Genomic DNA, 60,948 nt, shown 5'->3' on the forward strand with positions numbered 1-60,948 from the left:
TCTCCCATTAAAGTAATAGATATATTACCCTACATTTTTATGGAAGCAGGATTAGCCATGCACTTTAGAAATGAGGCCATTTATGCAGGCGTTTTCTCAAGCCTTCTATTCAACATTTGGTTGGACAACAAAGATCTAGACTAAAGAATTTTCTTTGTACGTATACATATGTTTCTTCATATATAGGTCACTGTTCCTCATATATGGACTTGTGGGTGAGACTACTTAAAATGTACAGTTCTGAACCCATTTTGGTAGGCATAGTAGAGGGTTATACAAGAACAGAAGAAATGCATCCACAGGCTGGTGATGCATGCGCTATGGAGGCCCTTCTGGCTGCCACCACATAAATACAGCCTTTTACACCTCAGGATTTGGTTTTGCTGCTGTTGTATCTTGAAGGGACATTTTAAGCCCAAAAATTCTGTCTTAAAGCATGACAGTTTCTTCCCCTTTAAAGCTGCCACAAGGAGTAGCATAGTCCCCAGCCTGCCGTATAACACTGAAACATGGGTCATCCATTTCAGAATGGTGTTAATTCTCCAGAAAATGTGAACACTGCTATTTGGTTTTATGCCAGCTGCCTGAAGGAAACAGGTTGTCTGATTTGTTAGCCTGTGGGAAGAAAAATACATGGCAACATCAACAGACTTTATGAATCCTAGATCAACCCCTCTCCTCCTAGTTATCTCCCAGTGCAATTCTGTTGATACGAATAGGGCATAGTCTCCAAAAGAGTGCCCAAATGAGAGGAGAAACACATCCACTAATTTCTGAGTAGATCTTTATCAATAAAATGAAAAAAATCTACAAGAATATTTAAAAAGGGAGAGGTCAAATTTCCCACTTAAATATTCCCACCTGCATCCGTTCCGCTAACACCACAACAGGCAAGCTCAGTAGGACAGAAAGGCGCCCGGATTCCAGCTGTTGCTAACACCAGTTAACCTCACCCTGGTACCTGTCCAGCTGTTAAAGTGCTCTTTTGTTACAGGGCTGGGAAGGGATGCAGATTTCAATCTGTTTCAAACGAACCTCTGGGAATTTTCAACCACTCAAAATGTCTTTTTGATTGAAAATGTGAACAGACTTTTCAAAACAGATACATAAAATCCCCTAAAAATGTCTACCATTAAGGATCCACCATTGTAAATTAAAGCTGGCTTCCTGAATCAGAACACAGAGGCAAGTGAAACACGTAGACTTCTTTATTTCTGAAGAGTATCAGATTTTATGCTGTTAATGAATGTTCCCGATAAAATGTTGGCGATAATAATTTAATTTTTATATTCACAAGAAAACCTACTAAAATTTTTTACAGCTTTCCCTCACTGCACGGTGTTTAACTGAGTAAGGTCTTTTTACAACCATGCACACAGACACCCACTGCCAAGAGAGAAATTTTTATAAGCCTTGTTAGTTGGAGTTTCTTACTGCTCAGGTATTTCACATATAATGTTATTTCTGCTGCCTAATAAGAATTGTGACACACAGACCTATTGTACTGGAAAAATGATAGCATATATGTTTTGCTTGTTTGTAGCATCTGGACTCCTTTCTTTAAGTTATGAAATAGTCATATGAGGATTTCTCATAACCAAGCGGCACTAGGCTGAAGAAGTGATATTGTTGGGTTTGCAGAATTTCAGAGAGGAACTTGGCTAATGATCACAGGTTCAACACTGCATGAAATTTTCTGAAGCTTCTTTCTGACACTTCACATCCAGAGAGATTTTCCTGTCTCCAAACAGATGTTTGTAAAAAGGAAACTGGAGTTATAACTTGGTTGGATAAGCAAATGTCTTCTGAACTGGGAATGGCAGTCTTCATGCAATGAAGTCCCAGCTTGAACAGCAGATGTGCCACTTAAGCAAAACTCCATTTAATTGTTCCAGATGAAAGGTCAAGATGTTTTAGTGCCTCAAGTAGCACTTGAGCATCCAGCTATACCACCAGTAGAGCCAAGAATTAAATTTTCAGTCTCCAGTCTTCAGCTGTAATGAAGAAGTGCATGTTTCTTCTCAGGAAATAATTCTAAAAATAATTGTGCAAGTCTGTGTTTTGCTCTGACCTAGCTCCTTAGTTTGACACAGCCTCAGGGGGAGGCTGCAGTTGCCAGTAGCCGCAGCGGTTCCAAATGACAGTACTGAATCCAAAGCAGTGAAGCCATTTTGTCTCAATCACATCCTGTGTGTCAAGGGGTATATAAGATACGTAGGTGTATCCAGGGGTTTAAGAGCAAATGCATTTTTCCTGGCGCGCAGGCTGTTTTGTCCTGCTACTGTGGTACAAACACCCCATAAATGGTCAAATTGAGGCCTCAGAAAGAAATGCCAGTTGAAAGAGGACAGAGGTGAAATGATGTTAGTTCACAAAGTCCCTTTCAAAGAAGGTTTGCATACATCCATAAAGAAGGCTCAATAAAGTGATCATGCAAATAGTCTGTTGAATAACTTCACCTAATGCAAGTAGAGATGTTCACTAGAATCACAGAATCATCGAATGGTTTAGGTTGGAAGGGACCTTAAAGACCATCTAGTTCTAGCCCCCTGCCATGGGCAGGGACACCTCCCACTAGACCAGGCTGCTCAAAGCCCCATCCAGCCTGGCCTTGAACACTTCCAGGGATGGGGCATCCACAGCTTCCCTGGGCAACCTGTGCCAGTGCCTCACCACCCTCACAGGAAAGAATTTCCTCCTAATATCTAAACTAAATCTCCCCTCTTTCAGTTTAAAACTGTTACCCTTCGTCCTATTGCTACGCTCCCTGATAAAGAGTCCCTCCCCATCTCTCCTGTAGGCCCCCTTCAGGTACTGAAAGGCTGCTATAAGGTACCCCCTTACAGCGTTCTCTTCTCCAGGCTGAAGCTGTGCTACAAAGCAGATGTTTGGCTCAAATGGAAATATTTTCACATCGGTTCATCTAGACAGTCGCTAAAAGAACTCCTGCTGTTATGGTGGCATGAAGTTTATATTTGGATCCATAAATGCAATACATGACAACTTACTCTGTTTAGAACTGGAATCCTGGATCCAGCTTTAAGAATAAGATTCTTCTATCAGTACAAAGGAATCAACAGAGAGCCGTGGACAATTTACATTATTTTTTGGGGTGCATATTCTAAAAAGCATTTCTTTCCTACTATAATTTTGCAGTTGCAGGGCAGGTCAAGCAAAAAGGCTGGAGAAAGTAAATTCCTTTTCCACTCAGCACAGCTCTGAGGACAAGGACCGTAACTGCTCAGTTAGCACCCGCTCATTGATGGATGCGTGTCTGCTGCCTGAAAGCTTGGACACACACTCTTCACCTGCGGTCCATAAGCTCTTCGGTTGCATTTGCTCTTTGGTCCTATGTGTCTTCACCCCTGCTTTCTCATCACAGCACAAACGGGTGTCTTGGCGTATCAGTCCCCCATAGCATCTGGCACAAATTCTGGGGCTTCCTTTGGGAAGAAACAAGGACACAGGTGTGTCAGGCACCGAAAACTAAGCAGTGCTCCCAAGTTCACGAATGTAGACTTTTGCTACACCCATGTTTAAGTTTAAGCCTGAGCTACGCGAACAGCTTCTATTTCACCTACATCGAGCAATACTGCCTGCATGAACATTGTCCACATTGAGCTAGCTAGCAAAGTGGAGTCTGCAGGCAACTGGGAATCATGTATTAACACGTTAAGCAATGTCTGTATGTAAATTCCATCATTTCATATATATATAAAGGGCACCAAACTCTGTAACTCTTTATTACAAGTTTCTTTTTTCCCCCTGTGGCTCTAAACCAAATCTCATTTACAAGTGGGAAGGTGTTATTCTATGCAGTGAATACCTGACCTTTTATTTCTACAAAGTAATTTCCAGAAACAATGCCAAAAACATGTATTGCCACTGACAGGGTGACACCGCAGCAGTTCATACGCGTATTTTCTTGGGAAAAGTATTAGGAAAAAGCTGTAGGAGTCCAATTAAACTTTATCACCTGACTGCATGCTCACAATAACAAGATTGTATATTAATATGACTGTGACCTCAACACATGCAGAGCTGGTCAGAGTTATACAAACTGTGGTCTCCAACACTTCCTCTGGCAGGAAACTCTGCTGGAGAGAGGATACTTAAAGCAAAGAAATTTCTGGAGTGTGATGGTAATGGAACATAAGTGCTTCACTGACAGGGACTGCACCTGGGTATTGTGCTTAAATGTGTTGCTAAATTAAAGCCTTAGGACTTTTCATTCCATGTTTACACTTAACATTTCCCTTAGTATTTATTTTGCTATTACATAAATATATCTGTGATGATTATCTCAAGCGTATCTGGCTGCAACCAAGACATTCATTAAATAATCATCACAATATTGGTAGCACTGTTCCTATTTTACAGATACCTGCAGGTATCTTGACAACATATGGGCTGTGACAGCCAGGAGTCTATGACAGGACGTATTTGTGATTAACTTTAGATGTGTCCCACAATATCAAAAGCTTTCATCGCCTAAGGTTGCTCGCTGACTGATAGTCAGGTCACTTAAATCCAGTCACCAAGAGATGAATGCGGACAACCAGCTTTAAAATTCAAGAAGCCTGAAAGTGCATCCTTGGCCTGTCCAGAGTGCTCTTTCGTTTCTCCAAAGTATGCATTTTTCTGAATGAGGAACACAGGTTAGTATCAAAGGATTTCAATAGCTTTCAAATGTAATGTTAAATTTGAAAGATTTTAACATCTTTTGGAATAAAGACTGTATTTTGTCCAGCAGAGGGAGACTAGAGTTTTAGAGAAATGTAATACAACCACTAAGCAAAACAAGGAAGATTTTAATTCCCAAGAAATAGTACCCTAGATCATATAGACAGCTAAATACAGGGGAAATCTGATGAAAATAAGATTTAAAACCATATTATAATGCTTGATACTGATGTAGGATTTGTAGCCTTCTTCCCACTTCAAGTCTGATCCTGTACAAATAACAAGAAAACACACTTTTTCTAACATGATTTGAAAGTCCTACTGTGATTCTTGATTAAATTTTAAATGCAAAAATATTCAAATCCAACACAAAAATTAGAACAAAAGCAGCCTTCTCTGCCTTTAAATTGTTTGAGTGCTATTTGTGTCCACTAGCCTGAGACAGATTTCTTGTCCAAAACATATTTCTGTCAGACATTTTTTAAATTGGATGTAACACATTCAGTGAGTTTTTCGGTTACCCGCATTCTTTCAAATGTTCTTGCTCTATATACAGATGATCCCTGAAAAACTCATTGCAAGGAGAGTAAAAAAAGCTAATATAGAAATATTAGAGGTTTCCATTAATTAATAAACCAGAACCTTTTGCCAGAGATCTCATTGCAGAATTATCTTCAATAAGAAATGTTCTACTAATGACTTTTTAAAAAATAAAAGCTTCAGATAGTAATTGGAAACATATTTTATTTCTTAGATAATCTCTTCTCACTTTTTTTTCCAAGCTAGAAAACCTTAAACCGATCTATTTAATGAAATAAGAGATTTTAAACAAGATCTCACTTGAAGAACAGCAAAAAATAACATAGACCCGACTCCAGAGTCTGGAGGGCTAACAGAGGAAAACTATGTCTTTATTCATGTGCTTTCTTCTAGTTTTGATTCCTCTGTTTATTTTTGCTTAACTCCCCTCAGGTGTTCTAGTCAGTAACATTTGAATATCTCTGCTCATATTAATGTCAAGAACAGCATGGTGCGGGTATGGATAGCCCTGAAGCATAGCAACAGCATGTATTAATGGGGTCCTGAATCCACCAAGTACCCGAGGGTCCCCAGCACATGCACTTCTGTCTTTCAGTCCACGCCAAGGAAAAATTAGAAGAAACAGCAATAAATCTATGCCACTGAATGAAAAGTTTGTAAGTAAATAGTGCAAACAGGCCATTATCCCCGAAACAGCTCCGCTGGCCCTGTGCCAAAGGGGTGCTGTATCCTGGCAGGGACCAGAAGAGGAGGCAGTCCAGTGCAGTCCAGTCCAGTCCAGCCCAGCCCAGTCCAGCCCAGCCCAGGCCAGCCCAGGCCAGCAGCCCATGCCCTGAGCAGCCGCCCCAGCAACCTGGTTACCTTGGGCAATAATATTCCCGAACCTCTCTGTTGCTGATATAAACTGCTGTGTGCTGAAAAAAGAATTTCACCTGGAACTAAATGAGAGACTCATAGACTGCGATAAATGAAAATTTGTTGGCTTACCATGTGTAGATTTAAGGATGTGAGGGGAGGACAAAAGTAAGATAAAGGTAGCTCTACTCTCCCTTTGTACTTCCTTTGCTAATCAGATGCAGATTTCACAAAGGTCATGACTGTAAAACCTAATGCTAACTACCCCAACCCACAATGCTATACAGCAAGGCTGTCCTTGTGTACAATCCTATACTTCCAAGGACAGATAAACATATTCCTGATTCACAGTCACTTGTCTCTGTGCTGTGAGCACCCAGCAGTCTTTTCCCATTATCATTTCTGTTGAGTGGCCTGTAGCTTTCCATTCCAGGTAAAGATATAAGTGTTTTCAGCCAAGCTAAAATAAAACAGAACATGAAATGAACTGAAATGAAAAAAAAAAAAAAAAAAGAAATAAAATGAAATGAAATGAAATGAAATGAAATGAAATAAAATAAAATAAAATAAAATAAAATAAAATAAAATAAAATAAAATAAAATAAAATATAAAAAATTAAAATAAAATGTAAAATAAAATAAGATAAACCCAGTGTGTTTTACATGAGGAAACACCTGCCCGCAGTGTGCATTCAGGAAAAGGTCAATGGAAACCTGGAGGAAGCTCTTTGCAGAGAGTGCCTGGTCTTTTTTTAGAGTGGCCCAGTAAACCGTGATCCCAGCACAGAAACCCAGTCCCTGGGCTTACCAGTTCACCTCTTGCCTCCCTATTTCACAACAGAAGTCCATCACCCCTTACCTACTTCAAAAGCAGTTTTAAAGCTGCAGGCAGTGGGTTTTGACCTCATTCCAGCTTATCTGTCACAGTGTACTGTTCACAGGCTACTCAGATTCACAGCTGCTATAAAAAAAAAAAAACACTCGATAAGCAGCTCTTGGGTTTTCCTTTGTTCAGACACACCAGCTGATGTGCTTTGGGGATTACTGCATTACCAGGGTGGTTGCGTAACTGAACGGGGGGTGAACACCTTTTCAAACCAGCAAATGAACTGCCAGGTATGGGTGTGAGAAGGACAAACAGAATCAGCACGGGCTTAACACAGAAAGGAAAACGGCAAATCCTGCCATGACAGAACTTGAAAGTAATGGTCACATTAAAAAAAAACCAAAACAACCACAAACAGAAGAAGAAATATTACACCTTAACTGTATATTCTCTGCCTGTTCTGTGTTAGTTCTGGTGTTGCCAGCCTTCAGAAGAAAAACCTGGTGTCAGAGCCAGAAACAGATCAAGTGTTGGCTTAAAACCAATCAAGTAGTCCTTTCAGTTTCTTGGTTTGTTTCCCAATTCTTTGGAAACTTTTCCTGAAACCATACAGGGAATGGCTTAACCAATTCACTGATTCCCACAGCCCCTCGATGGAGCCCCACTGCTTCTACGCTGTGAGTTGTGTCAGGGAAATCATCGCCTGTATGTGCATCGAGGGGTGGAAGGTGGCAATCCTGACCCTGAGACCACTGTACACTGAGGAGTCAGAGATGCACATCGCAGTTAACCTGGGTAGGCACAGCCTATGCTGTGCTGCGCAGATCCCTTGGCTGCAGGATAAAATCAGCCTGCAGACACCTCCCACTTGGTACCAGTAATCACACCTCCTGCCTGGCCATACCTTTGTCCAAAAGGGCAGCAAGAAGTTCTCCTGTGAATGGCCTTCATGAATGGAGTTGTTTTCTTATAAGAGAACTATATAATAGCTTGAATGACCAAAAAGGAGGAGCTTCTCTCCACAGACAGGACCTGCTCAGCGTGCCCTGGGAAAAATCCTTCTGGGTTCCATCTGATGCTTCACAAATGCAAGGTTCCCAGCATCTGAAGGGATGTAAGATTTACTTGCTATCTACATTCCTCTTCTCATTCTGTCTTATTAAAGCAGTTATTAAGTCATTTGTTGTCAGGCCTTTCTTACTGATATCCAGACGAGCTCTGCACCAGGTCACTCTCACCTCACTCCCCACCTCCAGGACAGAACAGCCTCACTTCCCACCTGTGCCTTAAAATATAAGTGAGTCTTTGCAACCCAGATATCTACGCTCCTCCTACAGTCAACAGAGAGCTAATCCATAGAGTTCATGGACTCTGCAGAGCAAGCCAGCTCATGTTCAGTCAGCCGAATCCCCCTCCAGACTCCACTGGCGATGCTGACTAGCCCTCCATACAAGGGCGGGATTAACGCAAGGATGGCCGCTTCCTCATTCGATTAGTATGTATGAAATGTCTTTTAAAAATCGAGATAACAGAAAGCCATTTTAGATATAAACATTGACAGACCATTCAAAGGATGACCAAAAAGGACCCTGAGTACTCACAGTGCCTGCATGCCTTCAGCAGAAGACAGAAGCAATGCCTGATAGCAATGCTGCTTCAAAATAATTTTCCTTTGTGAACGCAATCCATTCAAACTTGCTTGAGTTCAGCTGGAGTGTCCTACCTTTTGCCCAAGAACAGCTTTTCCTGATGCAACCAAACATTTCAGCATGACTGCAACAGCTGGGAACCAGATATAAAAGTGTCACTGGCATACTTCTCGCAGCCAGAGTTACTCTGCTGTTTGTGGCTAGTCCGGAGCACGACATTATCTCTCACAGTTTCTCATATAGATTTAGAGATAGATAGGGACTTAAATCTTATCATGAAACATTACCTCACACACAGTGATCCCTGACCCTGTAATGTCAGGCTGGTTAAGAAGAGAACCTGTCTAGAAAGTGCTTTAAAACACTAATGGGTAGCCCCAGCAATGAAACAGACCTTTAGACATCTATCTAATGATCTGGTGTAGTACACGGTGAAAATGGAATCAAGTTACTTTTAATTCTTTCAGTCCCATTGATCTTTGTTATTAACAAATAATAAAATATTTTTAAATTTAGATTAAATATTAGTAAGAAAATCAATTATTCCAATACTGTTGACAATGACAGACACAAGTTAAAATAATCTTGCTGGAGTTACTGACCAACATTTAATATTGTTGCCAGTAAAGAATCATACTTTAGATGATAGATCATGATAGATCATAGAACGGTTTGCATTGGAGAGGACCTTAAAGATCGTCTAGTTCCAACCCCCCTACCATGGGCAAGGACACCTTCTACTAGATGAGTATTCAACGTATTTTTCCTTCACAGGATTAAAAAGGAGTTCATAAACCAAGCCAGAAAATCTGTTCAGCTGTTGGCTGCTGCTGTACCTCCTCCTTTGCTCTCCTCACACTCATAGGAGGAATCAAAACTCCACCCAAGCTTAACATTCTACTTCTGCCTGAAGATCTAAGTGGGTGCATAGTCATCAACACAGCCAAGGACTGAAGACATTCAAGCAGGAAAAATTCTCTGGCAAGTTTCTTTTTTCTTCTTTTTTTTTTAAATTCCTTGGGTCACTGCCCAGCCACAAACCCAACCTCTCGCTCTGCTCAACTAAATCTGTGTGAAATCGTGTCTGAGTAAACAAGGACACGAAAGGAAGTTTTTGTCAATGTTTGCTGTTGGGATTGCAATGTCTTTTCTTTTTTCTGGCTGATATTTTTAATTGAGATGATTTCTGCAGCCTCCCTTTAAGCAGAACTTTCCTCTGACGAAATTCTGGAGCTCTGAAGGTTTACGGCTAAGAAGAGGCCTCCTTGGGAGAAATCCAGAAATCAATAGCCAGTTACTGTAAAATTGTACAATAGGCAATAGACTTAACTAGATTGATTTAAATGATTAAAGTCTAACAACCTTAAGTTAATGATCTATCTAGTTCAGGTTATTTATCTGCAACAAATGTCAATATACAGCAAAGAGCTCTAAGAGTGAAAAGCTCCAGGAACGAAACATAGAAAGCTCTGCAAACGTTGTTGTGAGTATGAGGCCCAAAGGGTATTAGCAGGTGTTTGTGTTGATTTTCTTTAAGGAGGAAGGGTTGGGATGCTGACTTCAGTGGGAGCTGTTATACTCTGCCTTTTTTGGAATCACACCTCTGACGATTACTTTTTCTTGCCTTTCAAAGGCCCCATATTTACAGTCATAATTTTACATAAAAATGTTTGGTAAAATGTTTAAAGATGGAAATTATGTGACATTTTTTTCTCTTTTTGTATCTGAGTAAACAGAGAGGGTTTTAGAAATACTGAGAACCACCATCAGCAATATACCCAGCATTTCTGAAAATGAGATCCAGCTTTAAAGGAGCCTATATGTGGACCCAGATAGGTCAAATCATAGCCAAATAAATCAGAGGACATGGAATTCAGTCAATAAAAGAGACCTCAAGAACGGATGAATAAATTTAGATTTTTTTCAAAGCAACCGCGTTAATTCCAAACCTTTCTTTCTTCATGCAGTGCTCAATGGCACTGGATAAAATGCAAGATTTGAGTCTGAAACAGGCAGTGTCCCGAGCTGAGCTGGATGAAGTGGAAGGTATTCCCCTCACAAAACCAATATGCAGCACATGGGACCAAGTGTGGAAGTTCAAAGCCAGACCTGATGATCTCCTCATCGCAACCTATGCAAAAGCAGGTTGGTGTGGGTAGGAAACAGAAGAGAAAAGTTTGTGATAGTGCTTATTGTTGGAATTAAAAATTATGTTTTTCTATTGTGACTGATTTTATTTAATCTCAAACCTGACGTATTTCAAAGATGTGGAGCTCTGTCAGCTGTGACTAGTAACTTCTAACTTCTTTGTTAGAAGTAACAACCATCTATTATTATTGAAGTTCAAATGGTCAAAGCCTAATTACCTATACTTAAATGTTTCCTTTGATTTAGAGTATATACATATATATTAATGGCAACAGTAGAAGTTTTCCACCAATAGGTAATGATTTAACAGACCCTAGTAAAAGCCATCATTACTAAGAAATAATAGAAACTGACTGAACAACTGTGGATTGTATTATGTATTTGGGGAATGACTTGGTGCGTAAACCAGTCCTGATTTCTGAATATGGGTTAATTATTTTAATGAAATAACCCAATTCACTTAATAATTTCAGCCTATAAAATAAAATATCCACCATTAATATTAGCTGTCTGGTATTTTATTCAGTGATTGGCCACTTAGCTCATTACTATTGCTGCTCTTGATCAGACCCTTTATACTTATTACACAGGTAAAAATGAATAACAAGAATCAATTTTAATCCTGGATGAATAAAACCATGTACAGTTTAGGGTATTCAGGAACAGATTTGGGAACAATTGATGATCATAAAAAATAATGAATTAGCAAGAATTTTTAAGTATTTTTTTCAGTAGGGGAAAAAAACCCAAAACATTTTTACAAAGAAAACCCCATTATTTTTATAAAAGCTGAAAGCTTTTAATTTATTTCCTGTATACTGAAAGCAAAACCACATTATTTTATCCAGCCTGAGTGAAAACCTCTCAGCCTTTGAAATGGACAGAAAGTTAGGAGTGCATTTGACGTTACGTTGTATTTGTCAGAGCTGCACCATTCAAGCATCTTAAGATGGGCTGAGTTTCCTGCCCACATTTATTTCCAAGCTGTCCCTCAGCCTGTTCTCTAGCTGACCTGCCACAGTACCTCGGAGGAGATGGGGTTAACCCAGTAATCACAGCTATAAGGGAAAAGAGACACAGTACTGTAACTCTTACAGGATGATGCAGTACCTCAGGCAGACGAGATGTTGAACTGACCTTCATTAGACCTTTCAGACAGGAATGTTGAAAAAAAACGCAATTTTTTTATATTTTCAAACTATATGAAATTTTTACTCACTCAAAATTCAGGTATTTCATTTTTTTCAGTCAAAATCAGGATGAAAACAAATGTTGCAATAACTGGCTTTGGGAGGTTTGAAAATTGGGAGGAGGGAATTTCATTCCTCTCTGCAAATAATACCATCTCCAAACAATAGTGAGTTTATCCCAGAGCTTCTTTCATTAGCAGTGTAGGGATGGAGGCTATTTCTCTTGTCAGGAAGAAGCCTGTCTAATAGGGAATCCCTGAAACCGTGCTTTGGGAACTACCTTTGTATTTCGAATTATGCATTCTTCCTCCATTATCCTCTCTTTCCGCTTTGTCCATCATCTTCTGTGCTGTTCCTTCCTCCTTCGATATGGAGTCCATCCTTCTGGCTTTCAGTTCCCTGGGTATCCCTGTGGGAAACATCTAAACACTGACATTTTCAGGTACCACATGGACACAGGAGATAGTGGATATGATTCAACAAAATGGAGATGTTGAGAAGTGTAAACGTGACACCACTTACAAACGACATCCTTTCCTTGAGTGGTCTTTCCAAGACTCTTCAGATGCGAGCTACTCAGGTGAATATTATACAAATAGGTTTGTATTTTAGACAAAATCAAACAAAACAAGCACCCAATGTTGATGCCACAGGTTTCCTGTGAAAGGTCCCACTTGCTTTGTCTCTAAACTATGCACCGTGTTGGGTATTAGGGATCAGTTCATCTGCTTTAACATAAACATCTAGTGCTACTCAAGCCAATGCTAGGCTGGCAGACATGACTCAGGAGCTACTGAAGACCATGCTGTTCTGGAGTGGCATCTGAAGGCTGTGTGTGGTACTCCACAGTACTTAAAACAGCAGCAGATAGGCGCAAAATAGGAACGTGGGGGCAACTGAATCCCATTTTCTGATTGGGGGGCTGTATGGAAGAGAAACCTATATTGTGGATGTATTCCCAAAAGGTGGATAATGTTTTCAGTGGGTTTGCTACTGTTTTCAGTAACTGCTGTTAAATTCTAGGGTCTAGTCATCTAAACAAGCTATGGGGCATTCAGGCAACCAGCAGGCCTGACTGTTCTGCAAAGAAGGTTTCTTACAAGAGCATCCCCCCAGAAAGGTCTCCCATTCCACACCAGTCTTTAAGCCAGAATCTCTTCACATTTTAAGCTAAAATGCTTGACTAACTCTGCAGCACAAGTGCTACTTTTTGTCTTCTAACCTAGACTGTGTTGACACAGAGACAAAAAATGATAGAGGATGACAGAGGATGATTGAGGTTGATAGGAAAAAAAATGACAGAGGTCATGATAGATGCCTAAAAGGGAGGGGGGGGAGGGGATAACACATCTCCACATATCACCAGATATTCCCAAATATTCCCATATATCCAAAACTACTCAAAATCTACTGTCCATCATTCTCCAATTTTTCTTTATATGTTATCCAGAAAGTCTAGTCAGCCAGTCTATTATTCTCATATCCTAGAAAGAAACAAAAATGTCTTACCTGCAAAGTGAAAAGAGATCACTAAATATTGTGAAGGAAAAACATTGTTTGGGTAAATATAAATTATTACTCATCATTATCCTTTGGAATGCAGGGGTTAGACATGGTCCCAAGAAAGCAAGAAGAAGATATGAATCGGTGTTCCACTTTTCCTCCCTGAATACATAGGTAAAAATTTCTCTAGATACACTGAAGGTGCCTATGCAATGTTCTATATATTACACTGCTACATAATTGCTTTGGAGATGAATGATAATTGCAAGGTGAACTGCTGGAAAGACAGTCAAAATCCTCCATAGGAAAACAGCAAAGAAGTGCTAGTACAATTTAGAGAACAAGTCACGTCTCATAATGCAACATCCCACAGGCCTGGAGTTAGCTGAAGCTATGCCTTCTCCACGAACAATAAAAACTCATCTCCCTGTGCAGCTGGTGCCTCCCTCCTTCTGGGAACAAAACTGTAAGGTAAGGCTGAAGAGGTAGGACTCAATTCTACTTCACTTGGAAAGAAAGTGACATAAGCTCATGGACAGGGTTTTAAACTAGAATTGAAGGGGGAAGGGGATAAAACCAGGCCCACTAGTAATGAGCCTAGGGATAAAGGGCCAAGGATGGGGGTGAAATCGGTAGCCCAGCTCAAGTGCATCTACATGGATGCACGTAGCATGGGCATCAAACGGGATGAGCTGGAAGCCATTGTGCAGCAGTACAGCTATGAAGTAGTTGCCATCACGGAAACGTGGTGGGATGACTGTCACAACTGGAATGCTGCGATGAATGGCTATAAGCTCTTCAGAAGGGATAGGCAAGGAAGGAGAGGTGGGGGTGTGGCTCTGTACATTAGGGAATGTTTTGATTGTATAGAGCTAGATTCCAGTGATGATAAAGTCAAGTGTTTATGGGTAAGGTTGAAGGGGAAGGGAAATAAGGGAGATGTTGTGCTGGGAGTATGCTACAGACCACCTGGCCAGGATGAGGAGACAGATGAAGTATTCTATAAGCGGCTGGCTGAAGTCTCGCAATCGCCAGCCCTTGTTCTGGTTGGGGACTTCAACCTGCCAGGTATCTACTGGAAATATAACACAGCAGAGAGCAGGCAGGCTAGGAGGTTCCTCGAGTGCATGGAAGATAACTTCCTGACACAACTGGTACGTGAGCCTACCAGGGGAGGTGCCTTGCTAGACCTACTGTTGACAAACAGAGAAGGACTAGTGGGAGATGTGGTGGTCAGAGGTCGTCTTGGGTTTAGTGATCATGAAATGGTCAAGTTTTCAATTTGTAGCAATGTAAGGAGGGGGGTTAGCAAAACCTCCACCTTGGACTTCCAGAGGGCAGACTTTGGCTTGTTCGGGACACTGGCTGAGAGAGTCCCTTGTGAGACAGTCCTGAAGGGCAAAGGGGTCCAGGAAGGCTGGATGCCCTTCAAGAAGGAAATCTGAAAGGCCCAGGAGCAGGCTGTCCCCAAGTGTCGCAAGTCTAAAGGGCAGGGAAAATGGCCAGTCTGGATGAATAAGGAACTTCTGATGGGACTTAGGAATAAAAGGAGGGTTTATCACCTTTGGAAGAAGGGACAGGCAACTCAGGAGGAGTACAGAGATCTCGTTAGGTTATACAGAGAGAAAATTAGGAAGGCAAAAGCCCAGCTGGAGCTCAACTTGGCCACTAACATTAAGGACAACAAAAAAAATTCTTACAAATACATCAACAAAAAGAGAGCCAGGGAGAATCGCCATCCCTTACTGGATGCTGGGGGGAAAGTTGCAACCAAGGACGAGGAGAAGGCTGAGATACTTAATGCCTTCTTTGCCTCCATCTTCAATAGTCAGACCAGCTATCCCCAGGGTGCTCAGCCTCCTGAGCTGGAAGATAAGGGTGGAGAGCAGAACAACCCACCCATAATCCAGGAGGAAGTAGTCAATGATCTGCTTCTGCACCTAGACGCACATAAGTCTATGGGGCCGGATGGGATTCACCCAAGAGTACTCAGGGAGCTGGCGGGAGAGCTCACCAAGCCTCTCTCCATCATTTATCAACAGTCTTGGTCAACAGGGCAGGTGCTAGATGATTGGAGGGTGGCTAATGTGACACCCATCTACAAGAAGGGTTGGAAGGAGGATCTGGGAAACTACAGGCCTGTCAGCCTGACCTCGGTACCAGGAAAGATCATGGAGAGGATCATCTCGAGTGAGCTCTCATGGCAAGTGCAGGGCAGCCAAGGGATCAGGGCCAGCCAGCATGGGTTTAGGATGGGGAGGTCCTGCTTAACCAACCTGATCTCTTTCTATGACCATGTGACCCGCCTTCTGGATGCGGGGAAGGCTGTGGACGTTGTCTATCTGGACTTTGGAAAGGCCTTTGACACTGTTCCCCACAGCATTCTCCTGGAGAAGCTGGCGAATCATGGCATAGACAAGTGTACTCTTCGCTGGGTTAAAAACTGGCTGGATGGCTGTGCCCAGAGAGTTGTGATTAATGGGGTGAAATCCTCTTGGCAGCCGGTCACCAGTGGTGTCCCTCAGGGCTCAGTTTTGGGGCCGGTTTTGTTTAATATCTTTATCAATGACCTGGATGAGGGGATTGAGTGCACCCTCAGTAAGTTTGCAGATGACACCAAACTAGGTGGGAGTGTTGATCTGCTTGAGGGTAGGAAGGCTCTACAGAGGGACCTGGACAGGCTGGATCGATGGGCCAAGGCCAATGGTATGAGGTTTAATAAGGCCAAGTGCCGGGTCCTGCATTTCGGTCACAACAACCCCAGGGAACGCTACAGGCTTGGGGAAGAGTGGCTGGAAAGCTGCCCAGCAGAAAAGGACCTGGGGGTGCTGGTGGACGGCCAGCTTAACAGGAGCCAGCAGTGTGCCCAGGCGGCCAAGAGGGCCAACAGCATTCTGGCTCGTATCAGGAATAGTGTGGCCAGCAGGAGCAAGGGAGTGATCGTGCCTCTGTACTCGGCACTGGGGAGGCCTCACCTCGAGTCCTGTGTTCAGTTCTGGGCCCCTCTGGACAAGAGGGACATTGAAGTGCTGGAGCGTGTCCAGAGGAGAGCTACCAGGCTGGTGAGGGGTCTGGAGACCAGGTCATATGAGGAGAGGCTGAGGGAGCTGGGCATGTTTAGCTTGGAGAAGAGGAGGCTGAGGGGAGACCTCATTGCCCTTTACAACTCCCTGAAAGGATGTTGGAGAGAGGTGGGTGTTGGCCTCTTCTCCCAGGTGAATAATGACAGGACCAGAGGAAATGGTCTGAAGTTGCGGCAGGGGAGGTTTAGATTAGATATTAGGAAGAATTACTTTACTGACAGAGTGGTCAGGCACTGGAACAGCCTGCCCAGGGAGGTGGTTGAGTCACCAACCCTAGAGGTATTTATGAAATGTGTAGATTTGCCACTTCAGGGCATGCTCTAGTGGCAGAGATTGTAGGTTGTTTGGTTGGACTCAATGATCTCAAAGGTCCTTTCCGACCATGAAGATTCTATGATAAACCAGGACTGAATATGATTTCCAGAATCTTTGTGAAACCTAAAGGTCTCCCCAGATATTTTCCCTTTAATGTGCAAAGCCTGGGTGAAACTAAAGAAGTCATGACTAAGTTACATGCTTTCAATTTCAGAAAATGGCTTCAAAGCTTCAAAGCAAAATCTCTTAAGCCTCCATCGTCAGGCTTCAAGAGAAAACTCCAGGAGATGCACAATCTCTACATAAGCTGTGTAAGTTAATTTTTTTCTCTTTCTCTCTTTTCATATCAATAAAGATAATCTATGTGGCGAGAAATGCAAAAGACAACCTGGTGTCCTACTACCATTTCCACAGAATGAATAAAGGACTGCCTGACCCAGGAACCTGGGAGGAGTTTGTGGAGAAATTCATGACCGGAAAAGGTGATGAACTGCAACCAGTTGTATATTAGATTTTGTTCATTTAAAAAATGCATTACATTGATCTATTTATTTCAGATGTGGTTTGCAATCCAGTGCTGACACTGACAGAAGGATGTCTACTGAAGGTGTTTCAGTAGTAATCTGTCTTTATTCATGGGTTTTTATGAGTACCTAAAGGAAAAATTCTATCTTCAAAATTCCCGTTTTGAAAAAAAAAAATGCTACACTTTATTCTATTATCATTCAGAAATATATGTGACAATTTTCAGGCTTAATCTCTTCTCTCTGAGGTTAAAAGAAAGCTGCTTGGAAGCCAGCTGGGAAGGAACAGTGGTTTAATTAGTTTTACTCTAGCCTGATATACAAGAGACCAAGGTTTAATTTTGTGTGGAAATGTGTGGTGTGAATTTGACTGAAGAGAGTCTTTTTACCTAAATTAATCTGTATAAAAATCAGGCATCTGAATGAAGGCAGTTATCTAGCGAAAGACAGGCAACGCCAGAAGCTGATTATTCCCTTTCTAAAAGAGGTGCTCATATCCAAGAAAGAACACCTGCTCAGGTGGATGGCAGTCTGCACTTTTGGTCAGTAAAGCTTCCATAGGTCTTTAATATTTTTGCCATCATGTAGGCCTAGAAACGCCACTGTCTGGACCGGTATGAGACTCTCATGTCTAAAGGAGACCTTGTGTCTTGTGTCTGAACAGCTTGGCTTGGGAGCCATCTGTCCCAGTGCAGACATCTAGGACATAGCTACCTCTGTCCAAGCTAATTATCTTGATACTTGCTGGAGAGAAACAGGCACTTCTGCCAGTATACCAAATATTTAAACCAGTTAGAATCACAGAATAATGCAAGTTGGAAGGGACCTTTGGTGTCAATCTGGTCCAACTCCCTGCTCAAAGCAGGGACAGTTAAGACCTGTCTTGTCCAGCTGATCAGATGAATCACTCTGGAAAAGTCTGTTTCTCTCCATGGACCGTATAGGCAGCCCGGATTTTTCATTCAGGGCTAGGCGGCTACATTTGTTGCCCTCTGAAGTTACGCATGAATCCTGCTCTGAGCATCCATACACATGTGGGATTAATAGCACGAACACTGTGATAAACACAGAGCACAGCAGTCATGGTCACAGTCATTCAAAACCAGATGGGAAATGTCCAGACACTCGTTATTGGGGAAACATAAGTGCCACAGATAGTTCGGGCATTTATAGCTGCTGATAATGTTATTCTTTTTTCAGTGCTCTGGGGTTCTTGGTATGACCATGTAAAAGGATGGTGGAAGGCAAAAGATAAGCACCGTATTCTCTATCTCTTCTATGAAGATATGAAGGAGGTAAAAGGCTGAATGTATGTTTATAGAGCTCTGATATCTCGAAGTCCCGTAGACACTACCTACAATCAACAGTTTTCTATTATAATACCAGCTATATCAGTAAATCTTCCAAAAACTTGATCTTCTCACACCGACAATTGCAACTTTAACACTATGTTTGATTTCTTTGCTTTTCCTGGTTCTGTATCTTATCCCATGTTATTCCCTCTGCAGAATCCAAAGCAAGAAATTCAGAAGATTCTGAAGTTCCTGGAGAAGGAGGTGAATCAGGAGGTTCTAAACAAGATAATCCATCACACCTCCTTTGAGATAATGAAAGAAAATCCCATGACAAACTACACTAAGGAGTTTCAGGGAATAATGGATCACTCCATCTCCCCCTTCATGAGAAAAGGTACTGAGGTTTGTTACTGGCATCAACTCTGTCTTCCTGGCTTTCATTCTGCTTTGAAATAAGCCTTGAAGTACAAGTATCTACTGAGTTGTGGCTAATGGGGTTCAGGAAATACTGGTAAATTAATCTTTTTTTCTTTTTTTGCTTTGCTGTTTGTAGGGATTGTCGGTGACTGGAAGAATTACTTCACTGTGGCACAAAATCAGAAATTTGATGAAGATTATAAGAAAAAAATGGCTGATACCTCTCTTGTTTTTCGCATGGAATTGTGATTATCAGCAACAGGAATTATTCTCTATGATCTTCAGCCTTTTCCATTTTATATATTTTGTTTTTCCTTCACAAATGCCTCTGTCCCTAAGATTTCGATATCTCTCTTTCACACACCACTGATTTTTCATTACTGCGAGAGTGCCCAAATTATGTCGAAGTTTAGGTCTCCCTGATGAAAATAATCCCACTGGATACTTCTCATTCATCCCTCCCATAGTAACTTTCAGCATTAACAAAAATATTTCACATATGCTTTGAGGTTTTGTCTTTGAAAAGCTACAGTTGATATTGCTGGGATTTCCAAATCAACCTACAACAGAAATTAGGAACAAAGAGGAAAAAAGGTGTTAAAAGAGTGCAACAGGTGTGGGCATTATTTTATTCACGTTGTACAAACATTAATCAATAAATAACAATAAACAAACTTAAAGGTGGTTAGGTATAAACAGAACAACAGAGGTACACAAAGTAGAATCATTTTATTTTGATGAATGGACCACTCGGTGGATAAGGAACTGGCTGGATGGCCGCACTCAGAGGGTTGCAGCCAACGGCTTGATGTCCACGTGGAAACCAGTGACGAGTGCCGTTCCTCAGGGATCAGTACTGGGATCAGTGCTGTTTAACATCTTTGTCAGCGACATGGACAATGGGATTGAGTGCACCCTCAGCAAGTTCGCTGACAACAACAAGCTGTGTGGCACAGTCGACACACTGGAGGGAAGGGATGCCATCTGGAGGGAAGGGATGCCATCCAGCGAGACCTGGACAGGCTTGAGAGGTGTGCCCGTGCGAACCTCATGAAGTTCAACAAGGCCAAGTGCAAGGTCCTGCACGTGGGTCGTGGCAATCCCAAGCACAAATACAGGTTGGGCAGAGAATGGATTGAGAGCAGCCCTGAGGAGAAGGACTTGGGGGTGCTGGTGGATGAGAAGCTCAACATGAACTGGCAATGCGCACTTGCAGCCCAGAAAGCCAACTGCATCCTGGGCTGCATCAAAAGAAGCGTGGCCAGCAGGTCGAGGGAGGTGACTCTGCCCCTCTACTCTGCTCTCGTGAGACCCCACCTGGAGTACTGAGTCCAGTTCTGGAGTCCACAGCACAAGAAGGACATGGACCTGTTGGAATGGGTCCAGTGGAGAGCCACGAAGATAATCAGAGGGCTGGAGCACCTCTCCTATGAGGACAAGCTGAGAGAGTTGGGGCTGTTCAGCCTGGAGAAGAGAAGGCTTGGGGGAGACCTTATAGCGGTCTTCCAGTACCTAAAGGGGGCCTACAGGAAGGATGGGGAGGGACTCTTTATCAGGGAGTGTAATGATAGGATGAGGGGTAACGGTTTCAAACTGAAGGAGGGTAGATTTAGATTGGATACTAGGAAAAAGTTCTTTACAATGAGGGTGGTGAGGCAGTGGAACAGGTTGCCCAGAGAAGTTGTGGATGCCCCATCCCTGGAAGAGTTCAAGGCCATGGGGTTTTGAGCAACCCGGTCTAGTGGGAGGTGTCCCTGCCCGTGGCAGGGGGGTTGGAATTAGATGATCTTTAAGGTCCCTTCCAACTCTAACCACTCTACGATTCTATGCTTCTCTTGTTTTAAGCTGGACATCATAAATGCCACTGAGATAAAAGCAACATTTTCAAAAACACCAAACACCTATAACTTCATTTGATAAAACTTGCTAAAGGATACAGAGAGACATTTATTTAAAATCCATCTGTGGAAGCAGTAGTACTTACTCAATCAAGACAAGCTTTTATCACTGTTACCTTTTGAAACAGATAGAATACTCTTCCGCTGACATTTGGAGAATTATGAAAGTTGGTATGAACCAGGTCAAGAGACAGATGCATATACCATCTCCCTCTTCTCCACTGTTGTAAAAGTGTTGCACGCACCACATTTTTACTTCCTCCTTTTCTTCGATCTTCCCTTGTCAATCAAATACACAAACAATCCAACGAGGGTTCTTAGTTGCAATAGGCCCCTGTTGATATTATCAAATAAAGACCAGATCTGCTCTAGCATTAGCACCAGTGCTATAGCCACGCTTTGAGCCTGTGGGAAATTAATTGAAGTTATTCATAGCCTATAGACAACTATTACCAATTTTAGTTTTAAAGTGCCACCATTGAGTCTGACACACAAAAAAGGCCCCAAAGAGTTCCTGCTTAACTGAGCTTGCACTCTGAACGCCAGAGGGAAAACAACACAGACTACAGCAGCTGGAGGAAAATACTGTCTTAGTCTCATGTAGCCTAGTTTAGTCCAGTTTAACACAGAAAATGTTTGCTGGGGCTATTTTTTCTTTGGTCTGTGCGGAGTTCCAAGGATTTAGTAATAAAAGCAGCTGACAACACACACAGTCCATTTCAGGCTACTGATTTAATCCAAATATCTAAAATGAACACAGTTCTCTGAAGAGCAGCAAAATCCTGCATCAAGTTTGTAAACAAACTAAAAGCTTCCTGTTAAATGTAAAGTTACATTGTCAGTTCCTGGTCCACCAATTTTCCCACAAAAATGCAGGAAACACTGGAACTAGAAATACGCATTTCCTACACTCATGCGAATGTAGGCATTTGAAGAGCTTTAGGTCAACAGAGATTCCTGCCCACAAATAAAGGATGTCTCAGTAAAATGACTACCTGAGAAAAAAGTCATCTGGCAGAGGCGCTGCTGTTCATTGCAGCAAGGCTAAATATCAGCCTGAGGAGCTTTCTGCTACTTGTTTGTTTTCTGTTTATGATTAACTTGATTTGATATCTTAGTATCCGCAGTATGAGGAAAAGGCGTTGCCCACTCTCTGATGTATTTCCATTCTCTTGGGTTGCTCCATGAAATCACGTGAGTCAGCTGAGTTTGCCAACCTAATCCTCATTCAGTGTCATAAGAGCCATCAGTAAACAGAAAACATGCTGAACTCAGTAGCTTGGTGACATTTTATGAGCGGTGCTGTACAAAAGGTCGTACAGATGACTTATTTGTTCCTCCTTTGAAATCTCTGAACCTATCAGAAGTGCAAAATGCTGACGGTGGACGAAGCCTGGTGCAAAATGGAGCTGCACAGTCACTGCAAGGATAGAGGCACCATATAATAAAGGGCCTGTATCACGTTTGGAAAGTCACCTTTGCTCTCAGTTCCTTAGGTAACTCTTCACCCAGCTGCAGTTCAGCTGCTCTGAAAAGCAGATAAAAAGTAACACGGGTCAGAGGTCAGAGTGCGGTCCTAGAAAAAAAAGGGGGAAAACAAACACTGGATGTGTGGTTACATAAAAATCTGGGTTTCTTATGCCATTGTTATTATCCTTACATATACACAAAGACAGAAATGTTAACCCTTACGACAAAATACAGCTGGCAGGAAGATAGAAAAGTGGGATGTTTCTGCTTTTTATGCTCTTTCAAGCTGCCATAGTTGAAAGAGGTCAACCTGTGGATTCAGTCATAATTTGCAAAATGTTATTAATTATACCAGTGAAAAAATACAGGGAACAGTGCATTGTTACCAGTGAAAATGATTGGATCTGTAGTTACCAGGACAGTCCGGGAAAGGGGTTAATAGGCTGTGTGCATCCCCCAGTGGGCCTGGAGACTACCATGGTTTGGTGTGTCAGTAGAGATGTGCATCTGCTTCTGGGTAGATGACTGGAGGGTGCCTACATCTAGAGCACCTTTAACTTACATATCTTTAGGTTTGTCAGTTGTTATGTACAGAAGAGCTTTAAATGATGTGTTACACAGAGATTGTTTACTAATACCAACATAAATTGATAAGAGGTTTAATTTATTTTTACATAAGATACTGTAAATCATTGAGCACCTGCAAAAGGAGATTGTACGTCTTCAGTGAATTTTTTTCAAATCAATTTAAACTATTGTCAAGTGACTCTGTTTACTATGGTGATAGAGCTCCATACAAAGCTCTATTAGATGTATGCCCTGAATAAGCACCTATGCCTTATTTTCATCCAGTTACCTAGATGCATGGTTTTACTAACCTTCTTACATAGGTGTAACTTCTTCTACGTCAGTTTAAAAAGGACTTGTGTCAGTTTACCTAATGTAATCCCACAGCAACTTCTTCAATGCTGCTTAGTCTCTTCTTTTATAAGACAGTGTACCTGTAGAGTTTTGATAGTGGAGAAACTTTGTTCTTCATCTCTAACAAATGTTTGAAAATCAGTGTTGATTAATACACGTTAACCGGTCACATGGTTCTGTTTTGTAGCTCTGCATTAAAAATACCAAAACAAATCCTCCAATGGCTATGACTTCCTGCTTTGATATAGACTTTTTAATAGGAACTGCTGTCTTAATTCTAGGGTAGTCACGATCATCCTTTAGCCTGACTGACTGTAGCAATGAGGGGAGTCATTTTCCTTTCACATGGAATGCAACCATTTGTGAAACAGAATGGAAGAAGCACCAAGCTTCAAAAAATTAAAGAAAGAGACAGGAGAAGGGAGCTGTTCTATCTTCTTAGCTAGCATTCAAAGACAGAGGGACGCTGCTTTCCTTTCCCCTAATTTTACTGTGTATGATCTGCTTCATTTTTTCTCCAGTTAGGAAACACACCACAAACGTATTTCATTTGTCCTATCCATATAGCATATGGACATCCTACCCTATAATATATTCATTGTATATGTTTTATAATGTATATGTCAACATGTTCACAAAGAGCCTTATCTTTACAACAAGGATTTTACCAGAGGTGCATTACCCCTGTATTTTAAGCCTGAACTGAAGCTTCCATTTTCCTCATGTCCTCGATGAGTGATGCAAGCCCTGTCTCAGCGCAGGCTGTAGGTGAGCCTAGAGGCACATTGAGAGAGAAAGTTAAGCCCTTCATACTCATAGGATGCAACTACGCTGACAGACCTAAAGCTCAGGCTGGATAACAAGGCTCTGCCTGCCCTCCAGACCAAGCACAGGCTTAGGCACTGTGTAGGTGGACCAGGAATGTTGTCATGCTGCAGCGTCCCACGGTTAATGTTGAAGAATCAAATTACTCATGGATTATTTTGCAGAAGGGCTTCGACACAGCCTGCTGCAAGGGCAGTTGGTGTTTATCGGCAGTGTGAGCTCAGACTGCCTTCAGGACTGTGTGAAGGCTCACAGTTGAATTATAGCCATCTACCATGACCGCGGAGACAGAGGGATTATGTCAAAAGCAAGCCACACTGGGTGCTTCTCTGGTACAGGCAGTGCAGGTATAGGACACCTAAAAATGAAGGTAACTAACTAATATCTTTATTTAATTGTTAAAATTGGGCCTCTTGATTCACAGTAACCTGTTATTGTATCAATAATCCTCACTGATCTATATTTGCTACTATCTCTGTGTGCAGTTATAAGGGCTTTCATGTTCTGTTAACAATGCAACAGTCTTTTATAGCCAGGCCCAACCCTAAGTGCTCAAACAAAATGTTAGTTTCCTTGTTGCACGCTAATCTTTCAACAGGCTTGGTGGGCTTTGCAGAGAAGTAATAGAACACCAAACTCCTCACCTCTGTTTCCTATTACAATTTAAGACAAGAATTAGGGACTACGTATATTATTTCTTTTTTTAATACCTAACCAAATTCTCCACACTCCAAGTAGTATTGAGATAAATACAAAGAACAGTACCGCCCTTGCACCTTATTTACTCAAATAAACATTCAGACTAGCCTCCCCTTTTGGACTTTCTTAACTTTTTCACTGTACCTGTACCCTCTACCATTCCATTCCAGTGGAAACCTACTGAACTTGAACCCAACCCAATAAAATGGCCATAGTCAGCCAAAGAATTTATGGTTCATTTGCACGGGGCAGGGATACTTTAAGCTTCCAAACAGAGAATAGTTAACATACTGTAAATTCATACCCTGCTTTCCTTTATACTAATTTGGCATGTAGAAAAGTCATAAAAGTAGCTCAAAGCAAGAATGCTGACTGGCCCGACATGGTTCACAAGCAAAAGAGTTTGTGATCTTCAGAACCTGTTGGAAAAGCAGATTCTACAGAGGCAAGTATTTAAAGCATCATCTCTTGTATGCTGGAAACACATTCCTCACTTGCAAAATTACAGTAATTTTCTCATTCTGTGCTCTTCAGAAAATTCCAGCAGGTCTAATAACTCCAGTGACAGTGAACAATAATTTGTGCTGTGCCTTGGTGTAAGAGTTAATCACAGCCCTGTGGGACTTGGCCTCTGAGTTGCAAGCAGGATGCAAAGCTTGTTATGCTCTGTCCCAACAAATCCCAAGACAAACATCTTGGCAATCTTGTTTTACATAAACAATGCTATTGAAAAAGACGAACTAATTATCTTTTACAAAGATAATAAAATTAGAGAATATATGGAGCATATAAATTATTCTTGTTTTTCTCACTTATCTTGTCCCAGATTAGCTGCATGCAATACATATCATCTTACTGGCTCCTTCTGGATAGGTAAGACGTACAATTCACAAACTGTTTAAGAAAATCAGGTAAGACTCTTGCAGGTACAAATCAACATTTTTTCCCATGAAATATGGAGCAGCTTGTACTTTACTGTAATAAACTGAAGCAATCAACAGACAAAATCCTCAATCTTTTTTCTTCTAGCTATTCTAGAAACTTTTTAAATTCTTCTACCATTCTCTAACCAGGACACTTTGCAATTGCTGTTGCAATTCAAGACCAGAATGAAAGACTGCCAAGACAATCTCAATTGTAAAATAGACCTAAATTCTGTTGCACAAAATGGTGGGAGGCAGGAGGTGAGAGTTGGCCCGTCTCTGTCAAATGCATAGCTCACAGGAGCAGGGAGCTTTATCAGGGGCTGAGTACTCACTAGCCACAATCAGTTAATTCCAGAAAGCCTGTGACGAGTGAGCGGGTAGTTCATTGTCTTCAACACAAACACATCGAAAAACCCTTTGTGTGTCTGCCTTGGACCACCTCCAAAATCAATTTCCTCATAGGCTAAGCCATGAAATGGCCCAAGAGCTGGATCACAACACGTGTTTTCTGGGGATAGGAGGAAAGAACAAATGTCGATGAAACATTGTTTTCTCTGGGGTTTTTGAAAAAAAGAAGGTAGGCTTTCCTATAGTGTTCTCTCCAGGCATCCAACTTCAATCGGAGACTGACCTAGTGTTGCGTGAAAAGGGGCAAAGCGGTTTTGGCAGAAGATAAACCCCCTTGCGTTCTAACACTCCTCACTGAGGTGGGAGGCTAGGTGCGGCTAGGTTTAAATTCTGAGTGATGCCCAATTCAGCACTATCAGTCCAATCGCGTTTAATATGTATTAAACTATTACGATTTGGATACACTAATAGTGGACTGCACCTTCAGTCTAGTCGTGCTCATGAACTAGCACGGCCACTCTCGAGTCTTTGGTCGCGTTCAGTGAGAAACCAAAACGACTAGCTACTTAAAAAAGTGCAGTTTATTTAAACAACAGATATATAGGTTCTTAGGATTGCCGGTGATAAATACACTGTCTGCAAAGCACGTGCAAATGAAAGTATTGTTACATATACAAAACGCGCGACAAAGTTATAAACGATATAGCCTGGCTTTAAATGTAGGAAAAGAGAGTCTCTAGAGAAATTTCTAAGTTTCCCGAGGAAGCACTCGGTATAATCTAAGTCTTACCCAAAGGCGTCCCTATGGGGGGGAAGAGAGGCTCAGCCCGTCGACTGATCCCAGAAGTCAGTGATGTAATTCTTTGTGATGGTGTCTTCCCTGGGTATCCCCCTCTCTCGGGCTATTTTTATACTATTTGTTATCTTCAAGGTGGAGTTTGAGTGACTTTAGTCATACATACTTTTATCATGATTGGTGTAAATTTCTCTCGCTTCACAATTAAAGGTATAGTTTACGAGAAATTCAGGGCGCAGACTCAAGAAGGAGTGGGCACACCTTGGAGGCGGGTAGCCTTCGGGATGGAGGTGTGTTTTGGTATTATAATGACATTATAATGAGCAAAGTTCGCACAAAGGACAGCATTTCATCAAAATTTGACAAAAAGTTGGCTCTGAGCATCTAGCGGGCAGCTAATTGGCAGCTTATCTGTTTCATGGTATCATCCCATTCCTGTATCCGCTATACATCATAAGGTAAAGCCACGGAATAATTGCATCCCGTCCCGTACCTCATGTAGCTTATCAGGGAACCACAGATGTTGTGTCCTTCATGCCAGCTGCGGCTATTTTCTACCTCAGAAGCCTCTTGATTTTATACTTTTCCTTAATGTGTGAACAATGCTGTACTTTTGTATTTTTTAGCCAATTTAGTATTTATTCCACACCTAGAAGGACAAAGCAGTGCAGCATGGCACAGTTTCGGGTCAACCCCTTTTGCCACAGGATGGTTTTTGAAGGATCGTATCTAGAAATGCTCTTCTTGAAGTTGTGTGAAACTCCCATGCTAGACCACGGCAGCGCAGGCCTAGGTACCCCATTCAGAATCTGACAAAGTGGATGGGGAAAAAAAAGAATCTATCTGTTTAGTGCCTTGTGGAGCTTCTAAAAAGTACAGTAATAGAAGTAATGGAAAAAGAGCTTCTTGCGGTTTGGTTAGGGAGATCTGTTCCTTGCCAGCAACCCCTGTGAGAGCATGGAACCATATGCTCCTGCTGCAGTTCTGTACCTGCATAGATTACAATATACAATAAATATATATAATGTACAGTGAATGCATTGGAGAGAAAAAAAAAAGGACAGGGAAATAATTTCTGAGGTACGTGTGAAGAACCTTTCTGCCTTTTGTCACTATTTGTCATTTGAATTTTAAAAGAAGAATGACTTGGAAAAATGCAATTTATTCTTCCAAGGGCAGCATTTTGACTAACATGACTCTCTTTTTTAAATTAAAATAATAGATATTCTCTCATGACACCATAATTAATTCAGTGATATTCAATATTTATCCAGTGAACGGTAAATAGAATAATATGCCTAGATTGTTTCTCCCAGGCAACTTCTCACTAAAAAACAATTTCTTATCACAAATTGCCAAAAATAATTCAGGCATTATCAAAGTGCATGCACGATTACAATAAAAAAATGCACGCACTGTTAAAGTAGGTATTGCTCTGCTCAAACACCTACCCAAACGGCCATAAAAATGTCTCTTAATTAAAAAAAAAAAAAAAAAAAAAAAAACAAAACCCAAAACCCAAAGATAACTACAAGCCTTAATAACTGGCTTCTGCTGTTTGCTCTGGCACAGTCCGTCATAGCCGACGTCCTGATCAACAACTTAATCCCTCTGTGCTTCCATCCAGATATCAAAAACAGGGTCTTAGATGCCTAAGTACCGGCCTGAGCACATACTTGTTCACCTCGTACTCTTTACGGTGACAGCGAGAGACACACCTGTCTAATAACAGTCTCCCCCGCACCGTAAGGCGCCCCTGCAGCAGTGCGTACCCCTAGAAGCCCTTCAGGAACAGAAAACGGCGGGCCGCAGCCGCGTTGCGGCCGCACCCCCTGCCCTGCGCCGCCTTTATGAGACGCGGAGCGCGGCCACGGCAGAAATCCTGTCAGGCGCTGTTTGCTCGGCAGGTTTGTTACCACAGCCCGCCCTCCGCGCGAGCCAGCCGTTCAACGGCCGCCGCCGCGCGGCAGGGGGCGGGGCCGAGCCGCGGTGGGCGGGCCTTAGATGATGGACATTCTTCCCACCCTTTCCGCCGGCTTACGGCTGCTGGCGTCGCCGGCGTGCGGCGATGACGGAGGCGGAAGTGGGTCGGGGAGGATGTAGCGGGGCTGACAGCGGCTGCGGTGGCGACGCTGCCGCCATCTCCCCGCCCCTGCGGCCGGCCGGCTCCGCCATGGAGGTAACGGGGACGGGGAGCCGTCGGTGCCGGGGGGGAGGAGGGGTTTCGGGGAGTCACCGCCAGCCCTGAGGCGGGCCCCGCCGCTCGTCTCAGGGCCCCGCCGCCGGCTGCTGTCCGTACCTGAGCTGCCTCCGTTCTGCTGGAGGTTCAGTGCCTCTCTTCGCTGAAGCCATCGCAGCTCAGAACGTGTTTGGATGCGGCGGCTCGGTGCGATGAGGGTTGGGGATGCCTTAGAAGTTGCACGCCGCTCGGGAAAGCGGTGTTGGTGATGGTCGTTACCGCCGCAGTTAGCGTCGGAGTCTAATACGTTGCGTTTCAGCATCGGTTAGGCTTTCTAAGGGTATAAGCTACTGCAAAAGTAAGGGGTAGATAGGAATTAAAATACGCAGAGCGTGCTAAACTGCGGCTTGGAGACACCTTAGTGTGGATAAAGTAGGCTTTAAGTAAAATAAATAAATAAGCATAGGTAAAGTATGGAAGCATACCCTGTTTTCAGAATGGTAGAATAGAAACCTGTGAATCCTTGCAGGATTCAGTGTTCATAGAATGGTTCGGGTTGGAAGGGACCTTAAAGATCATCCAGTTCCAACCCCCTGCCATGGGCAGGGACACCTCCCACTAGACCAGGCTGCTCAAAGCCCCATCCAGCCTGGCCTTGAACACTTCCAGGGATGGGGCAGCCACAGCTTCTCTGGGCAACCTGTGCCAGTGTTGTGCTTCGCAGTTTACGTACTGTCTGCTGGCTCGCAGCTCAGGTACACCTAATCAATGAAGAGCTTAGGTGTTTTTTTTAGTAACTCATTTTCCTTATTGGTCTAATTCAAATGTGTGAAGCCCTCTACACAAGCTGCTTTTGGTTTCTGTTACCAGACCAGCAAAACTGGATGTATGTCTTACATGATATGTGGTTCTGCCGCTGTGCGTGTTAGCTAAAAGGAGAGTAAAAGTAATTGTAGATTCATCTGACCTTACTGTTCTCTGGAGAGACATGTGCTACCATTTTCTAAACAGTACATGCAATTTGTTGTGCTTAATTATACTGTGTAAGCATACTGCTTGTAGCGACACTGTCTTGCTAATTGCAGTGCTGAAATATTAAGAATGTAAATGTTGACAAAGTTCTGCATACCAAGAAAATCTGAAACTTAAACTTTACAGCTTTTTTTTTTTTTACTGCCTTATTTATGTTTAACAAGCATATTATTTTCTGATAAGTTTGCTTTTGCCATCTGAAAAAAAACTAGCCCATGTGATACAGAGAGAGAGAGAACTAACTGCCTTTGTCCTTGGTCTGTACTTGAACTCATATTTCTAATGATGACCTTCCTTATACATGTATTGGCTGTTCTCTCTAAATTGTTAGTGATTCTCCATTCCAATAATGTTTAGATCCAGTTTGGTTTTTCCTTACTTTCTATTATAAGGGATATTTTTGTCAGAATAGACTACCAAAATAAAAGTGAAGGTATGTACTTATACATACACACAAACACCTAGATATATAAAAATACAAATGTTTTTATATATGCCCTTTCATTTTTATACACATATGATAATATGAAGGAAAAAGCAGGGTAAAGGTCAAAGCTTGGAAATGCTACCCTTAGTATATTGGAAGTGTCTGTTCTGTTTTCCATTGCTCCATCTTGGTTATGTATGTTTCCTTATGTTCTCAAGTATAAGTAAGCGTACCTCATGTAAACCACTGTAAAGTAACATAGAGTCTCCCAGACTAGTTCTGTGGAAGTTTACAATGCAAGGCATTATGCATTTATGTTACGAGTAGGGGAGCAGGGAGCCCAGAATTTGCAGAGCCTTTTCAAATAAGTTTGTCAGGCCTGCAGGTTTAAAAAAAAATAAAATAATAAAAATGGTGGGGAGAGGGTTACATCTTGTTCAAAAGAGCCCTCGCTTTGCAGAGTCTTTTCAAATAAATTTTTTAGGCCAACAATTCTAGCAATAACCAGTGTGTTTAAGAAAGATGAGGGATATATACAGTTCAGAAGTTCCCAAAGTTTGATTTAACTGCTACTCCTCTACAGGTGGTTTGTTTTTTTTTCCTTTGTTCATGCCTTGTTTTAATGAGTCTTTTAAAAACAAGACAGTGAGTTATGCTTTGTTTAAAAAAAAAAAAAAAAAAAAGATTTTTCAGTAGTGTATCAGTCTAGATGTCAATTCAGTAATGGAATCGTAAGATCATACTGGTTTGGAAGTCAGGGTTTTTTTTCCTGAGTTTTCTATTTTGCTGTTGTATTGCACTAATCATGATAGATCTCTACAGAATTTTTTTTCTCTTATCCTTCTGACTAGTCCTACAAATACAGTTTAAATTTTTTTCTTGAGCTTTCACTATATTCAATTATTCTTAGTGTTTGCAGACTTTCAGTTCGTTCTATCGGTAGTCTTACATTAAAAAGTTCAGTTACTGTAGATTGTACTTTATTTTGTTGTAGGTTCAAGATGCTGGGCAAGAGATGGTGGCGTCTTCTGTCACACCAGGATCAGGCAAATCAAAGGTAATCAGGCCTCACATATCTAATTTATTTGGATAGCAGTAGTTGAAAGAGTTACGGCGTAGCAATCAAGCTGTGACTAATAGGAAGACATAAAGGTATTTTTAAACAGTTTCCTGTTTTCTAGACTTCTTGAGAAATTGATTTATAAACACTAGGCTAAGGTGTTTTGGAAAACTTGGGGAGAAAAATCTGTTATTGATATGTTCACTTCATATTGTAACATTTGATAAAATATTAGTAGCATCCAGTTTTGGCAATACTCTGTTTCTTAATGTGCACAGATTTCTTTGCATATGTTGGAAGTAAATTTAAACAATGTCAATGCTAGGTCAGCATGCTATTTTCAAAACATTGTTCAAGTTATATTACTGAATTGTAACCCTTCCTAACTGAGGTTTCCTGTCTAACTGATGCTGCCCAGTTTCCTGTCTAAATGATGTGCTCTAGAATGATTTCGGAAAAGTACAGAATTAGGAGTAGTTTGCACTTGAATTGCACTTGAAATAACAAAATTGGATAACAGAACAGCAGTAACTTAGACTGTTATTGTTCTTGCAAATGTGTGGTAAGACAGTTTCTAAATTTTAATTCTTGGAAGTCTGATGCTAAAATGCCCTGTTTTCGGTTTACCTCTGGGTTAGAAGAAGCTGGTTTCTCTAATATGTACTTTTTTACAGCTGGACACATTGCCCAAAGAAGATCTCATCAAGTTTGCAAAAAAGCAAGTGATGCTTATGCAGAAAGTAAAGTCAAGATGTACAGGTACCTTACTGGAATGAGAACAATTTCTGCCTTAATGCTTGGTTCTATCTGACCTTTCCTAATATCACAGCATATTTTTGCTAGATAGATTTAAATTCTAGGCAAATAGCCTAGATTTTTTTTTTCTGCAATTTCACTGTTTTTTTTGTGGGAGAATAAGGACTTCAGTCCTTAGAGCAAATAAGGGGAGAAAAAGAAGCATCGCTTTTGTCAGATATTAAACTAATTTTGATCTGACAGTATGGCATGATGGAAAAATGTAGCTTGTGCAGGAGTTGAAGTGGGACTTGTCATTGTCTGTTCCCCGTGTCAGTTGCAGGGATACTTGTTGCTTCTTAGGAAGCAGATGGGAGGGGGACTGACTCCAATAGGTTTTTGCATAATTAGTACTGTTGTAGAGTACAATGGCTTCTTTAAAATAGTTAGCTACTTTATATTTGGTCATTCACTTCTTTAACAAGAAATTGTAAAATATATCAAACTTCTGTGTTAACCACCTAGGAGTATCCTGTATAAATCTGTGCTCTCTTGTGCTCTCCCTTTTCCTCCAGTGGCCCACTACTTGGACTGGTGTCACTTCCCTTTGTTTAGAGTTACAGTTACACTGGCTGCTGGTAGCTGCCCAGCAAAACAGTAAGGATAGGAATGGGCTATACTAGGCTTTTCCTAACTGGGGTTATTCATAAGATCATGTTCTTCTATCTGCTGCCTATTTTTAGACAACCAGTATGAACTGAATATCTTCTCTCTGGCTTAAATTGATCATGAAATAGATGGTGTGACAATCATCAAAAGAATTTCTGTCTGTTGTCCCTCTACTCAAACAAGGAAGCTTTGTTTCCTCAGGAAACCATGCTAAATGTCAGGACTGGAGAGGTAGTACTGAATGTTTGTTCTCTTTCCGTTAGGCCTGTCTATCATTCAGTAACAAAAACTGATGAAGTAAAAGATATCTCTGATTTGAATAGAAGTGTTGTTAGGCACTGGATTTACTAGTAATTTGCTACTGTGATGGAGCATCAACTCATGCTGTGAAATTTCTATACTTTTTTAAGAACTAGAGAAAGAGATTGAAGAACTCAGATCTAAAGCAGCTGCTGGAGGAGCTGATGATATTATTCAGGTAGGAATATGTAGTGTGTTTCTAATGTGTTACATAATAGCTGAAACACATCTACAGTCATAATCTGGTAAATATCTTTAAAACTGTTATTCAAATTGAATGTAATAAATTTTCAGGAATTCAAGACACTTCCTAAAATCCTTTTTTTCCTCTTCCCACCACATCCTTACTCCACTTCTCAGAAAACACTGTCAGTTCTGTGAGGAATAGTACAGAGTAGTGCAATTTCCTCAGCGAGACTTTTTCCTTGTATAGCTGGTTAGACAGGCTTTTGTTTATTTTTAGAATGACCACTGCGGAAAGACTTCAGCCATTTAGAAAACTTCTGAGACAGTCATTTGATGTGATCAGAAACGCATAATTAAAGTTGCATGTCACAAGAAATACTTTTAGGAAAGTAACTGGAATTTTTTTAAGTGGCAAGAACATCTGCCTTTCTCCAAGTAAGGGTCATAGCATGTGAAAGTGAAAATTGGTAGTGAGGAGGAATTCATCAACTGGAAAATTGTTTTTAATAATTTGGATGGAGATTTCTTTTCTACGGAAGTAAAGCTCCCTGCCCCCCCCCCACACACACACCTGGTGATAAAAAAAATTAGCTGATCAGAAACATGATTTTGAACAAACCCTATTACTCAACATCATTGTTTTAGTCTACATATTCCATATCTGTCATACTTGGGCTGAAAGTGACTTTTAAAATCAAACTGATCTATTTAATTGACAAAAAAAAGTCATGACCAATATGTGAGGTCCTACAGTTTGCAAAAATTATTTAGGCTTCCATTGTTAAGAAACCCTTATTTCAGTGATATTTCTCCCTTTAAATTAGGCTCTCACAGAAAGACTGGATGTTGTGCTTCTGGAAAAAGCTGAGAGTCAGCAGCAGTGTGTAGCTCTGAAAAAAGAAAATATTCAAAGAAAGCAAGAAGCAGAGGTACTGAAATAAGCAACAGAACATTACTAAAATATTTCAGAATTATGTTTATCTTTATTGTATAGTTTTGCTTGTTGTGTATTTCACTTTCATTTGAATCTTTTTCTTCACTTAGCTGTCTTCTGTTTTACCTTACAAAAAATCTAAAGGCTTTATATGTTAAAGCGTATTTTCTCTGTACCCTCTAATTTATAGTTTTTATAGCACTGACAATAAATATCAAATTCTTATATGCACCTTCTAGATCCACAGCTGTTCAAAAAGAATTCAGTCTGTGCACTAGTAGCCTACATATGTGATGGCTTCAGTCAATGAGCTCAGTCTTTCCATGGGAAATGCAAGGTTTACATTCAGAGATTCATAGGAAGGAGCCTGTCAGCCAAGGCATCTATATTATGTCAGTAATCTCAATTAATAATAAAGTGAAGCGTGAATTGCTTGCAGTTGATGAACATTGTTATATTCCGGGTACTTGAATTTGATACGCTAAAAGTAATTTGGTCTTTAATGCATTATCAGAATAGTTGCTAAAGTTGAGATGTCGTGACCATTTTGTGAAGTTATGCTCGTAAACGTGATTTAAGACTTAGTTTTCCTTTCTCATTCTGCAAACATTCTTGTACTCTTTGCAGTGTCTTCTGAATTGAGTTGTCCTAATATAGTTAGATATTTAAAAACTATATCAATTTCTAAAACTAAGGACCCCTAAATTTTCTAATTCATTTTTGTATAAACAGTTTATTTGGAAATTTTGTGTGCTGAATTAACGGTACTTAATAACTTGTTTATTCAGGCTGCAGTGGCTAAGACAGAAGAACTGCAGAAGCAACTGGAGCAATCAAGTATTGACTCTCAGAAAGAAATAAAGTCTCTGAAGAGTGAATTGGCAAATGCACAATGCAAACACAATGAGGACTTAACAAAGCTGAAAATGGAGTTAGAGGAACAAGTGAAGAAACAAATGGAGCTGGTGGAACAGATTCAATGTCATAGTGATAGTCAAAAAGAAGTTAAAAGATTACAAGATGATGTCCAAAGAATTAAATCTACTTATGAGGAGCAAATTTTGTGTCTGAGCAAGCAGTTGGAAACTGTGAATGAAGACAAAAACAAAGAAGTGACAAATCTGCAAGAAACTATTAAAAGCAACTCTCAATGTTACCATAATGAAATCAAAAATCTGAATGAAGAGCTTAAAAAATTAAAAATTGCCCATCAGGAAGAGGTGTCAGAGTTGATGCATCAGATTGAAATATCATCTAAAGAAAATGAAGAAAAGCAAAATCAGATAAATCAGTTGCAGCACAATTTGGCAGAGGAGAGCTTAATAAAAGAGAAAAATGCGAAGGATGAAATGTGTGCATGTGCTAACCAGCATGAAGATGACTTGGAGCAGCTGAGAGAAGTCTTAAATAAGAGTGTAGAAAACAAGATAGATGTTGTAGATACACAAGAAGAACCTTGTGTAGAAGCAAAAATGGAAGAAAAGGTTAGGCACCTGGAGTATAGTTTAGCAGAGCTCCAGTCCCAACATAGCATACTAAAAGATGAGTTAACTTACATGAGTAATGTCAAACTAAAACTGGAAGAGGAAATCCATCGCATAAAGGATGAGTACTTCCATGAGCGGGAAGACTTGGACTTTAAGATAAATGAATTGCAGCTTACTAAAGAAGATTACTGTTGTGTAATCGAAAAACTAAAATTGGAGCTTCAAGCAGCAAGACAGCATTGTGAAACCGCCGTAAAAGAGCATAAGTTAGAGACTCAAGCTCTGAAAGAGCAACACAAGAGAGAAATTTCTGAACTAAATGAAACTTTATTATCTGGTTCTGAAAAAGAAAAAATGACATTAGTTTTTGAAATGCAGGAACTTAGAGAACAACTTGAAAAGGTAACTCAGGAAAAAGAAGAAGCGGTGTCCAATTACAATAGCCTAAGAGAAACAATGGAAACTCTACAAACTGAGCTAGGGGAATCTGCTGGAAAGATCAGCCAGGAGTTTGAATCAATGAGACAACAGCAAGCTTCTGATGTCAGTGAACTGCAACAGAAACTCCGAGCTGCTTTTAATGAAAAGGATGTTCTTCTTGAAACTGTGAATCGCCTCCAGGAAGAAACGAAAAAATTGTCATCTAATCAGCTAGAAATAGAAGAACTTAAATGTAAAATTGTTAGTCTCCAGGAGGAGAATAGCACAATAACAAGTTCCATTGACCAAAAAGAGACTGCTATGAAAGAACTGGAAGAGAAGATCAGTGCTCTTACTGATCAAAACAAGGATATTTTAAATGAAGTAAAATGCTTGGTTGAAGAAAGAGAAACCCTTCAGGAAACATGCAAGCAAGAACATAGACAAGTGCAGGAACTTCAGCAAGAAGTAGATGTTGCTAACCAGTACAATAGCGACCTGAAGAAAAAAGTGGAGGATTTAACAGAGAGACTGAACGAAGCTTTAACTAGGAAGAGTGAAAACGCTCAAATGTTAGAGCAACTGGAAAATCAGATTGGATCTCTAGTGCGTGAAAAAGAGAACCTTTCATCTGAAGCATGTACTCTTCGTGAGGAAAATAAGAAAATCCTTCAGGAAAAAGGTGAATTAAGTGAAGAGCTCGAAAAGATTACATCTGAAAAAGGTGGTTGGTTAGTGTTGAAAGAGCAGTCTGAAAATTTAGAAAAGAAACTACAGATGGTGACTGCAGAAAAAGACCAAATATCAACATTACTTGAAAGCGAACAAGTGCACAGATCCCTTGTAAGAGCTCAGCTGTACCACTTACTTGAGCAAGTTGGGTTCAGCGTTTCAGATTCTGATGGGGAATATGATTCTGTTAACTTGTTACACATTGTGAATGAATGCTTGGCAAAAATGAAAGAAGAGCAATGTCTTGCTTTACAGAATGAGGAGAAATTTCATCATTTGCAGCAGGAAGTTGAGAGACTAGAGGAAGAAAATGCAGCTCAATATACAGAACATAGATCCCTGATTGAGGATTTTGAAAAAGAAAAGGCTCTCTTGAGAGAAGAATTGGAAGGAGCATTGTCTGAAAAAGAAGCACTTCAACATGATATCCAGGAGCTGAAGAATGCCAGTGAAAAATCAAGGATTGAAAATCAAGATCCTTTAGCTAATATTGAAGAGATCACTCAAAAACTTGCTTTTTATGAAAGTCAAATACAACAACAGCAAAAAGGATCAGAAAAACAAGACGACTTAAATTTCATTCTGGAACAAAAGGAAGCTGAACTTAGAAATGTGAAAGACGAACTGAGTTCTCTAAAGGTTATATTTTGTTATTGAAGTATACAGACTAAACCTCTAAAGTCTTCAGAATTAAGGTTCAAAAAATACTTTCAATTCTCTTCCTTTTTTTTTCCTTGGCCTGAAAGTGAGTTTCCCTTCTAGAAAGCACATGTTTCTGAGTTTCCTAGCACCTCAAAATTCCTTCCCTCCCCCCAGGAAAAAAACAACAAAACAAAACCAATCAATGCTATTTTGACAAAAGTTGCTGTACTTGAACCTCTCTTCCTATCAATAACCCTCAAAGTGATCATTTAACTAGATGGACTAACCGACCTCGTAATCTTTCACCTCTAACTTTCTATGGCTCTATCTCAAACAAAACTCCTGCTTGATCTGCATTAGCTACTCCTGACTTCAGGTCCTGGGAATTGATGGGTATGTAAAGCTGACAGCTGCAGGATTAATGGTCTCCCACTTTTTGTCCTTGGACAGGATGGAAAGCAGCTGTTAAAAGGTTGGAATGTTTTCTTTTCAACATAAGTACGCTTTTCAGTTACCAAGCTGGTACGAAATTGCACATAAAGACTTTCTTGGTAGTGAGAACGTAGACGCATTCCAGCTGTAGCTGAAACTTCTGGTGGCTTGTTAGGGGAAAACCAGATATCACAGAATTTTTTGTAATGCTTCTTATATCTTTGTTTATAATACAGACTTTAATGGAGACAGTGACTGAGAAAACTGATCAACAGTCTTCAGTAGCAGAGCTTCAAGAAAAAATTGGTATCTTTCTCAGTGTTCTTTTTTATGTAAACAGTTTGGGGGTTTTGGACTTAGTTTTTCTTTCTCTGCATAATTGTCCTGTTTCCTACAAACCAAGGAAGGTGGGGAAGCAGATACCAATGCAACTTTCTACAATATACCTTCCATTAGGGATTTAAAATATTGTTAGCAATCTATAAGTCAGTTGTTATTTGATATTTCGTAAGGTTTTTTCTTTGTGTGTACCTTTGGCTTTAAACAGGGTAGTGGATTTCATCTTTATTTTTTAAAAATGGGAAATAATTGTGTCAATAAGAATCCCTAAGGCTGCCAAGAGAAGAGGGAAGCAACACTTTGCCAACACTGTTTGTTGCCTCGTTATAGTTATCCCAACACATTAGAAAGAAAATAGTGCTGAGTTGTTACAATTGTATGTAAAGTAGACAAGAGTGTGGCTCTTAACTGTGATGGAAGCCTCTGAAACAGGGGAAGATCATCTGTGCAGCTGGATGTTTTAGCTTCAAATTAAATTTAAATGCTTAACTGAATGAATGATCTGTACATCTCCCTATGCTTTTTATTTTGTTTTGTTTTAAAGTTATGTTGGTATTTATGTTCTAATTTAATTTCGTTTCTTGGGGGAGAGGAGAGGCATATTTTTTAACTTTCTTATTTATTTATTTTAGGAAGACTGGAAAAAGAAGCTGCAGACAAAGGAGAGAAGCTAAATAAAATTAAGGTGGTTGCTGTAAAAGCAAAGAAAGAATTAGATGCCAGTCGAAAAGAGGTACCCTGACTGTTTCTTAATATGAAGAACATTCTGCATGTGGGTTTCTGTTTTAATGACACACACTTCTTTTTAATAAGATGCAGGCACTGAAGGAAGAATTGGAGTTGGTTCGATCAGAAAAAGATCAGTTGTCTGCTTCAATGAAAGATGTCATTCAAGGAGCTGAAAGCTATAAGGTAAGAATAATAGTACATTTACAAAAGACAAGTTAACTGTCAGAAAATACTTTCCTTTTGAAGCCTACCCTGGATATATGTTGCTGCTTACTTGCACAAGTATGTTTGGCAAATGAAATTGTCGGTGCAGTTGAGTACCCAAATCAAGAAATTTAAAGTTCTAGTAGCGGAACTGTGTGGCTGCTGTCAGAAGAAAATAAGGCAATTCCTTTCTACTGGATTGTGTTTTTAAACCTTTTTAGATCTAGCATATGTATCAATGTGTTGTTGAGACAAAACATAAATACTTCAAGGTACATTAAATTGGGGATCAGTTAGGAAGTCCTTAAGTGATAAAGACATAAGCTAGCAATTACTTGGGAGTAAGTCATCTTGGAGCACATCTCTGGGCACATAAAGCAGAAGCAGGTGACTGGGGACAGTTAGCATCGATTCATGAAGAGTAAACTGTGATTAATCTGATTGTCTGCCATGATAAAACAGTTGGAGTTGCGTACGAGAGGAGAACAGTGGATGTCACTTATCTTGACTTTAGGAAAGCTTCTGATGCTCTCTCACAGTACCCTGGTATCTGCACTGGGACATTACAATTTAAATGGGTAAACAACTGAATGGGTACTTAAAAAAAAAAAAAAACAAAAAAAAACAACAATAAAAAAAATTACTTACATGGTTTGGCTAAGAGAGTAGAAATTCATGGCTTGTACTAGATGCCCATAACAAATGGGGTACCGAAGGGATCTGGGCTGCAACCTGTCCTGTTTAACAATGACCTGGAGAAAGTGATGGAGTGCACATTCATCAAGTTCTTGGATTATTCCTAACTGGGAACAGTCAACAGACATGAGGGCAGGGATTTGATTCAGAGAGACCTAGACAGGTGTGAGGAATGGACTGACAGAAACCTTTTGAAGTTCAACAAAGACAGATGCAAATTTCTTCATGTGGGAGAGAGGAACTCGATACAAGCTTGGGACTGTGTGGCTGCTGAAAAGAATTTCAGGGTTCTGGTAGGCCTGAGGTTCCCTGAGGATGAGGAAACTCTGTTCAGGTTCCAAAGATGGCCATAGCATCCTGGACTGCAAAACAGGAGTACAGCTAGGAGGTCAAGAGGAGTCATTATCGCTCTTTGGTTAGCACTCCCATGAAGCTGAAGGGTCTAGAGAACAGGTCCTGTGAAGAGCAGCTGAGGCAATTGGGGTTGTTTAGCCTGGAGAAAAGAAGGCCGAGGGGAGACCTTATCGCTCTCTACAACTACATGAAAGGAGGGTGTAGCAAGGTGGGGGTCGGTCTCTTCTCCCAAGTAACAAGCGATAGGACAAGAGGAAATAGCCTGAAGTTGCACCAGAGGAGGTTTAGACTGGATATTAGGAAAAATTTCTTCACCGAGAGGGTTTCAAGCATTGGAACAGGCTGCCCAGTGGAGTGATTGAGTCACCATCCCTGGAGGTATTTAAAAGATATGTAGATGTGGCACTTAGGGACACGGTTTAGTGGTGGACTTGGCAGTGCTAGGTTTATAGTTGAACTTGATGGTCTTAAGGGTCTTTTCCAACCTAAATGATTCTATAATTCTATGACGTCATTGGGAGTATTGCAGTCAGTCTTGTCCCTCCTCCTCCCTCCAAATACAAGAAAGACATTAGTAACCTGAAGTGATTTCAGTGGAGGGTGACCAGGATGGTCAAGGGACTGGAATATGTGATACACAAAGGCTGAGAAATTACTCAACCTGGAGAAGGCTTCAAAGGGACCTAATAGCAGCCTGACAGTACCTACAAAGATGTTGCCAAGGAAATAAAGTCGGGTTATTAATGGTGGTGCAAGATGATAGCCAGTAGTCCCAAACTGAAATGCGATATTCTGACTGGATATATGGATAAACATTTTTAACCTATGAGGATGGTCAAGCTTTGGAACAGGCTGCCCAGAGCTTTAGTGCTATCTCTATCCTTGGAGGCAGGTGCTTGGAAAAACCTGACTGGCCAAAGCTCTGAGCAGCCTGGTCTGATGTCACTGCTGACCCTGCTTTAAGCAGGAAGTTGAGTGTAGACCTCCTGAAGTCTCTTCCAACCTGAATTATTGTAGAGTTTCATGAACTGAAAAGCATTTCTCACAGAGCCTGTAATGGAATGATAGCTTTAATTTCATTCTGATATTTCCAATGTTGCGGTAAGACAACCCATTTGCTGAAATATTAGGAAGAATTAAGAAGATGCTTATGCAATGTATATTTGTAAAAAATGATGGGTTTGTGTTTGTATGTGTTAAGAATCTTTTGATGGAATACGATAAGCAAGGAGAACAGCTGGATTCTGAAAAAAGCAGAGCAAGTAATCTTGAACATCAGATAGATGACCTTACAAGACAGCTACAGGTGTCATCCCAGCAGGTCAGTTCAGTATGTGTGTCTGATCAATTGCTAATTACAGTAAAAATTATTTTACTTATCGAGTGTAAGTTTCATTCATGTGATTGTTACTATATATAGTTTCATAACCAAAGTGTGTTTTGGATAGTGACTTATCTGGGACATGACAAAGGTAAATATATCTAGAATGTCTGGCTTTTTCAATAGAAAGGGTTTGATTTACCCCAGGTCAACTCACAAAACAGAGCAGGTGATCAGCGCTCTGGCTTCAGCCAGACATAGAACTCTGCTGCAAGTACCAGACATAAAAATAAAGTATCAAACTTGCCCTGTTTCTGATTCCTCATCTACCCTTCTCATGAACTACAGTAACCTTTAAGTGTTAGATTTATTTTCTTCTGTTTCTTAGACAAAATGTGTTTTTGTTATTTAATCAACAGTGTTTAAACATACTAAATTAATTATGTTTTTTGCGTCTTTCACAAAGATGAGACTTTAGGATGCATTGTAGAGTACTCTAGTGGCATTCAGAAGAGTCTAAGATGGTAATTAAACAGCTGTGAGACACTTCTGCAAAGCTAACTGAAATGGGTTTGAGATTTAGGATATAAACTCCCAGGCTCCATACATAATTACGTAGAAGATCCACCTAGGTCACCATTTCCCTACAAATGGAAGCTATTAGTGAAAAGCATAGGAAGAAAAGACAGATAGTAGCATATATTCTGCTGATTATGCACACATTTAAGTTTGTTACGAAGTATTTTGTAAATAAAACCACTGTCTAGGTAATTGGCACTTCTTTCACTTAAGTAATTCTTTCACTTCATTCTTAATCTGCATAATAGAGACTGAGATAAAACATTGAAGATATCAAAATTGAATTTGTTACAATGATTGCAAAAATAGCCCAGATGCAGGAGGAGTTCTTACTATGTACTGATGCCGTGTCATTGAAGGCTTGGTGGTTCTGCAGTTAAATCTTTTCTAGGAATGGTGTGATCCTTTGTTTATAAATACAGCATCTGTATTTGAAGTGGGGTGATAAGTACTTGAACCTTGCCTATTATTGTGGGAGAAAGGCATAAATGTTGGGGTATTTTTTTCAGATTTCTTGTAATTCTAGACATCTTACAGAAAGCTGGGCAAATGAACTCTGAACAAAATAACCACATTGTGCTAGTGACTTTAATTTAGCCTATTTCTTAATCTGGTTTAAAACAATTAAGATGGACAAGACTTATCTGTAGGAGTGCTGCTTGTAAGGGAGTTGTGTAGAAATTGGTGTTTGTTTTTTAAATATAGACAATATCTTACCTGTCAAAATAGCACACAAATTCAGCTTATGTTTTTATCTTTCCACTATGATCATTTCAGCATGATCAGTTACAGTCTGCTAATGAAGACCTCCTGGCTCGTGTTGAAACACTGCAACATAATGCTAAGCTGCTGGAAGCTCAGATACTGGAGGTACAAAGAGCCAAGGCAAAGGCTGACAAAGAACTAGAAGCCGAAAAGCTTCTAAAAGAACAGAAAACAAAGGTAGTAGTCTGTAGAGATGGCGAATGGGCTAAAGCATTACTTTCACTGGATGTGACTCCTATTAGACCTTTGTAAACTCTATTTTTATAGAACAAGTTCCATACTGTCTCTTTTTGTTACTTGACTGTCTTTTTTGAAGGCTTGGTCTGTTCAGTTGAAGGAACTTTGCGAGACTGTCACTTAGAGTAGATTGGGAATTGTTACAGAATGTGAAAAACACTTCATAATCTTATAAGGTTTCCTTTGTTTCCCAGTTATTTCCTCAAAAAGAAAGAATCTTATCTTTGTACAAGCAAAGTGTCTGTGTGCGTGTGTAAGTGTAAATAGATGCTGACATCTATTTTGAAATTGGACTACAAAATACAAAAAAGTATTTAAATTTCAGGAACATAGTGGTGCTCTCCGAGAAATGGAGGAGCTTCAGATGCAACTTCAGAAGGAAAAGAAACAGCTGCAGAAAACTATGCAAGAACTAGAGCTGGCCAGAAAGGTACAGTTACTGTTCATGTTAGTGCTTAATGGACTACCAAAGATTTTGGCCCATCTTGCTGTGTTCAGTGCCTCCCTTTCTGTTATGAGTGTTTTTAAAGCCCAAGGTTTGCTAAAGGGAAAACACGAGGGTTTTTACCTCTGGTTTTGTGTTTGGAGAGCTGATGTGTACTTCTGGGTTTCGGTGGGTTTTTTTATTTTTTGTTTGTTTTAGCTTGGGTTATGTGGCCTGTCATGAGTAGAAATAGGAATAGAATTCAGATGTCTGGAGTACTTGTACAGTGCACTGTTCGGAAGCTGCCCTTTTTGTAAGGACTGAAGATGATAGAAACTAATAGCTGCAAAGTACCTACTGGTAAAACTGTTAAAACTATCAACAAGTTTTTTCAAAGCTTCTGGTTCTTGTTTGAAAATAGATTATTTACAGAGGATATGGAAACCTGATGAATGGGTGTTGCTTGTGGATATGGATAGTAATAAAGTTCTTGTTAGATGGGCGATATAGATTTTTTTTTTTAATATAATTTAAAAAATTATTAGCAGCCAAGGCAGGTTGTAAGCTGTAACTCAATTGTGTGTAACTTGCAGGATGCTCAAAAGAGTACACTGATGGATATGGAAATAGCTGATTATGAAAGGCTAGTAAAAGAACTTAATCAGAAGATTACTGATAAAGACAGTAGAATAGAAGATCTCGAGCAAGAGACGGGGATTCAGAAACAGAAGCAAGAGACCCTACAGGAAGAAATAAGTGAGTAAACTATAAACAGCAAGACTCTTTATGGTATAGTTAGTAATGATAAAAAATACAATTCACAAAAAGCTCAAGACGGTGAGTGAGAGTAAGGTTTGCAGGGAATACTAAACAGTTACATAGTCAAAATTACTTTTCCACAAAGGAAACTTGACTGGGTTATCAGCGATTTGATCTTATATTGGATTATCAGCGATTTGATCTTATATTCAGCAAATATAAGCCAAATTGCCTGCCTGATAAACTATGTTTCTTACCTGATTAAGTTAATCATAAGTTCTGAAAGTCAGTGACTGACAGGGGTTTTCAGTCTGACATACCGCACTCATAAAACTTTTTAGTTAACATGTGGTTAAAAATTTCATTTCTTCTTAGGCTTAAGTATAAGTTTTAAAATGATTTATTAGAAGATCTTTGTGACACTTGGAAATTGGATGCTAAGCTTACTGTAAGCTACTCGTTTGCAGCTCTTAAGAATTCTTATCAGAATTTGCTTAAATATTTTCCAATACTTTTAAGGAAACGTTGGAAGGAAGTTTTCTTTGCTTATAACTGCTGTTTTCTGCATTAGAGTCCCTTCAGTCAACTATGCAACAGGATGAGGAAAGAAATGCCAAGATAAAACAGCTCCTGGTGAAAACCAAAAAAGAACTGGCTGATTCAAAACAAGCTGTAAGTCCAGATGTCAATGACTGTATGTTCTATTTTTAACCTAACTTAAACTGATCAGCTGATAGCCGAACTATTAAGTTGCTGAGATTTGGCGTTCTTAAATAACCGGATTATTTTATCGTGCAGGAAAATGACCATCTAATGCTGCAGGCATCATTAAAAGGGGAACTGGAAGCCAGTCAACAACAAGTGGAAGCCTATAAGGCAAGAAACTTCACTTCTTTGTTAGTATAAGATTTCTTCTTTAAGTAATAAGGATGTGATTTGTACTGGGTGGATGGAATATAGGCTGAAGAATGAAAAGGTGTTATTTTTATTACTTGGGTACTTTTTCTTGAATGAGTTTTGACTGTTTGCTCCTTTCCCAAATATTTCCCTTGTGATACTGTTTAAACAGTTTTACCCTTTCCTGCTCCTTTTTGCTTTCCCTTTCCACAAAAAGAAAGGACTGCGTAATTTGAAGCTTGTAACTGGGGTATGTGTTAGAACAATTTCTATAAAAATGGAAGTTGCTCGGTTTAAAAACAAAAGAATGCAACATGACCATCAGAAATCTCAAGTGTTGTCCGCCTGTATAAATTTTGTTGGTTGGATGAAATAGGAATTGAATGTAACGAAAGGATGCAGGGAGGGGAAAGGAGAGGGGTTGGCTTTCTTAAATGCCGCCACTTCAGCACTGTAATTTCCTCTTCAATTCTCTCTTTTAAAAAGCATCTTTTTTTAAGTACCTTGTAACCGATGTCTGACTTGTTTGGGTTTTTTTTATTGGATTTTAATTTTATATTCACCAGTTCTGTGCAGGAATTACTATAGTAGAATGCTATGTGCTCTGTGGCGCATCCCCTTGGAGAAGGAAGAAAAAAATTTGTCATAGTGAAGTTTTCAACTGTCTTTTTCAGATTCAAGTGGCTGTACTAACATCAGAAAAGCATAAAGTTCAGGAACACCTGCGAACTTCTTCAGAACAACACCAGCGTACATTGAGTGCTTACCAGCAAAAAATAGCAACCTTGCAAGAAGAGTGCAGAGCAGCACAGGTACTCTAATGGAAGAAGTAACATCAGAGACTTTAGAAGGGATATTCACTGCACTCTCTCTGCTTCTCAAAAAATATTTTGTGGGTCTTTCACTCTTGTCTTTTTGTCTGTCAAGAATTGGAAATTATCCCAGTGCTTAATGTATTTGAGTGGTGTAGAGGACAAGCCAGACTCTGTCCTCGTTGTCTTTTATCACTTGTGATGAAACGTCTGGACTGCAGGTGACTGCACACTCTTGTATTTTCAGTAGGGAAAACCTTGTGGTGGTAGTGGGGAGTCAGAGTTCATTTCAGATGATCAGCAAGTATCCCCCCACTGAGGGGGGGGGGGAAGGAGTCTTTGAAGAAAGGGAGGGAAGAACAAATAGAAAAGAAATATAACTTGCTCTGTACAAAAACAGTTAGCACAGATACCACTTTAAAAAAAATAAAGTGAAAAATATTTTTGCAGGCACCTTTTAATATGCTGCTATATGAGCAGCTTCTTAATTGGCAGCTGAGCTACATGTGAAACTCACTACTGCTGAGGTTTTTATTGTTTCTGGGTTGGTTTTTTGTCCATATGACAGTGTGTTAGATTTTTCTGGAATCTAATGTTTGCATTGGAGGCAGACAGATTCACAATATAGTAGAACTGCTATGTTCGAACTATCTTTATGGAGATTACTGCACCACGCTATGGCCCCTTTTGTATGATAGGTATGCATCCTGCAGATAAGTAACAGTTGAACGCAGCCTTTCAAAAAAACCTACATTTTAAAAAAATGAACTGAAAAGGACAGAGTATGTAGCTGCTGCTACAGGAGGCTTGCCTGAGTTGTACTGGTAGATATGGATCATGGTTTTACAAATGCATTCTTCATAACTAGGGACTTACAGTACCTATCGATGGTGTCTTGCTGCTTGATGTTGTGAAACCAGTAGGGGTGTAGATCTTCCATGATGGCATGGCATGAAGCTGTTGGAAGACCAGCCTTCCTCTTTAGGTGCTCTACATCTAGAAAATAGTTATTAATACAAGGTTATTAACAAAGGAAAACTATCTGAAGGAAAGGTTGACTCCAAAGCAGATACTGGGTTAGAAGGCAAAAGTCATGCTGACATTTAAGGTTTTGTACCTGAAGACTTATGACTAGCTCACATAGTTTGACAGGAAGAAAACAGGAGGATTAATTTAAAGAAAATGTCCACAAATCTACAGACTCCAGAAAAGCTGGAACAGTGTCTAATCAGGGGCAGCACTGTGGAATTTCACTTACCAGTTCAGATGAAGAGAAGCTTTCCAAAATCCTCCTCTTGGAGATGCGAGCATTTGTGTCATCTCAGGGATGACTAATGAATCCATGAGCTTCTCCTAAGATCCAAGAATGGAAACCTGCTCTGTGTTTTCTTAGAGGAATATACAACCTGAGTACTTGAAGGATGGGAATAATTCCTGCTGTATAGTGTACAGTCAAGGATGAATCTACTATGTTGTGAGGTAATTTTCTGTATATCCACATAAACTCATGCATCAGCTGAATTTAGAAGAGAGACCAAACAGCCTTACAGTCAACTGGAGTATTATATCTTGTGCTATGTGTTACTATTACAAGACTGACTCAGATCCTCAAAATCATGCATAACTTTAAAGCATACTAGATTTCTGTCACATGGGTAGTATAAAAGGAAAACAGAATTATCCTTTTTTATCCTTCACCTTTTCCTTCGTTTAAAGCAGTTTGATAGAACCTCTTGCTTGTGAATCTCTGTTGACTGCAATTCTTGAATTTGCAAGTATTCTTTCTTTTCTTTAATACTGGTATGTTGAAGATCAGTGTCTCTCTTAAGTTCCACGTTTTATGATACTCACTTAAAGTCTAAAGAAACACGATCTATTATGGTAGTCACTATTTTAATTATCCATTTAAAAGAAGAAAATGCAACAGGTGGTCCATAATATTTTTTTTCAATGTAAGATGCATTGCACTCTAGAGAAATAAGGGACCGATAGTTAATAGCATAGCTTATTAATGGGATATTTTTTATGTCATAGACTGAACAAGCATCTGTTACTTCTGAATTCGAGAGCTACAAAGTCCGTGTTCATAATGTTCTAAAACAGCAAAAGAATAAATCTGCTTCTCAGCCTGAATCTGAGGGAGCCAAACAAGAAAGGTAAAACTAAAATTTTCATATGCATACAGAAAAATACCGATACTCAAGTTTTTGAGCTTGCCTTTGCTAATTGCTGACCAAAGGGGAGTTCTGATGTTTAACTCTCTGCTTCAATAAGGAAAATATCAGAAGTGAGGCAGTTTGCTTCCCCAGTTACTTTGGCTTTAAAAAAAATCCAAACCATATCTCTTTACTTCTATAAAGCTTATCTGATCTGTAAACTATCTGTGGCTCTGCCTATTTGAACAGAAGAAAGATCATCAGTTTGTACCATGGTGGTACTATGTTAGTTTCTAATTCCTTGATTTGTCTTTTTTAAAATTTATTTTTGTCTAGATTACCTGTTGTTACAGTCAGAGGGAGAAGTAAGGTGTTAGGAAGATTCTTCCAATTCTCATCAGTATAAATGACCTAGCATCTTCTGTGTAGACTTGACACATCATTTTCTCTGGCATAAAGTATTGCAGCAAAGTACCATTTCCAACTAAGAAGAAAAGAGCAGATTGGTACTGATCAGCTGAGCTCACTTTGAACTTTTTCAGGAAGGAATGGTTTAGTGTACATAAAGCTCTGGCTGCCAATGCAGTCATCAGTTCCAGCAGACTTATGAAATACTGTTGCCTGATCAGCTGTTATATGAGGAAAGACTTGGCGGGGGTGGGGAGGAGGTCAACTGACAAAAGTTCCCTGAAAATCATTTAAGCATGGTTGTAAGCCAGGTAAATTCAGATTCACTTCAGAAAATGTCTGAACACACTTCAAAAGTAGATCAGTTTCTCTCAGTTATTTTTATAAGTTACTGATACCTGTCCTTGATGACAGACCACACATTTATGTGTGAGATGTCATAAGTCATTCCTGACACAGATCTTAAAAGAGTACGTGCAATTGCTGCTGAAAATCCACCAGAGGGAGACTTGTGCTTTGTTAGAGGACTTTGGTTTTATGGTTTGTTTGGGGTTTTTTAAATACAGCTAACCCCTTCTTTCCTTTGAAGCAAGCAAACTGCAAGAGCTGCATTTCTTTGTCTCTCCTTTTTGCAGAATTTTAGGAAGTTCTGGTGGTGTTAGGTTTTTGTGGAAGAGGGTCACCTTGGAAACAAAATCGACAAGTAATCAAGCAAATAAACAGATGACATAGCTTTCAAAGAAATTATTTACAAGTATCAACTCTAAGGGTTAATGAAATATACAGTTAATGCGATAATGGAGATGTCTGCATATAGAAAGCATACAGAAAGCATAAAAGGAGAATGTGAGACTTTTTCCTTCTGGTATATCTGGCTTTGATTTATTTCTGACCAACAGAGTTTTATCTGTTTCTATGGATTGATGTTGCTTTCTAGTCCTTTGCTCAAAATCTCCTCCAGCCATTTTGTCTTCTGTATTCAGCCTCATTGAACTGATGTGCTTTTACTAAACAAACAACGAACTTCCACCACTTTTAAAAAGAAACTGTTTCTCCCATCTGCATAACACATATTATTCTCCTTCCATCTTGTTCCCCCAAACTAGCTTGAAGTAGAAGGTGGTAGCAGTTGCACTTTCTACCCCTATAGTTATGTTTCCAGCAGTTCAGATGAGATGTGATAAACCCATTTGGACCTGTATTGAACCACTAACAGAACTTTCCTAATTGTTTCTGTTGCAGTCATATTCTAAGATTTTTTTTTGTCATGGTGCTGTATTGATTTAATTAATAAATAAGCAGTTTAGATCAGCTATCCAAAATATTGTAGATATATTATAGGTTCAGAAATAATATAATTCTTTTTAAGTGTTGTTTATTTCTTTTTTCCCCTTGTAGAGAACAGTTGGAAATGGTGATAGATCAACTTAAAGTGAAGCTGCAAGATGCTCAGCATAATTCACAGATGAATGCGTCTGAACTCCAGGCGTTGCAGTCTGAACACGACACCCTGCTGGAAAGACACAATAAGATGCTACAAGAGACTGTTGCAAAAGAGGCAGAACTCCGTGAAAAGTATGGTCTCTTGATGAATAGATATAGATATTTTATTTTATGTGACCTTTAAGGGCTGGGCATGTAGTGGCCTATAACTGTACTTCCCAAAGAAGGGGCACAACTGTTGAGAAGGTTAAAGGAATTTTCAGGAGGATTGCTTGTTTTTCATCAGCCTTCAGAAGTTTCGGCAATAAAAATGAAGGAGTAACTGATCAGGGACTTTGAGATTTCTGCAAGCTTTCTACCTTTCTTAGGTAGAAACATTTTAACATTTTTTTTTAACCAATTTGACTATTTTAAGCAACGACATTTGTGTTGGACCACTCAACTAAATTTTTATGGCTGTTTCCTATTAGAAAAATAAGGTATTTAAATGCAGAGCAAACAATTTCACTGACAAAATATCCAGTCCTGCACCCACCAAGTGCCTTTCTTACAGAAGGTACTGGTTTATGAAGTCTATGGTTGCCACAACCTTAATCTGCTACTCTTTTCAAACTGTATTTTGAATATATTCCAATATATTTTCAATATTTTCAAATTCAGTCTTTTAATCTGTATCACTTCTTGAAAAATCACATAAGTACCTAATACTCGAACTCTTCAAAAAGGGTCTTTCCTTGTCTTTTCTATTTAGGGTACAAAGAAGTTCACATGAAATATTCATTAGAAATTACGGCTTAATATTAGGAACTGTTGACTTCTTGTCTCTTTCTTTGTACTGTTTTATCTGTTCCTGATAGCCATGTGATGATTCATTGTAATTAACTAAATTATGTCATTCTGCATTTTTCTGGAAACAACCTGTATCACAGTAGGTTCCCTTTGTACCCAGAGGGTCTAGCTCTTTGCTATTCTGGCTATATTTAAGTTTGTATGCTTATAAGGGCAAGTCCTATGCTTAGTCTTTTCCATGCATGCACTTGTTTAATTGCTTGTGACAATTTTGTCTTGCTTCTGGAGTACCTCCAAACCAAGTACAGCTGATGCGTTACTGACATCTTTTTTGCTAACAACAACACTCTTCTACCCTCCTTTGCACTGAAAGTTGAAGCTTAAAAAATTAAACTTAGCTTCTAGGAAACGTAAGTTTTCAGAAGTCCTGTATAAGTGTTTAATAAATAAATGTTAAAGGAACTGGAGTATAAGGTGACATACCCTGTATGACGCTATGAGCAATGATGTTGCAGTTTTGGTATTTAAGAATGGTTAGACCCCAGTGTCTCTAATACTTTCATTTTTTTTCCCCCAGAATGTCTCAATTTTGTGTTCTGAAATAGAAATCAAGAGTTTATATAGCACAGTGCATTCATATGATGGGTAATTAGTGTAACTTTCTCAGTCTTAGATTTTCCCTGTAAAAAGAGACATTTAAGTGTAAAAATGTTGTATGGTCATCTAAGATAATCATGCACGTGAAGAAGCATTTTAAAGTCTGAAAATCTTGAAATGTAAAAATGGCTGTTTTGCTGTTTTTGTTGTTTTGTGTATATTCTGTTTTCAGGCTTTGCACAATACAATCTGAGAACATGGTCATGAAAACAGAGCATGCCCAGACTTTAAGTCAGCTGACAGCCCAGAACGAAGCTCTCCGTAACAATTTCAGAGATCAAGTCAGGAACCTGCAAGAAGAGCACAGGAAGACAGTAGAGACACTTCAGCAGCAACTGTCCAGAGTAGAAGCTCAGCTTTTCCAACTCAGGAATGAACCAAGCACTAGAGGTAATTTTCAGTCATAACACCAGGTTTTCTTGGCTTAGATACAAATTTGCGTGCCTGAGTATGAATCTAAAACATGCTTATAAGTGTGTGGTTCTGTAATACACAGAAACTTTTTCTGGAGAATTTGCAGCATGCCATATCAGTCCACTGATACCAAGTAAGGAACATGTCTTTGTTATTACTGTCCCTTCAGAATCTGAAGGTACTTGAATGTGTTCAGAAGAGGGCAACAAAACTGGTGAAAGGGCTGGAAGGCATGTCCTGTGAGGAGCAGCTGGAGAGGGAGGTGCTGAGCTCTTCTTCCCGGTACCCAGTGATAGGACGTGTTGGAATGGTTCAAAGCTTTTCCAGGGGAGGTTCAGACTGGACATTAGGAAGCATTTCTTTACCGAGAGGGTGGTCAAACACTGGAACGGGCTTCCTAGAGAGACAGTTGTTACCCCAAATCTGCCACTATTTAAGAAGCATTTGGACAATGCCCTTAATGATATGCTTTAACTTTGTGCTCAGCCCTGAAGTGGTCAGGCATTTGGACTAGATGATCATTGTAGGTCCCTTCCAGCTGGAACTATTCTGTTATGTTCTAGAATCTGCATCACTGTTATGTCTTCTGTGGTACCTGCATTGGAGGACAGATGGAGGGAAATTAATTTGTAAATATTCAATGCTCTTCCTATCAGTTTGTCTCATATTTTGGATCATACTGGACCTCTGCCTCCAGTATGAGGGGTAAAGCTAAAGAAAAGTGTACTGAAAGCTGTATTAACAATGTTTGTTATTGGTATACTTGCTATTTGATCCCCCTTCTAATTTAAGGTGTTACTGCATTCAAGCTCGAGTGCTATTTTTATCTCTGTAAAGTTACTAATTAGGATGTAGTTGGACATTTGCTAAGCAGCAGTAACAGTTTAAGAAGTTACTTTTTCCATATGTTACTGAAGCAGCAGGATAGTGCACACAGTATTAAAACAGAACGATTTACACTTCCCACAGGACTGGTTGAAAGAAAAGCTAATTCTGTTTTGCATTAAAAACATTTGACACTCTTGTCATAGCTACAACACATCTGTGGGGAGAGCTGCACGAAGGTTTCGTAGTCACTGAAAGAAAAAAAACCAAAACTGCCAATCAGGTTTGGAATTAGAAATGCGCTGTGATTGGAATGGTCATTTGGAGGTGAAAGGCTGTATTTTCTATTATAAACGTTATGTGTGTATCTGGCTTTCTGCCTTTTCTTCACCTTTCCTCCCCCTGCTTTTTGAAGACTATCTTATATACCGCTCTCCAATCTGAGACAGTCACACCTATGAAATAGCCCCTACCAGTTTCATTCTGATGACAAACATCAGTAAGTATCTTTCAGGTCCAGCTGTTTCAAATCCAGCAACGAAGAACTTAAGAGAACGACGAAACACTGACCTTCCTGTTCTCGATGTGCACACTATAGCTAGGGAAGAGGGAGAAGGCATGGAAACAACGGACACAGAGTCTGTCTCTTCAGCCAGCACCTACGTACCATCCCTAGAACAACTTCTGAACTCCCCGGAAGCAAAACTTGGTAGGTGGAATGTGCGGCTTTTTGAAGCACTTGCCTACATAAGTTGCAGAAGTTTGTGCCCTCAAAATATCCGAGAACATTGTGTTTCCATGCTTTTAATTCAAGACACGAGTCTACTTAAGTGCCACTGAGTTTACACTATCCTGAATTTCTGTAGGAGTTTTGTCCTTGAGTAAGGACTAACAGTAAAACATTGCTACAGATTTTAGTGATTTAAAGATGTCGTATTTGTGACTTTCTAAAGGGAAAAGACTGGATGAACAAGTCAGTGAATAGTTACTGAACTTTTTTGTATTCTGGACCAGTCTCTACTAGAAACAATTAAGTGCTGATTTAACTCTTATTAACGAAAGGATAAAATGTATGTTCATCTTAATGTGGCTTACATGAAGAACAATGTTCTAAGAGTCCCTAAGATATATGGTAACATCTAATCATGTTTTAAAAGTCTACTGAACCCTTTGGGGAGAGCTGTTCAAAATCCACTTCTATGGGTAGGAAACAAGGGGTAAATTAAAACCACGTATCTGGACATACTTAGAACTGATTTGCCAATCCCCTTCTAATATATACACAAAAATAGATCATAAAACAAGCATGCAGAAGCAGCAATGATGCCTGTTAATTTTTCAGTCTGACTTTGCATGGATTTTGTTTCTGAGAAACTACATTAATCGAGTCCTAATGTTAGATTAGTATAAAGTAGATGGAAGTGCTTTTTCTTTCTCAGTTTTCTTTTCCAATTAATTGCAGAACCATCCCAGTGGCAAACAGAACTGACCAAGGATGAACTGATGCAGAAACTGAACACAACAGCGAAGAGTGCCGATCATTTGAATGAATTACTACGGGAATCAGAAGCAACCAATGCAATCCTCATGGAACAAATAAAGGTTAGCAGACATCCAGGAAATATGGGAACAGCTCTGATTTCTGTGGTCTGTTTCTTAGACCAAATGTTGAACGCCAAATATGTTTCAGAAAATCACAGTCTACAAAAATTTGGTGATGCAAAATTTAATTTTGGAAGGGCCTTTATTCCACAGGCCTAATTAGTGCTTCCAGAGTTGACTTCAGGTTTTTGGGTTTTTTCCTTGTGGCTTCTAGTTGTGGGTAGAGGAGACAGTAAAAGCTGCTACAAAAGAAAACCTCAGGATCTTGGTAGTTTAATGTTTAGTAAAGTGCCTTTACTGTTTTCACTTAAATAAAAGCAGTAAATCCCAAGGGAAGCATTGTCTGGTTTCTCTTCCTGTAACCCCTTTTTAGCTTTCTTGAGTTAAAAGAAGATACATGTTTAGAGATACATGTACTAAAAGAGTTTGGTTTGATTTGATTGTAACTGTCTGAGTTTTCTGAAAACGTTTTTGAAGTTAGCATATTCTCTAAACATGCTAAGCTTTCTTTTATGAAATGATTCTTAATGAATGATAATATTGTTAAATCTTTGATCCACATTGCTTATTTAACTGTTCAACTCTTTATCGCTGAAATTGAATAGTTAGTACTGTATACCATTATAACTACTGCACAGATTTTATCAAAAAAGTTATTTTTGATCAATAAAATACCATTTCTGGACAACATTATCAATGTTCAAGTTTCACTGGATTTTTGTCCAGAATATGTTGCTATGCACACATTGTTCTTATTGAAGCAAGCGGCGTAATTCGTTTTTTAGCTCTTCAAAAGACCTTTGTTCAATTGCTTATTGTATGAAGCAAACAATATTGCGTATTTTTTTCCCCTCATCTGCAGCTTCTTAAGAATGAAATAAGAAGGTTGGAAAGAAATCAAGAGAGAGAAAAGTCTGTGGCTAATCTAGAATACTTAAAGAATGTTCTACTTCAGTTCATATTTCTAAAATCAGGAAGCGAGAAAGAAAGGCTGCTCCCAGTAATAGACACCATGTTGCAGCTCAGCCCTGAAGAGAAGGGGAAGCTAGTTGCAATTGCCCAAGGTAGGTGGTGGTCAAAACATTGTCACAAAAAAAGGAAAAGTGGAAATAAAGGCAACTGAAGTTCTGTGCTTTCTTTTGTGTAGACCTTTGAGGAAAAGCAAAGCTTAGCAGCATAATGCCAGTGAGCTAGCACTAAAACCATTTTGCTCTGTTGGGAAGTTACTATTCAGTTTTCAGAAAACAGAACAAATACTCAAAAATATAAATAAAATTAAGGTAAAATGTAATTTCTTCTGAAACATATGCATTTTAGGAAGACAATAGTAAGTTATAAAAACGTAATGTGTTCACGTTTTGAGTAGAGTTAAAGACTGCTGTCAGAATGACCTTAAGATAGAGGTTACTGTAAATTAATTACTTTCTTGGCAGATTTTCTAAAAAGATAAAGCGGTCCTCTCAAGGCTGTACTGCAGATGTAATATTAATTTCAGTACATAAACTTTTAACATCTCTTCAAGAAAATATGCTTTTTGTTTAAGAAATAAAGGAACTAGGGAAGAGAAGTAAAAGAGTTAAGTCTTTGCAAGAAATTAACCCAGGAGCTGACTGTATAATAGTGTTCTGGCTCCGCTTCAAATACTCTGTTTGAGTGTTTGTCCCCGTAGAAACACTTCTTAAGGTATTGTTTGTCATTTATCAATAACAACCTACAGCTGCTTGTACTTCATTAGCAACTGACCTATACTTTATTTTTAAAAATAATAGAGTAAGTACCATGTGTATATATAAGCGCGTAAAAGTTGTGAACAAAATCACATGAATGAGAAAAGTGGCAAAGTACTGCATCCATCGATAGGCTTTGTGTTTGGAAAGATGAGACGTAAATTAAGTCCATAGCATTTTGATGTTATTCTGGCACTCTGGTGAACGCTGATTGGATTTTTCTGGAGAAAGGTGATAAAGGGCCTCTTTAAAACATCCTTAAGTACCCAAAGTAAAGTGGACTTGGTGATAAAATCCATGAACGTATCTATGGCAGCCCAAGAGTGAATATTGAATGCTACCTCCTCAGCAAGTTTACAAGCACAGTACTTGAAAAAGGACAGAGGTGGGGGGGAACAGTCATGTAACCAAATGATGCAATGTCTAACATAATAAACTTTGTTTAAAGTATGTTTTTCTTTCTCCTTCAGGTGAGGAGGAGAGTACCTCACGGCCTTCTGGGTGGGCTTCATACCTCCACAGCTGGTCAGGGCTTCGATGAGACAGTGGAAATGCTGAATCTTTAAACACATTCCACAGCTGCAAAAAGAGAAATCTTAATGTAGAAGAACAATCTGTTGGTGTTGTAGTACTGAACTACAGGTTTTTATTTCTGTGTGTTATTTTCAGCTTTTTAGGTTCCGAAAGAGACTGTCCTATATTATGCTCTGACAGCAGTGAACTATTTGTCTTGTAAATGTTAAAGCTGATGATCAGAAAGATAATAAGTGACAAATTACTTGTAAATTGCTTGGCCACAGAATTTGACAAACCTATGATGGCTCTCGATACGGATTTTAAAAACTTGATCTAATATAGTAACTGGAATAACTAGACTTTAGACTTCTGGAGCGTTTACAGTTTCTTTCACATATTTTTATCAGCTTGCTAATTTATATGGTTAGTGTTACTCCCTGCACATTGAAGAAATTAAGATGGATTACTTCCTCTCTGTTGATGCTTACAAAGTGTAAGACCATTAAGAAACAAAAATGGCATTTTCTGCTTTGACTTGACTCAATTTTTAGTCTTGGTTATATTTTTTATTATTATTATTGCAAAAGCTGGATGGAAAATATGAAGGCAACGGTCCATAAAACGTAGAGGGTGCCTAAAACTATATGAAATAGAATGCTTGGCATATCCAGGGCATGGTACTGTAGTAGAGATTAATGGCATCTATGGAAGTCTTGGGATAGTAGTCCAAGAATTAGAGGTCACAAGTGAGCGTAAGCTTTGGGAGAAAAGGCTTCAGCTATGGCTTTTTACCCTGAGGTTGGAAGTTTGTGTTTGAGACCAGGAAGAAATGTTTCATTACTGTAGTGATGTCTGTGCTTAGATGAAAAGACTACTCATACTGACTTAGTCATACTGAAGACACTAAAGGAAGAATCTGAGTCCGTAGGTCAGACTCATAACAATAACTTCTGAGAGAAAAGGACAGAGCTTTTGTCAATAGATGCATCTTTTAAATGTTCTAATGATTGAAGATGTTATACCCTTCTCTCACTTCTCTGTGTTTGCACATGTCATTTGCGCAGATCTTTTGCACAGATGAGATAATCTCTGTTCCAGGTTATTCAACAGAACGTTTGGTTTTCTTCAAGAAAAATAAAACTTTGACATAGAATTACTACTACTATTGATCAACACAGCACCTTTTTTTAGCTTCAGTCTTATTTTCCCCTTTAGTTCATGCTGACTTTCACCATCTTAATTTATTTGTAAGTTATTAAAATGCGTACACGTTTTTAAACCCTGCTTACCTTTCAGAGTCTTTACATCTCTTTCACTCATATTTTCATGCTCTTTGTGCTGGTTTGCAGAGGATCATTCCCTGATATACATACCAATACTAAATAGTATTCTTCCTTTCCTATCTAGCTTAGTTGAGGCCGTGAGGAAATGATGCTCATTCCTTTAATATTGCCTTATTTGGGGCTGAGATTAATATGGACATAAGAACAGCAGAAAGGCAGCACATATTGAGAATAAACTGTTCAGTAACTGTGCTTTCAGTTTTATTTTTTGCTGCTTGTGTATATTTCAGTACACAACCAACAAAGCCAACAGGCTTTACTTTAATTCCTTTCCACAGCCTTAAGCACCTTTTTTTTTTTGTTGTTGTTGGTTGGTTGTTGGGGGTTTTTTTTCCCCCCTTTTTCTTCCCCCTCTACAATATGTGTTTTAACTGGAATCTTTATGGTTTGTGCTACCAGTGAAAACATTCTCTCTGAACTTTCAGATCACTGAACTGATAAATGGTAGTAAGGTGATGAGTCTCTTAGGGGTCTGTAGCTTGGAAATGTAGATAGCAAACATGAGGATACAGTTAGGCTTTCTTGCATTTCCTTTTGAAACAATTGCCATATCTCTAACATTCACAATTTGCTCCAGATCTTGGATGTTGAATTCTAACTCCTTATACACAGCTGGATTTGGTTAATATTACTCAAAAGAATGCCAAAACAGAGCAACAGGAGAGATTTGAAATACTCATAAAAATAAGTGCGAGTCATTCTCCTGCTGTGATTTTAACAATGGAAGCACATGAGTGGAAGGGTACGACTTTGTCTTACTTGGTTCAAACCCGTTTTCAGCTGACCTGATTTAGTCTCTTCTGCACAATGTCTGCTCAACTATCGCTAAAGAGCTGTGACAAGTTCCTTTTAAAATGCACCTATTTCAGAACTGTAGATTATTTAACTTCGTAAACTGTGAATGAATGTATGCAAGTAACATGTATCACTGACTCTATTAAATACCAGTTGCTTATTGACTTCTTTCAAGTCTGAGTTGCATGCTCACTGTTTTTAGTAAAACTCAAGCATTGTACTTATGAATGTAGTGGACAACTTGCATTGCTATATATATTTTTTTTTTTACAATGGAAGATTAAGATCTTAATTAAGTAAAAATATTTTAGTAACTGCTATTAAACTGTGTTCTGTTGCTAAGATTGCCAGAACTTACCTTTGTGGCAATAAAGTGTCTGTAAGCAAATATATCAAAGTTTAATATACACTTGCAGTAAATGGCATAGAAGAATGTGGACTAGAAGCAGGATTACTTTGCATAGAAAACTTTTTATATGTCATATATTTGCATTTGTAATGTACAGCATTGTAGCTGTGATTTGCTTTCAAAAAGCAATTTCAGGTGTAACTAGTATTGCTGCTTCTTGATAAAATGTGGTGCTCTTTTTTGGAAGAGCACTGTGCTGACTTTGCTTTCTGGTTCGTTTGTTTGTTTGTTTTCTTTACAGTGCCATTTGTTACGATGTTTTCCCAGAAAATGTAACCCCTGCCTGAAGAGCTTACAAGCTTAGGACCAAATTTTACTCTTCTATCCGCCTGCCTTCAGCCCAAGCCTAAGGAGGGCATAATAAAAAAGTAAAATTAAAAAAAAAAAAAAGTGACTCTACGGTCACTATGCAGAGTATATATTAAGTAAAAACAAAAAATGGGAGTGATTCAGAGTTCCCAGGCCTGCGTGTGCACTGTCGCTGAATTTTTAGCTACCTACACTGACTTAAAAACGGGTTATATGCCTTTAATGTTCCCTTCACCCAAAGGGAGACTCATCTGTGCAAGTGAAATGTGCTCCAGTTGAAAGACAGGAAGACCTTGTCAGGCTGTAGTGCAGATGTGGCCAGTTGAATTTGGGGTTCAGGATGGCCAAAGGGAACCCATGTTAGAAGTGATACATGGGAGAGTAGAGTTGCCTTTTTTTTTTTTTCTTCCTTTTGTGACCCTCCTTCCCCAAAGCATGATTGAGAGAATAGACTGTTAAGATTACTTTCTAAATTTAAATCTTCATTTGGCCATCATTCTCCATCCTTTTGCTTTAATAACAAACAATATATCCTGGAATTATGGAGAAATATTTAAAAACTATCCTTAGTTCGTACTAAGTGGCTTTGAAGGCAGCTTAACCACTTATGCTTATGTCTTGGCTTCACCTGGTGCACCAATACTTCCTCGACTACCTGATAGTTCTACTCTTACTGGTGCTGTAAAAATATCTCCCTTAGAAGCCTTGCAAATAGCAGTTACCACCCACAAGCTCAGAAACCAAGTGTATGAAGAAGTAAAAATATATTTATTGTAGTCATTTCAGAATTGCTAGTCTGAATAGAGAAATGTTTTGGCTGGAAATATGTCTTTGGCCTTTTCTTGTGGCCATCACTTCAATAAAATTCATCTTTATTCAACAGCGTGCCTTTCTTTTTGTCTGAATGTCTGTTCTCACCTGAGAAAACGCTACTCGGGTACAAGGTAAAAAACAAGGGGAACGTTTACTGTAGTATTAAAGTGAGGATTTTATGGATCTGGTTTAGTAGCTGCAGTCTTTACTTTAGAACACAGTGACAGTGATGGGATACTTCTGGATGAATTGAAGAGGGAAAGAATCTTGCCTCTTGGGGGTGGGGGTTAAGGAAAAAAGAAAGCTTTCAAAAAAAGGCTCCTTTACATTACTTCAAATGTGTTACCAAGTCATCACCTGCAATCTGACGATATCTGACATGAAGGAGGAGAGATGCAGAAGGTATTCATGTGCTTTTTAGAGAGGTTGCATTTAGTATTTTTGTTTTATGTACTAGCCACCTTGTAACCCAGCATCTTT

The 60,948-nt window shown here is 39.6% G+C and overlaps 2 protein-coding genes across 6 annotated transcripts; both read left to right on the forward strand.

The window, feature by feature from the left end:
• Positions 1 to 9,995: 9,995 nt before the first annotated feature.
• Positions 9,996 to 19,732, forward strand: SULT1C4 (sulfotransferase family 1C member 4). Of its 3 annotated transcripts, none has more exons than XM_074572913.1 (8): positions 9,996 to 10,036; positions 10,521 to 10,698; positions 12,334 to 12,471; positions 13,768 to 13,865; positions 17,148 to 17,274; positions 18,517 to 18,611; positions 18,825 to 19,005; positions 19,165 to 19,732. In XM_074572913.1, exons 2-8 carry the CDS (start codon positions 10,527 to 10,529, stop codon positions 19,275 to 19,277), a joined length of 924 nt encoding a protein of 307 aa, XP_074429014.1. In that variant the 5' UTR covers positions 9,996 to 10,036; positions 10,521 to 10,526; the 3' UTR covers positions 19,278 to 19,732. The 3 variants fall into 3 exon arrangements, with proteins under 3 accessions (XP_074429014.1, XP_074429016.1, XP_074429013.1); XM_074572915.1 differs by lacking the exon at positions 9,996 to 10,036 and adding an exon at positions 12,720 to 12,726 and having other exon boundaries at positions 10,177 to 10,698; positions 12,334 to 12,433; positions 13,740 to 13,865; XM_074572912.1 differs by lacking the exon at positions 9,996 to 10,036 and having other exon boundaries at positions 10,181 to 10,698.
• Positions 19,733 to 28,956: 9,224 nt separating this feature from the next.
• GCC2 (GRIP and coiled-coil domain containing 2) lies at positions 28,957 to 60,535 on the forward strand. Of its 3 annotated transcripts, none has more exons than XM_074560402.1 (23): positions 28,957 to 29,090; positions 31,544 to 31,606; positions 32,284 to 32,368; positions 33,424 to 33,491; positions 34,324 to 34,428; positions 35,222 to 37,711; positions 38,383 to 38,452; positions 39,118 to 39,218; positions 39,299 to 39,397; positions 41,670 to 41,789; positions 43,146 to 43,310; positions 43,696 to 43,800; positions 44,388 to 44,550; positions 45,125 to 45,225; positions 45,352 to 45,429; positions 46,125 to 46,262; positions 48,297 to 48,418; positions 50,225 to 50,401; positions 51,888 to 52,105; positions 53,469 to 53,663; positions 54,417 to 54,556; positions 55,419 to 55,620; positions 56,754 to 60,535. In XM_074560402.1, the coding sequence occupies exons 1-23, from the start codon at positions 28,980 to 28,982 to the stop codon at positions 56,822 to 56,824; spliced, it is 5,187 nt and encodes a 1,728-aa protein (XP_074416503.1). In that variant the 5' UTR covers positions 28,957 to 28,979; the 3' UTR covers positions 56,825 to 60,535. The 3 variants fall into 3 exon arrangements, with proteins under 3 accessions (XP_074416503.1, XP_074416513.1, XP_074416521.1); XM_074560412.1 differs by having other exon boundaries at positions 53,553 to 53,663; XM_074560420.1 differs by lacking the exons at positions 33,424 to 33,491; positions 34,324 to 34,428 and having other exon boundaries at positions 28,960 to 29,090.
• Positions 60,536 to 60,948: the final 413 nt, after the last annotated feature.

The sequence above is a fragment of the Larus michahellis genome, chromosome 1 (assembly GCF_964199755.1).
Source record: "Larus michahellis chromosome 1, bLarMic1.1, whole genome shotgun sequence".
In the NCBI taxonomy this organism is placed as follows: domain Eukaryota; kingdom Metazoa; phylum Chordata; class Aves; order Charadriiformes; family Laridae; genus Larus; species Larus michahellis.

What these genes read in the sequence shown, in the direction of transcription:
- SULT1C4 (XM_074572912.1), top strand. Translation starts at nt 10,515, where the DNA reads ATGCAGTGCTCAATGGCACTGGATAAAATGCAAGATTTGAGTCTGAAA. An exon ending in TCTGGGAACAAAACTGTAAG is followed by an intron (nt 13,866 to 17,147) that starts GTAAGGCTGAAG and finishes ATATCAATAAAG; the next exon opens with ATAATCTATGTGGCGAGAAA. An exon ending in CTCCCCCTTCATGAGAAAAG is followed by an intron (nt 19,006 to 19,164) that starts GTACTGAGGTTT and finishes TGCTGTTTGTAG; the next exon opens with GGATTGTCGGTGACTGGAAG.
- GCC2 (XM_074560402.1), top strand. Translation starts at nt 28,980, where the DNA reads ATGACGGAGGCGGAAGTGGGTCGGGGAGGATGTAGCGGGGCTGACAGC. An exon ending in CGGCCGGCTCCGCCATGGAG is followed by an intron (nt 29,091 to 31,543) that starts GTAACGGGGACG and finishes ATTTTGTTGTAG; the next exon opens with GTTCAAGATGCTGGGCAAGA. An exon ending in GCTAGTTGCAATTGCCCAAG is followed by an intron (nt 55,621 to 56,753) that starts GTAGGTGGTGGT and finishes TTTCTCCTTCAG; the next exon opens with GTGAGGAGGAGAGTACCTCA.